At 36.6% G+C, this 60,677-nt stretch overlaps 4 protein-coding genes, 1 non-coding gene and 1 pseudogene across 7 annotated transcripts; 3 read left to right on the forward strand and 3 right to left on the reverse strand.

Annotated features, from left to right (window-relative positions):
* Positions 1–3,907: 3,907 nt before the first annotated feature.
* On the forward strand, positions 3,908–3,980 carry Trnar-acg. Its single transcript has one exon. It is a non-coding gene; the product is annotated as a tRNA-Arg (tRNA).
* Positions 3,981–15,701: 11,721 nt separating this feature from the next.
* LOC113496089 lies at positions 15,702–17,251 on the reverse strand. Its single transcript, XM_026875207.1, has 2 exons — positions 16,807–17,251; positions 15,702–16,540 (listed from the first exon to the last, which is right to left on the reverse strand). The coding sequence occupies exons 1-2, from the start codon at positions 16,847–16,849 to the stop codon at positions 15,894–15,896; spliced, it is 690 nt and encodes a 229-aa protein (XP_026731008.1). The 5' UTR covers positions 16,850–17,251; the 3' UTR covers positions 15,702–15,893.
* A 1,496-nt stretch (positions 17,252–18,747) lies between these two features.
* On the forward strand, positions 18,748–31,378 carry LOC113495860 (homeobox protein prophet of Pit-1). Its single transcript, XM_026874855.1, has 6 exons — positions 18,748–18,864; positions 21,765–21,950; positions 22,588–22,695; positions 26,856–27,023; positions 28,772–28,913; positions 31,059–31,378. Exons 1-6 carry the CDS (start codon positions 18,748–18,750, stop codon positions 31,166–31,168), a joined length of 831 nt encoding a protein of 276 aa, XP_026730656.1. The 3' UTR covers positions 31,169–31,378.
* A 2,938-nt stretch (positions 31,379–34,316) lies between these two features.
* LOC113495717 (cilia- and flagella-associated protein 61-like) lies at positions 34,317–50,995 on the reverse strand. Its single transcript, XM_026874616.1, has 32 exons — positions 50,405–50,995; positions 49,980–50,114; positions 49,566–49,726; positions 49,204–49,348; positions 48,479–48,614; positions 48,130–48,287; positions 47,970–48,033; positions 47,614–47,849; positions 47,395–47,486; positions 46,998–47,109; positions 46,415–46,526; positions 46,263–46,339; positions 46,009–46,185; positions 45,727–45,805; positions 45,199–45,324; positions 44,952–45,064; positions 44,668–44,799; positions 44,107–44,301; positions 43,507–43,635; positions 43,085–43,245; positions 42,445–42,632; positions 42,019–42,214; positions 41,378–41,547; positions 40,843–40,946; positions 40,350–40,415; positions 39,923–40,055; positions 39,299–39,472; positions 37,083–37,196; positions 36,652–36,774; positions 36,346–36,417; positions 36,146–36,175; positions 34,317–35,617 (listed from the first exon to the last, which is right to left on the reverse strand). The coding sequence occupies exons 1-32, from the start codon at positions 50,548–50,550 to the stop codon at positions 35,462–35,464; spliced, it is 4,212 nt and encodes a 1,403-aa protein (XP_026730417.1). The 5' UTR covers positions 50,551–50,995; the 3' UTR covers positions 34,317–35,461.
* LOC113495716 lies at positions 37,326–39,189 on the forward strand (annotated as a pseudogene).
* Positions 50,996–51,067: 72 nt separating the features above from the next.
* LOC113495715 (REST corepressor 3) lies at positions 51,068–58,302 on the reverse strand. Of its 3 annotated transcripts, none has more exons than XM_026874614.1 (11): positions 58,011–58,302; positions 57,551–57,688; positions 57,259–57,473; positions 56,984–57,172; positions 56,392–56,484; positions 55,135–55,250; positions 54,747–54,978; positions 54,117–54,270; positions 53,660–53,812; positions 53,401–53,486; positions 51,068–53,205 (listed from the first exon to the last, which is right to left on the reverse strand). In XM_026874614.1, exons 1-11 carry the CDS (start codon positions 58,114–58,116, stop codon positions 53,113–53,115), a joined length of 1,575 nt encoding a protein of 524 aa, XP_026730415.1. In that variant the 5' UTR covers positions 58,117–58,302; the 3' UTR covers positions 51,068–53,112. The 3 variants fall into 3 exon arrangements, with proteins under 3 accessions (XP_026730415.1, XP_026730414.1, XP_026730416.1); XM_026874613.1 differs by having other exon boundaries at positions 57,551–57,703; positions 58,011–58,301; XM_026874615.1 differs by lacking the exon at positions 56,392–56,484 and having other exon boundaries at positions 57,551–57,703; positions 58,011–58,300.
* Between the last annotated feature and the right edge of the window lie 2,375 nt (positions 58,303–60,677).

Here is a 60,677-nt window from a genome sequence, read left to right on the forward strand (position 1 = left end):
CGTTACTTTTCAATTCCTTTTTTTATGACACTGTTCTTATTAAAGCCGTGGTTTTATTTTGGCTTATTTTTTTAAGGCATTTAGTGTTAGACGGTGTTCCTATGTACGTGCTAGCGATGGGAAAACATGTCTTAAAAACAACTTAACCCATGAAACATTCAAAAACACTGCGCAACGAAGCTTAAAGAGAATAAACCCTAACACAAATAGCTCACGTGATTTTTTTCTATACAAAATGTAAAGTTTTTGAGTTACGAGAGAGCTACGTACAAAATTGATGAGGGAATGAAACCACGCGGGCCGCCAAGCAAGCTCGGCCCGAAGGTGCTTTTAGCCCCTAATTGGTGAGCTTTTAAGACTGCCGCGCGTTCGTTTGACGTCGTCCCTGTACTGCCGACGACTAAAACGAATATGGAGCCGTTTTGCCGCGAAAAAATAACTATAAAGAATAAAAAAAACACCTCATACAGCCAGTTGCCGTTTGAGTTTTATAAACTCTTTACTCAAAATTGAGGCTGTGTTTTTAGAAGTTTGTTTTTCAAAGATTTTTCAAAGCATTTCATGGTTATGTTTAGTTATTTATGCGTCATCAAAAATTTAATTTACCCGTTAGGAATGGAAATATTATACGAAACAGAATAATAATGAAAGGGACTTCAGTGAAATAATTACCTACTTACATAAAGATAATGCTTCGCTACGTTTAAAATAAAAGACAACTTAATGTTAACAACAACCTAAATATTTTTGATGCGATTGTACTAACAGATCCAAAAATCGAACAACAAAGTAACCAGTACACATCTCCGAATGAAGATTAACCCAATTAGATACGCTACCTTCTTGTTTTACCGCCAAATGCAATCTATAAATATATATGAAAATTTCTAAAAACAGCGACATGGGTAAGTATTTAGGCATTGTACAACACACATGATACAATGAATAGTTTTTTTACTCTAACAATGAGACACAATGGCACCGGGCCAAGCCACGTGGCAGCAATAAAAAAGTTAAGAGTTCTAATTTCAAATTAACAGTAGGCGTAAACGAGAGCGCGCGCCAAATTAGGCGGCAATTTTGACAGCGGGGTAACTTAGAATTTTCCTGTCAAAATATTTTTGCAAACAATTGACTTCAATAAACTATTCAATGCAGTTTATACACCCACTTTTAAATAACAAAACAAAACCACAATTAGCATAAGAGTTACGTGTTAATTTTTTATTGTTAATATACAATAGTATAGCGCTCCGCCTTTTTATTAAATGGGGACGGTAAACGTCGAAAATAAGTGCGCTTGATGAAAATAATTTACACCTTAATTGGCTTGCCTAACAAATCTGGATCGTTAAATAAATTATTAATCACTGAAAATGGTCCAAAAAGGATGAATTATAAAATTAGCTCTCAAACGTTTCGTGGAAACCGAAAAGGGTATGCTTTGAAGAGCTTTACACACGATGTTTCTATCTCTTTTTGCGCGCCAGGTTATAGGGCAGGTGAAGCACCCCTTTCAAGGGTCGCCCACACTCAGTCGCTGGTAAATTCAGTACCTTCATAATAAAAGGGTACCCCATAAATATATACTTACCAGTACTTTACTCCAATAATAAATTTCATAATCCATTTCCAGTGAAATAGAACTGCCTTGCTTTAATCATCTTGTCTTAGTAACTAAATTATTAGGATCTGGTATTATCTCGACTTTTAGTAAAATGGTGTACGTGACATCAAGAACAAGCTACAGTAATTCGGTAAAGACAAATCGAAAAGTTAAAGGGTAAGGGGTACATTATAAAGTAAAATTGAAACGTTTCTTGAAACGACAGATAAATCGTGTGTCAACTTTAGATTGGCCTTAAAGGGTCTCGTTGTAACCTCTGACGCTGCCTGGAGAACCGTGAGCGGAGAGGGGGGTGGGATGTCAAGTAAAGCTGGTTCTAAAAATTGATGTATTCGGGCATGGTTAAACGTCGGGGTTCGCACCGTCACAGCCATTAAAAACTTATTAAACATCATCTCGAGCAATTACTCCTGCCTCCCCAAGTTCAGTGGATCCAACGCACCGCCCCCACCTGTCGCCGGCTAGTGTTAGCTCCAAGCTAACAGGGGACGTATTTTACTCGCGTGCTCATTACGAGAAAAACGTATTTTAATCTTAATTTAAGTACCTGGTAATGACAATTTCAAATAGACGAATATTTATGAAACTTCGCTTCCAGTATTTATTCCCTTAGTTGAGTCTGTTCCTTTTCCATTTTTTCACTCTCTTCTGAAGAAAGCATTGTTTTACTTGAAGTGATAAAGTATGCATTCCTTCGAAATAATCCATCTCTATAAGATGTCAGTGATTAGGCCTTAGTGGGACGACAGTCATAAACATTTACCTTCCTACCCTGCTGTACTATACTATTTGCCAACCACGAGATGAATTTACCAGCAAGTCCAGTCATAGTACTCTTATGTATCTGTAATTTTAACTTAAAACCTCAGCGTATAACTATATCCGACATCCAAACCGCTTAACTCCGAATGTCCGCGAGAGAATCCATACAGATACAACATCCAGCTACCTATAGATACGGCTGTAGGTATCTGGTATCTCCAGTTCGGTTCTCCGTCGGTGAGGCGGAAGCAGCGGCTTCGGCCCACAGGAAGCAGTCACGTCCTGGCGACGAACCGGAATTTATTTCACTATATTTTCACTATGCTGATATAAAATGTCTGGCCACAGATTTTCATTAGCGTTAAATTAGCGGAAGAAATGTGGTTGAAGATTTCGCGGATGTTAGAGATGACGTTTTTTTGTCGATTTATTTTTATTTTGGAATCGTTTTTAGTAAACAGAAGCTGCGGTAGCATTGTTGTTATAAAGATCCAAAAAATAAAGACAGTACTTAAGAAAATAACACTAGTTACGAGTATCTTTCCTATATTTTAATTAGGAAGCACCTATCCTTTTTTTTCTTTAAATCCAATTGGCATATTCTTGTTATCGTAGTAAAAAAAAATATTACGACCATTTAATACATACCTATTTAAATTACTTGATAAGCAGCCAAGTATCGTGATATAAGGACTATTTTGACAATAAAATAAAGCTACTATCAAACATACACAAAGTGCGCCACGTGCCGCCAATAACTCGACAACTCGACATGAAAGCTCTGCAATTTGCCTGTCTGCCACCCTACACTACACAGAGTAATATTTATATTTGCAGCCTCTATTACATGTATTATCTGGGAGAGGCGGTGGGCGGGCTCTGCACATGGTCACAACAAATGTCGCAAATTGTTCCAAGTCATTCACGATGGAACATGACTCAATTGTTTCACCGAAATTATTTGACGTATCGGTGAAACAAATGAGAATGTTTGTCATAATTTTGAGCACGCTGCGCTGTAGTGCCAGCAGTTTTTGTTTTACATTCGTTATTTAAATAAACACTTATTTTACTTAACACCAGCTATTCTATAAGCATCAAAGTATGTGATTAAAAAAAAAACTTGTATCGCGTAAACAATCAAATGAAGAAGTTGCAGTAAATTGCAATCTCTTGTGACGTCACTCACCAGTACACTATTTACTGGCAAGTGATGTTATTTCCCTCGTTTCCATAAGTTGCAAAATCACAAAAAGAAAATGCTATACTTTATGGAAATTAATAAAAATAACTCAATCAATTCTTAGTCAATACCCAATTCAGAAAAGACGTCGTCTCCTTAGATAGTCTTTGAACGTAATAAAAGAAATCTATACAAGAAACTTCTCTTTCGTAAAATGTTTGTGGATTACTATAATTAGCTGATCTTTGAGAACCATTATCACAAATAACACAGATAAGCTCGTATAAACGGGTGCCAATCGATAATCTATATATATTTAAACTCGCACCACAACCGGCCCTGTGGCGCAATGGATAACGCGTCTGACTACGGATCAGAAGATTCCAGGTTCGAATCCTGGCAGGGTCGCTAACTCACTTTTTGCATGTTGAAACAACGACTCGTCCTACTTTTGACAGGGTATCAGCTATCTATCGTTTTACATTTGTGTTATTAAAAATATTTAACGGTCTACTACTATTTAAAAACAACAAAAAAGAATAACCTACAAAAAACATAGCATCACATACTAACCTACATATAGAGTAGTTAATTTCAAAGTTATATTTTTAAATTTTACAAAAACCGGTCAAGTCAAGATGGTTTAGTAAATAAAGAAAAATAAATATTTTGGGTGCCAAAGCAATTTAATCATTTAAGGGTACCCAAACTCACCCAGCAAAGTAATGACCGTATCAACCTCGATCTTTACTTCATGATATAGCGGCAACTATGTCGATAGTTTTGTTGGGCATGGCATCAGATTTAATGTTCTTATCATGTACCTATTTAATAAAGAAATATAAAGAAATAAATAAAGAAATAAAATAAATAAAAACAGAAATCAAAATCTGTAAAAAATTCTAAAATTTGGTCCATGACTTACAGACTGATGGTAGATGGATGGTCGAACACACAGCGGTGCGTGTTCGACCAGCCTTCCACTTTTACCCTTTGGTCACGACACAATTAAAACCAGGTAATGAACCTACCATCCGTTATTTAGAAACTACTCAAACTAGCCCATAAACATTAATCGAAACTGGTACAAATCAAAGACACATGGTATGGATAAAATGCATTTTAGTTTGAGGCGAAAGGCAATTTCTATTTTGGCAATCCTACTTGTTATTCGTATTGTTTTACTAAGATTCACCATTTGGTCTACATCCAATCTTGATAACTTTCATTTAAAAACAGAAGTATTAAACTGTAAAAAATATTTTATAGTTTATAGTGTAATCCATTCCATTAGAATTTAATTTCATAAAAAAATCGGGCAAGTGCCTGTCGGACTCGACAATTCCGTGAAATTTATTCCGTTTTAAATAAATTTGAGGGCTTTTTCTCTTTATACTCATGCTACCAAATACATTTTAGACTGTAACAACGTTGCTGAACCTAGATCTTAATTTTTAATACGTGTGACGCGTTCCTCAGATACAGCCTGGTGACGGACAGACGGAAAGACAAAGTCCTCAATAATAGAGTTCAATTTTTACTCTTTTGTATACGGATCACTAAATTATCAGACCAAGTTCACAATAGAATCAGTTCACGAATGAAAAGCTACCATAATGATTTCCATAGTAGGTAATTACCGTGTTAAGCTCCCACCTGTCTCGTACAGGGTGTGCACATAAAATTTCCACACCACCCCCTACAGCGCCAGCAAAGTTGTGGGACTCATATTAAAACTTTGTCCGACTTGGATAGCTCGCGAATCTTTTGGCTATCCTTCATACGTTGCATACACGTAACTTGGTTTCTGGGTTAAGATTTTCAAGTCAGGATTTCGTATATTTTTATGGAAGTGATAGTAATTTGTTTTAGAAAAGTATGGAAAAAAAAAACATTTTTGAAAATTGTACGATTAAATTTAATAATTACGAAAGAAATGGATTTGGTGATAAATGATGTGTCGATAATACTGATTGGTTTATTGTTTTGGTTGGTTTGGGTCGACAAAGTCTCTTTCTGACATTTCTTAAACTCAAGGAGGGAGCTAAGCAAGCTAATTTACTTGAAACGCACCTTTAAGTTGCAAAAGGTAAATGATTACTTACTTTGTTTCTAAGTTTCATCAGTGTCCTGTTAAATGTTTTCCATTTATTTATTTTTATATTTAAAACGAATTGACTTTAAACAAAATAAATATTTATAATTTTAGTTAATTTTTTATATAATTTAATTTAATATTAAGGCTTAATTATATTTTAAGTTTATAAATTAAACGATCAAACAGTAAGAGGTTAAAAAATAAATCTGCCTAAAAATAACAACTACAGCAACAAATTAAAACAACATTATATATACATTACCTATGTATACCTTGAGAGTAGATACATACGCGTTAGGTAAACATACATACCGCCTCGAACTTAGCTAAAGCTTCCAAGTCTCACTTCAAGGAGCGGGGAATCAATTAAAACTACTAATAAAGTTCTAAGACATTTCACTTCTCCCCCTACTTACACCCCGAAAACTTCCCTTTAGTTTATAAGATGAATTCTATTTTGCTTTGCCTTCCGCCGAAATAATTAGTCGGTAGCAATTGTTTTCGTTCGGATGGAAATGGAGTTTTTTAGGTAGGCAGAATTTGTGCACCTGGATGTAATTTGTTTAGTGAAGATTACTTCTTTCTCAATATATAATTCTAGATTGTAATTTGTGTCTTTAATATTAAGTTGCACCCATGGTACGTTTGATAAGTTGTATAATAAGCCATCCAATTAATAATATTGACTGACCGGATAGAAGAATAGTGAGGTCAACTCGGCAAACCCACTAAGGGCGACGACGTGGAGTTCGATCTCCGTGTAGGGTAACATTAATTGTGTGATCCACGAATGCTTTCCAAGTCTAGGTGTCTTTGTGTATGTGACTTGAATGTTTGTGAAATCCCCCGAGACTCCAAGATTACAATTCCTTAACACGGCAGTCGTTTTCTTAAATTCATATTGGTCTTGCCAATATTCCACTCATTGTGATTTCCAGGAACGTTATTTCGTAAAGCCATTGCAACGTCTGCAAACGAACTAAGAACTGATGTAAATCCCGCTTAAAAGCCACTTCATACGGCACCTGAACAGATTCATCGGATTAACATTATTTTTGGATGAAAAGTGGTACCAACTCCAATGCATCATCCTGAACAAAATATCCACTTTTATAGGTTACTGTACTTACCTAATATGAATCCCTTTTTGCCAGATACTCTTCTTTGCCCTTATTTCCAAAATCTATATCTATACTAATATATAAAGCTGAAGAGTTTGTTTGTTTGTTTGAACGCGCTAATCTCAGGAACTACTGATCCAAATTGAAAAATTCTTTTTGTGTTGAATAGACCATTCATCGAGGAAGGCTTTAGGCTATAAACCATCACGCTGCGACTAAAAGGAGCTAAGATATAATGGAAAGTGTGAAAAAAACCGAGCAGGTATACCTAAATCATAACTTATATCTTCTACCCACGGGGACGAAGTCGCGGGCAACAGCTAGTAAGGAATATATGTAAACATGTATGTCCGAAAAATGTTCAAAATAAATGCATTAACTAATCCTACAATGTCAAATTATCAAGGTATTGTATGGCTTAGAGAAAGGTGTTCATAAAGTCTTGTTGAGGACTGGCGTTACCTTCTAAGCTTTGCTGCTAATGTCAAATGTAGGAAATAAACATTATTAATTAGTATTACTTATTAATTATTGCTTTAAAAGTAACGCACAACATATTAAATTAAGGCAGTATACATGAATCACCATCACCAAGTAAGCAAATGTAACATAATGTTGACTCATTATCAACATTCATCAACATTACATGAATTGTTTAAATGTAGAGAAGCGACAGGTCTTAATTGTATTTTACTCGTCCAATGAAGAAAACCTGCCATGAATCGATTTTGTATTTGCATCATAAAAGCAATACCGATAACAATATACATGCAGAATAAGTTCAAAAGTCATCACATGGCTGATAAATGCTTCATTGAATTTTTGATCGGTTTCTTATCTTTTTCGGCTGAAAGAGATAATGCGTCAAACAAAACATAAGCAAATGTTGAGTAAAATTTTGTTCGGCGCGTGCGCAATAAGATTTGTTTTATTACAGAAAATAATAGTCTCAGTTGGAAGTGAAATGAAACCCGGGTTTAAAAAATGTCTAGGTATATTACATTTCTATACCTAACTATAGGAAGTCTCATACAACAACCTTTTAATTTAATACATTCACAATTAGTACATACTTTAAAATAATTTAAATACGAAAATACATCCAAGTGCGAATCGAACTCGTAATACTGAGAGCCCCGTACAAATTTTCTAATAATTTTCTAAATTTTATAATAATATTAATAAGCGAAAAATATATTTGCCACAGAAATTGGTCACCCACCAAATTTCCAGAGGCAACAGATATAGACCGTTGTTCGGTGAAAATTCCTGGTATCTCTTCTTCACGGTTCATGACATACAGCACAGTAATAGACGGACAAACAGGTGGACAGACAGATAGATTGACCAGTTTTCACCCTTTGGACACAGATCCTTAAAACAACTGATTCTTATACCAAGACAAATAAGAACAAAAAACATCCTGAATTAAAATTCCAAATTCCACTCATTCGGCTTTACTCTACTTATTTCTATCAATAGAATAATTTATCGAGTATTAAACATTTAGCGGTGAGGCAACCTCAACGTGATCTAAAATGAAATTGAATATAAATTAAGTAGATATCTTTCATCTGGTAATGAATCTCGCAAACTTGATACCAGTAATGATATTCATAACCGATGTATGGGGCATAGGGTTGTATGCAAAGTGAAGGGTTGATGCTATCTTTATTGAACACTTGTTCCATTTTTTAAAAGATTGCTGATAACGTATTTCGTTGATCTGTTTTAGAGTTATTTGTCTTTCGTGGATAACGATGGTTATAATTATAAGGGTTTTACCTTACCCAGTGATTAAGTCATATAATATTTTAGGATAAAGAAAAGATTTGTCATTAAAAAAACCGTCAAGTGAGAGACGGACTCGGCCCTCTAAGTATTCCTTACAAATTGGACTGATTGGTCACCCATCAAAATTGTCATTGGTTGTTGTTGTAACTGTCGAGTTATTTATCCCTTTTTAGCCTACGAACACTAGAAAATCCCATACCTATATATTTTTTTGTCCGCATGATGTCAGGTGTATAATTTTTGATTATTTTTGTTACAGGACATTAAATTGTTTCTCTGGGTCACGTTGCGCTTGTTATGTGTGTGGGTAGTATATTTTAGGTGTCCTCTCTTTCATTTAACGGTAATGTGTGCTTGACTAATTAAAAATTTTTAAAGTTATGTTCCTTTCTACTTATCATCATCATATTACCATGTATCGCAAACTGTGTATACAATATGGTCCATCTTTAGGAGTGGATATGTTCAATCTATTAATGCAGATCCAAAGTTGCGCCTAAACACTCTAAAAGTGATTCTCTGAAATAATAAAACCTAACCATTAGAAACTGTGATACTTGATTTCTTCGGCATAGTTGGACATAAATACAAATATTCAACTGGGAAAAGGAAAAGTTTTCAAATACATCTGACTTGGTAGAATTTCCTTTATGACGTGTGAAATAATAGCGCTAAAGCTGAACAAAGAGACTGCACAAGTCCACAAGTTATAAACTCGCAGCTTATGTACACAAGTGTACGTATGATACATAATTGTGTTGCAAATTTAACAAAGATTTGTTAACGCATACGTACACCTAGTACAGCAAGTCATAGAGACACAATCACCGTCACAAAGCACTCGACATTAAAAGCATCCACCCTTCTCTGTTTCACGTTTTACCTCAAGAACTTCCATACATGATTTTGCGTTTTGTGAAACAAAACATAGTGCAATGCATAAACTTTAAACGCAAGATCGACGAGGAGCCGTGGGGACAATAAAACAAAGAAAACCGTATCTCGCCCGGAGCGGTCGGCGGCGAGGGGCGGTCGCCCGCGCTCAGCGCCAATCAGCGCGCGCGCTCGCCGCCGCCCCATCGGCCCGCCCCCACCGGCCCGCGATCCAGCCGCGGATGAATGAGACGCAGCATCCCTATAAAGATTTTACATCGATTATGGGGGTATGAGAGCAGGCCGTTTCTGTCTCGCCCGTGGGCGGCGACGTGAGTTCCTCTCGCGCAGTCGCGAACAATTAACGCGCGGGGCGGCGTGGTCGGTGCGGCGCGACGTGCGACGTCACTATAATGTGGTTAGTCAGTGAGCGTCGGGGCCGAGCCGACGGCGACGGCGACGGCACGGAGCACGAGCCTCGGAGCGCGGGAGAGCCGCGCTGGTCGCTCAGCCAGCGAGCCGGCCACAGCACGGTGGAGTTCAAGAGCGCGGCGTGCGCGGGGGCCGCCGAGCCACCCGCGCCGCCACTAGCCGCGCTGCCGGACCCGCAGCAGTTTAACATATTTCCGGCGTTCTTCAGCCGCCAGCTCAACTTCAGCGGCAGCGGCGGATGTGGTCAGGGCTCCAAGATCATGGAGGAGCTAAGACCGAACCTCGTGGGAGGCTTACTGGGCGTGCCGGGGCTGCTAGACGAGCACCAGCCCGACGCCAAGTTCCTGCCCTCAGGCGGAGAGAGCAAGTACACACCAGATAAAGGACGCAAGTGTAGCAACGCGTCTTCATCGTCGGCTGAAGAGTTCGGAGGCCTGTACGGTGGTGAGCATGCAGCAACACCACCCGCACCACCACTCAGTCGCTCCTTACAAGACAACACAGGTATGTACCTAAACATCACTCACTACACTTATAACACGTTATCTGCAATCTGCAATCTTCGTTTCCATTTACATCCTTTTCTGCAAGTTTGATACAAGCAAATAATGGTTCTTTTAGCCATTTAAAATCTGTATTTACCTAATCAACGTACATGTGATAAGGATAATATAGTCATAGTCAACTAGTTTATCCAGTCCTTTAGAAAACTTCTTCTTCGCTATTTTATGGGAAAAATAGATCTTTGGGTTATTATTACTCGTTGATTATGCAGTTGTATTCGTTATAAATATGTATGTTATTGTAGTATCTATGGAAGACAAATTGTTCATAGTCGCCGGTTTGGAATTAGTTTGTTCGATTGTTTGTTCATTATTTTAGCAATTTAGGGTATTAGTTACCTTACCCCTGGTCTAGTAATTTTCTTTTCTCGGTATATATTTATATTCTTTACAGATTAGATAATCCAAGTTAAGATACCTTTACTATTACGTTGCGACATCCATGTCATTGTTACCTCTCATTAATCTAATTAGCCAATCGTATGTAGCCAAATTATGTGAGCTGGTTAAGTAGTTTTTTAGATATTTTACTGATCAACTTTAAATTATCAAAATTAACCTTCTGATTGCATTGTATTGTATTGTATAGAATGATGTGATAACTTACTATGAGATAGATAACGCTGTACGAAAAATGTTTTTAATAATAAAGAATGGACTGTTATTAACATAAGTATAGTTATGCGTCGTTGCAACATACGGTTTAATACTTTTCCCGCAGCTCTCAAATTAATATGAGGATCTAAATGTCATATTATACACATATGTATCTCGTAACACAAGGAATCTACGATTTTGCTCTGATTTAAAAAAAAATCAGAGCAAAATCGTAGATTCCGTACCATGCATGATTTTATAACACTGATTTTGCAATCACGGTTAGGAGAATCAAAACAAAAAAAAATGGATTGTCTATTGAACTAATGCTAGTATGATGGACTTTGGAGGAATTAAATTATCAATCAGACAAATAGTCAATTTATTCTAGTATGGGGCCTATATACCTAACTTTGGTAACTACGATGACATACGGCCGATAATATGAAAGAAGAAGGACAAGCAAAACAAAGGAATGAAAGACCAAAACGATATCGAGTTATACAAAAAGAGATAAAATATTTTTTAAACTTGAGAGCAATTGAGGAAACTACTGGAACGGAATACCGGGTTTATAATATGGAATAGGAGTACCAACACTTAAAATCCTATTAATATTTTTGAACCTAATAACACCATTTGGTGGAAGACCAGGGGAATGATGAATAAGATGTATCATGACATGTGTACATGGATTCCAGCATCCAAAGATGGAATCAAAAAGGAATAGCAAAAAAAATGAAAATAATTTTATGAACAGATTGTCACTCTATATTCAAGAAAGCAAAGATTTGAAAGGAAATTAAAAAAGTCACAAACAGTTTACTCCGTTTATAATAATTTTGATAAAACATCCTGGAAACCGATTAATGCAATACTGCGAATGACCTGGACAGATTAGCACGAGGATAATTATGAACTTGGAAAAGTATATTCTTTTCGTAAAACATTTGACTCACGTATGGCATATTGGAATATCTTTTTAGTCAGAAAGAGTTGATCTATATGTATTTAATAACAGAAATTATAACAAAGAATTATAACGAGCTTAAGAGCTATTGTTAACAAATCTATATTAATATATAAAGCTGAAGAGTTTGTTTGTTTGTTTGAACGCACTAACCTCAGGAACTACTGGTCCAAATTGAAAAAATATTTTTGTGTTGAATAGACCATTCATCGAGGAAGGCTTTAGGCTATAAACCATCACGCTGCGACTAATAGGAGCGAAGATACAATGGAAACTGGAAATACAGGGCAGGTATAAATCATAACTTATATCTTCTACCCACGGGGACGAAGTCGCGGGCAACAGCTAGTATGAGATAGAAAGAAAGTGAATGTTAAAAAGAAACAAGATACATAGAAGTATTTAGTGCAGCACAAACTGCTAAACCCAAAAACTAACCTATACAAGACATTTATGCAGTTGATGGATAAAGGAGTTTGGAAAAACTACAAATGGAAACCATGCTATTCTGAGACAGACTATCACAGGAAATTAACCAACAACGTTATGTTCTTTACCAGGCAGAAAGCGCTTTGGAACGAGTAACATTTGTTATTTTAAACAAATTCTTAAGACAGACTTAAAAAAGCATCATCATCACAAGGTGAGGTGAACCTTTAGAAAATAAAGCACCTCGGTCTGTCCTCAGTCGGTATCCTTGGTTCTAAGTCAGACAGAAAATACTTTCTAAGCTTTTCTACCAAGAAATAGTCAGTTTGGAACCAATAATTTTTCCTGCCAATTATTTGCTGCTCTCCAAGGCATCGGATGCCTCGATGCAAAGCACATAAGTCTAAGAATCCCAACTTTCATACCAACATCTATAAAAACAAATCATTACATTGCTGACAATGAGCATTACTCTGGGATGCGGATGCTATATAATGAATATCGAGTAAAACAGCCGTAACAGGTAAATCACTCCCGGTATATAATAGTCAGCTCTGAGATGACTAGAAGTAAATACCAAAATTAAAATGCTGTGCGAATAAAGATCAGCAATAGTATTGTCTAAAAGCAATAAATAATGATGTTAAAAGATAACAACTGAAAGAAACATAGTTATATCAGGCGAGGTTCGGGACCAAGGCTAACCCTCAGGAAAAAAGACGAGAGTAATGCAGCGCTAACACAAATTACCTAAATGTTACCCAACTAAATTTAAAATTTGCCTGATAAGAAATTATGGACATGCAATGGGTCGAAGAAGGCTTTTTATAAAAGTCCTGCTTATTTAATCCAGCAAAGTAAATTAAAGTACTTGTTAAATCAATAAAATTTTATTGAGCAAGGAAGATTTTAAATAGCCGTAGATGAGATCCGATATTTGCAATTTTTTCAAACAAGGGATTATACAGTAAACTAAACGATAAAAAAAATCGTACAGCATTAGTCATTTATCGATAGTCTGATTGCATTCACAATGCGAAGTGTTGTAAATCTAAATTTTCCATTCTACATTACCGATTTCAGCAAATTGTTTTGGCATGTATAAAAAACTAGTTTGTTCGAAAGTTGATTAAGAAATTAAGTTTTTGTGTTTGATGAAGTGTAACTTTCTACTGTAGTTATGCTGTAATGTGTATACATCATGTAAATTAGTTATTTTCAGTTTGAGTACCATGAGATAGGTTGTATGTGTATATAAAGCAGTAACAAGAGGATGCCAGGAGTATGGAGTAAAATAAGCTGACTTTGTCGGCTCTACTATTGACATGACTGATATCATGTCACTAGACTAAAAAAGACAAATATGTTAGGTTCGAATCGAAACTTATTTCATTATTTCAAAAAGGGTAAAGTAAAACATAGCCAGAAAATAAATTAACCTACAGCGTCAGAGAGTAGTCCAAACTCTAACACCAGGTCATCCATACAAATAGAAGAAGATTATCCAGTTACACATATCACTACCAACGGTATTTCGTCCAATAAAACCTGAACCTGAAGCCATCAAACCAAACCTACATTATTATTGTGCTGTGGATTTAATCCACATGACAAAGGACATTACATCCATAGCCCTTACTTTATTTTTCCTTTAAGATCACACTGCATGGCATAAGCCTCAGTTGCAATTACCTTCGGTCTTGTATGAATTTCATCTAAATAAGACCATTCAATATTCAATATTACGTAGAACAAAATTAGCTTTCACCACATTCTTTGACGCTATTTTATGACAGCTATAAGGTCATGACCAAAAATACCGAACATTTTTGTTTTAAAATAGGCCCATTGTTGTTACCACGCCAACACAAAGGCATGTTGTGTACCGAGTAGGTATAACACGACAATATTCAAATAACGAGAGAATCTAGAACCGAGCACGTAGGTAGCCACTACGCGGGATATGTGCGTATAATTACAATTCCAATTAGAGTAATATTGCAAACAATCGGCCCGCGGCTGACGTCATGAATACGAAATGTCACTAACGACCGTCCCCGGCCCCCCTCCCGCGCCCTGCCACCCCCTCAACACTCCCCCGCCGCGAGCGAAGCCTGAATTTTCAAGCGGTTCGGGTTGCCGAGTTGAATATACGTCCTCGCGTTTAATGTACGCTGAATAATAATTGTAACATTGACGAAAATGTGTGGCAACGCTGTGTAGGGAAGGATGATTTAAACTTTGTTTCATACCTAATCGGTTCTGACTAAATAACATCGTTTTACGAAAGCAGATATTATTTAATTAGATTCTGCTACAGAGTATCGAACTTTAATTTTGATGGTAATAATACATATTTCGAACTTAACTTCCATAGTCCATATTATCAACTACAGTAGGCAGTACGGTTTCTTTTCATGAGGATTTTGTAGTTGCCTGCATTCAGGCTGTCACGTATTCCAACAATGGTTCTACGTGCGGCGAAACTCTTTTGGCTTGTCCGTACATTTTGGAACCAATTGGTTGCACTGGCGATGGAATATTCGAACAGATCGAGTTTTTCCACCACTTTCAAAATGTCATATTTTTGGAAAGCCACCTAAATAATCACACACGATTTCTTGACAAAATTAAGTGAATATATATATGAGGTTTACCTAAAATAAAAACGAACTTCTTTAATAACATAGATATTTATTAGCAGATTGTAATCTAGTACGATACTAAAGGATACTAGTACAACTAGTACATACACAAGCAATAAAATTATAAACGTAATTATATATGAAAATGTTTGCGGTAAAATTCAAAGTCAGTACGTGCAAACTGTAGTAAGGTTCAGATTATTTAGATCTATTAAAATACTATCGATTATATGATCTGATATTGATATTAATAACTCCAACGGTGTTTTGCTATGACTACATGACTTAGATCAGTTAGTCGAAATTTAACTATGAGTAAGATCAGTTCAGATAATGAAGTAAAATAGTAGACATGAAGTCTTTACTTGATTCAGAAACACCAGATTGGCAAAAAAATACTTTCCACAAAAATAAAACAATAACAATATTGGGTAATACTTCAGTAACTAGTGGTTTCTACGTTCACGTAATAAAGACTTCTCATTAATAAAAGTTATTGTAGTTACAATTAATAAGTACGGGAATCAATTATGCTCTACTCAAAACTTGTAATTAAAAATCGCATTGAGTGTTTTATATAATTATAAGCTTACAAAAGTCGCCGAGCCTGTTTGAGGATTCTTGTTGTTTCAAGAATGAATTGTCTGTAGGAAATGAATAAGACAGTAATCCAGAAAAAAAATCTGTGGTCTCCATGTGTAGAAACAACAGGGACTAGTTCATAGGCCCAGCGCTTTCTTAGCATATACAAACGTACTAACAGATGGTTGTGACAGCGCTAATCCTTAAAGACATGCTTTTACGTATCAATAAAGTACACTACTTCTTTCGTCTCTGGTTTCTCACTCTCAGGCCTCACCGGTTGCGCTTGTTGATAGAACTTCTTTTTCGTAAGTTTTGTCATAACATACTTCCCATTAATCATACTCGGTTTTGTAGTAGTCATGTGTCCAATATCCTTCACGTCAGGAGTGAAAATGTTGTCGGACTTCGAATCAGGTTCTCCTGTTGTCCCTTCAGAAACATTTGGCCTCTGTTCTTTCTTTCTCTGTTCCTCCTTTTTCTTGTTTAATCTCCTCAATTCTTCCAACAACTTGTAAGCATCAGGGAATCTCTGGGCTAGGATCGCATCATAATCAGGTGTGTTGTCAGTTTTTGGTCCTCCTGTAGGTATGTTAAATACCGCAGATGGGGTAGATCCCGAGAACCATGGATTCTGAGTCAAAACTCCTTTTTGAATAGTTGGCCTGTTAACGTAAAACCATGAGTTCGCACCATTTATAGGCGTTGGGCTAACGGGATTGATATAAGTTAATCCCGGATTAGGTTGCCGTAATATTGGACTGTTTTGAATATATCCAGTTGTTATTAATGGTCTAAAACTAATCGAGCTCATACCTCCGATGGGTGTTATTAGACCGGCTTCAGTGAATTGAATAGTGAGTCCTGAAAGCAATTGATAAAAACTGAGTAAATACAATTACAGCTAATCACCAGCAAAGATCATAACGGGTTTATTAAAGGCCTTAGACATTTTATACATTTGTAATGAATCACTGCATTATCATGTACCTACACTTTTAATAACAACCTACTTTTTAGGAATAAACTGGTAGACTGACAGAGACAAAAAGTCTACAGTTCTATGGAGGAAACGAGAAGCATAATTGAATAATAGGGGTTAACAAAATGAAAGAAATGTTAAAACTTACCAGTGATCACTAGAACGTGGAATATAATGTGAAACGATTCCATAATAACTGTTATAACACGGACGTTACGATTAGAACTGATGAACTATCCACCTAAGACTCGTTAGGACTAATTGGTTTAACTATTAACAATAATAAATTAAAATCACTTCCACGATACCCGAAAGTCACTAAATAACATATTAATCTAACGAAGGAGGAGATTTGTAACTAAGCAACAAATACGTTCAAATTATATGGCTTTATACAAATTTTTGGCTTTTATCAACTATTTATTCGCGTTAGATAATATGAGCATACATTAGAAAATACAAAGTTCTGTCACTCATAAACCAGATGTGACATTACAAAGATAGAGAATATACGCCGGTTTTAGAATTAATGAGGTTTTAATTTGAGTATTTAATATCTCAGTTGCTAATTTTAGCTCGCAACCCAGGCCCGCTTTACAAAACGCAATATATGACGGGAATATTTTAAAAAGGGTTTGGCGCCTGTTATTTTTGCTACAAATATACGTCACAATTTGACTCTACGAATAGTCGAAATTACAAAAATAGTTCCTGCTACAAATACTAGGCAGGGCCAATTATGATCAACCAGTAGTATGCTATCGTCATCGGAATTACCAATTTTTTTTAAAATAAATTATTTAAATAATTAACTAAGAATTAAAAAGGGACACGAAATAATTTACTCGATGACATGATCAGTTGCGTAGTGATTAACGTCCAAACGTGAACAATATATATACGTGTACTGTGTAGTTGTTCTTGTCATCACATTTGCCCTCTTCTATATAATTAATCCAGACTTAAATGCTAATCAAATCCCTTGCTCAAATTGTACCGATCAAAGGCAAGCAGAATCATATTTTATATAGATATAGGACCAGTTCTCAGCCACGCTGACGTTATCTGTAGGGTTATACAGACTGCAGCTCATCACGTGTACTGAGTAACTCTCTCATGACTCTTATCATTAAAGGGTCAGATGTGCTCAGATCGATCTGGCTCTTTCTTCCAAAGGCCAGTCCGAAAAGACACTGTGGAAAATCTTCTACTCTTACTACTACTATTTACTCATTGTGGAAAAACTACATTTTCGGGTCTTTAAAAGAGGCGATGGCCCTTGAGTTTGTTTCGACGATTCTTGTCAGGGTAATATAGACTCCATCTAGCTTAAAAAAATGACATTTCAAAGTGATAACGCCTATTTTATTGGCAGAGTAAATTATTTCATTCTATTTCATTAAGTAGTCCTTCTTTCTGCTATATCATCACACGACAATAAAATACTGGTGGTATGTAGTACCCTTGTAAACCGCCCACGCTACAAAACACCGGATTAACGGTTAATGCGTGCCGCGTGGCAGCCTCGTGCCGTTCACACCTGTCCATCATCACGCTTTTGTGGCATAGTAATGGACGGATTTAAACCGGAAATGGTCAACTCTTTTGTACAATAATGCAGATGTTGACGACGCTTTGAAGAAATTGAAGAGGAAAGGATTATAAACTACTTTAGAATTTTTTTGTCTTTTTGGGATACTTACGAAGGCCTCCTCTAGTTTGTTGAAATTTGAAATGAATTACTGTCCTGCAGCGAAATATGGCTAGCAAAAGAATTGTAAACGAAGTGATGCTGAACATACAACCCACATGATAAAATGTTTGTGCATAGTTTCCAAAATCAATAAGTGTAACAAACATGTCCAAAAATATAAAAAATAACAAATATATTCCGTTTTCTCCTTTTTTAATGTTTCTATTTAGAGATTTAGTATGAACAAAAACAAAACACGTATTAAAAACATTCTAAAAAAAAAACATTCTCCTAAAAAAAATACCTAAACTGTAAATAAAAGTACCCACTAGTAATCCCCTTAAACAGCTAACCAATATGCGCATAATAATCTTGTTGTAAGAGTCTCTCGACATAATGGAGTGTCGATTGTCACCGGCGCAGGCGCACCCTCCGTCCAAATCCGCTAAACCTATTGTGATGTGCACAGTGACCCTAAGGATCAGCTGGCACTCGAAAAAAGTTATTAGACGGGTTAGAACCGTGTATCGAATTATTTTGACTTACTTTTTTTCTGTCTTTCTTGGCGTTGAATTGATTTTTGTACTTTCCTTGTAACAATGGTGTTCTTTTTTTACATTGCACAAATAGCCATTCATATCTTTTTTGGAATGTCCTGTCTAATTACAAACTGGGACGGAATGTTAAATCTTTCAGTTATCGTTGTTTTAGTTTGTCTTAATGACTCGACACGATTCTCATCCTTAGATGCATACATGTATCATAATATAATAACAGTACAACATGAACAGAAGAAAACACAAGCAGTACTATTTCATACAGGCTAAAGAATACCAAGGGCAAAAAAAATGAACTTTGAACCTTTATTCCATTTATCGGTTCTATTTTACACCGATTAAGCCGCAATCTGTAGGATTTGCGGCATTTGCGCCGATCACAAGTGCATTATTGTACAGAACATATGGACGCTCCGGGTGTACCCCGCGGCTCGCAGGAGGTGGTCTCCAATGGGGTTCGGTGATCGAGAAATATTTCCTGATTTAAAAATTGTGATTTCAATTGCGTCACAAATTCGGTATGACTTTGAAGCTCTTTGCAGATATTGTTAGAGGAAAATCTTTGTTATTATGAATGATAAAGGAAGATTAAAAGCTATCTTTTATGAAATGTGATATTTAAATAATTGTTTTCATGTCAAATATTCGAAAAAAGGGGCATAGCTCATCTATCGGTAATGAAAGTTATTTCACCAAACTATGATGTTCTTAAAATACATCAGACCTTTTTTTATCATACATTGATGTTAAATGTCCATCTGCCTAAAGACAAAGGGCAAAAAGTCCTGCCCAACATAATCCAAAGACATCACGCCTCAATTTCCACTAATCTATTATTTGCGACACTTCGGCGCAGTCACCCGACACCTCTCGACGGCCACAGATGGCGCTTTTATGTCAATCGTCATAATTAGGGAATTACAGCCCCCTAATGACATGTTACATTGAATCTCTGTTACGCCCCCGAACAAATGTTCAACACAAGTAAATACTGTTCGCTGACTTGTTACAAGTCGGGCGCAATTTTTCAACTCTAATTGATACTCTACCCCTACACAGATGCATAGATAAAACTATTTGTTGAAATCGAAAATATAGAAATGTTTTTAAATTTCATCTAGATTTTGAGAAAGATTAATTACCCGTTGATCAGTTCAATTTGCGGATTGTTTGTTCCGATTGATTAATACATAATTGGCTCCAAATGCGGTCACAAACCGAACTGATTTAATTATATCAGACCATTTACGCAAACCGTTATACTGCGTAAAACATCCATTTAACTTCTATCTCTAATGGTTTAATCGCATCTCGGAAAAATGTCAGGTAAAAAGCGAAACCAATATATTCGCCATCAAAGCCCCTAAAAACATAGAAGCGAGTAAAAAAATACAACCTTTTAAACGTTAAAAGGCTCCGTTTACCGCGGACGCAAACACTTAGCTCCATGTTAATTAGTAAGTAGCCGGGAACAGCGTCAAAGGGAATGCATGAATACTTCGAAACCGACCTCCGACGGCGCTTTTAAAATCTCCCCCACTTAATTCAGAAGCTCAGAGAAACCGAAGGTAAAGTGATTATGTCGCCAATATGCGAATTTTTCGAAAACGAACTTACGTTTGAGGCCCTGGTTAGGATTGCCATGTAGGAATATAATTAAGACAAGCAAAGGCTCGCTGTTTGAAACCTGCTAGGATAATTAATTACTTTATGTGAACTACTTTTTCTCCATGATTGCACGGATTTTAACTGATTTTGATAACGTTGTGGCCTCTGCTTCAATCGGTTTCTTTATTCATGAGAATTTTGTTAGCTAGTTCATAGTTTTATTTAAACAAACATGGTAACATATTGAATCGATGATTCTTAGCTATCGTTAGTCTTGTGACTCGGCATACACAATTTCAAGACAAGCAACAAAGATAAGAAGTTTTGTACAACTGTTTTAATGATCTCTTAGCGTTATTTTAACAACATAATCGAATAATCTTTACTTATTTTTGGTTATTCTTGGTATCGCATAATCGCGATTTTGATTGGTTGATATAATATCGACAGAGGACAACCAAATTTCACTATAGATCTTCCTTTTAGATTTTTTTAATAACTGTATTTTTCGTATTAATAAAAAAAACCTTTCTTGTTCACCTACTTTACATTTACCATCTATCTACCTATCGATGAATTTAGTAATTTACCACTGCCCTATTCCATTTTCACCTGCTAAAAAAAACAAGACCACAACAAAATCACGGCCCAGTGGTTCCACTCAAACGTTTGCGGCTCACCTCTTGGAATCATTACCTAACAGCGTTAGTTAAAGCAACGCAATTACAATTACACGGGCCGCGCGAACTTGACCTACGGTAAGGGGTCTATGCGTCGCCCGCTATGCAAATAAGATCGTTTCTTTGGTACTGGACGAAATTAGTAGAGGATGTTAACAGGCTTTTATTAGATATAGAACACATGTATAATATGACACTTACACATTATGGTCTATTGTTTTATTATCGTCTTTTAATGCAAGGAAGAATGTATTTTCACCTTAAATTTGAAAATTATCTGATAAGACTGGTTTAATCTACGATATGTATCAATACAGTGTCTTGACATGATGTAGATCTTTTTGACTAACACCATCATTTGTTTGTGGCTTATTTTGACTTAACTATTCTTAATTTTCAACCGACTTCATAAAGATGGAAGTTTACATTACGTCTGTATTTCTTTATGGTTGTTAGCTCAGAACTCCGAACGTATCAACCGATTTTATTGATTAATGAAGTCGTTTGTACACACCTTTTGTAAAACAATATCATTAGTACTAGCATTTACTCCGTCAACACAAAATGACCAACTGTCTTTTCAACAGCGGAAGGTGCGTTCAAAAAATTAAAGCCGGAGCCAGGTGGGGCCAGCGGCGCGTCAGGTGCGTCAGCTCTGTCGCCGGCTCTAGGTCCTCAGCACGCAGGACACACTCCCACCACGGCGTCATGCCCCACGCCAGCGCGCCGGCGACACAGGACTACCTTCACACAGGTAATTTATCAAAACTGCTCCATTTATTTTTCTTTTAGATAAGTTAAGATCATTTCTTTACCCATGAGGCTGATCAGAACTGATTTTTTTCATTGTAATGCGACCTTATATTTTGAGCTACCTGTGTATCTCAATTTGACACTTTGACTTTAAATTAAAAATAAGCTCAAGGTAAAAGGTAAAGTGATTATGTCGAAAATATGCGAATTTCTTGAAAACGAACTTACGTTTGAGGCCCTGGTTAGGATTGCCATGTAGGAATATAATTGAGACAAGCAAATGTTCGCTGTTTGAAACCTGGTAGGATAATTAATAGCTTTATGTGAACTACTTTTTTATTTAATCAAGGTAATCAGGCTAACAAATAATTGCATGGTATAGAGAGGTTTCAAATTTTCATAAGAAACTAACTCTTGAAGTAGGTGAGACATGTATTATGGAATTCGAATAAGTTAAAACATTGAAGACCTAAAAAAAATAAATGTCGTGAAACAATTTTGATTACTAGCAAGTGCACCCAAATACCAAATATTAAAGAAATCATTACACCATTTATGAAATCTGCCAAAATTATTTTACTAATTACATAATATAATTAAACAACGAAACTAATTAGTTTGTGGTTTTGTTGCAACAGGAACAATTAGCGGAATTAGAAGCGGCATTTGCCAAATCACATTATCCCGACATTTACTGTAGAGAAGAGCTGGCGAGGACGACGAAACTCAACGAGGCGCGGATACAGGTTTGTTACCTTACTATATACATATTTACTTCAATTAAATGTAACAACATACAATAACTATTATATGTATGTACTTATGGTCGATTTTTCAATGATCAGTTAACTTCTATCGGAGGATATATAGCTGTCAAAACGTAAAATAAATTATTTATAATATATAAGTTATCTATGGAAGAGACCCTTAGAAGTGTTAAGTTTGTCGACAATTTAAGGCCGTGTTAGAAATTGGACACAAGGAATGGTTATCTTACGCATGCACACATAAGAACTAAATCCCCCATAATTATTGGTAAGATGTGAACATCTTGGGATGACTTTGAAGAGTCATAAAATATTAGAACATAGTAACTGTTAGTATTTCTGACTTACTTTTAGTTTTGTAGTATTTCCACATTTTCCCGATAACCGCAGCAGTACCTAAAGTTTAGTCAAATACAAAATCTAGACACAACCAGAAAATTAATGCATAACTGAATTCCAAATTTACCACAATCGAAAATAACATAAAATATTTTTGCCAACTATCACCATCAATTCTCCAAAGTTAACATATACGCAGCAGATTCATATGCCGTTGCATATTATGTTAAATATTCACATTCGCGATTCAATTAACGTATACAGGAATGTTGGGAAAAATGGACCACCCGCCGTGCGAATAAAAAAGTACAAAATATTGGAGGCAGCACAATAGTATCACGCCAGTCGTTCTTGGATGGAATTGTCGAAATATCAATGATGCGCGAATACTCGGATAATACAATTTGGAGCGTAGGCCGGAGGCGGATTGAATTAAAGCGCCATCTGTCGGCCTCGACCGTATGAATACGAAATGCTTACAGTAACTCGCGAGAGATCTTTATCTCAGTTTTAAATTGCTCAATCCCCCGGGACCCTCGATATTGATTTGTCCCCGGAGCACCTAATTTGTCGCTTTAGATGTTTTATTCAGAACATGACTTTTAGCATCTTCTATTAAAGTTACGTCTATCGGTCTTCCCATTGACTTTTTGTAACTGGCCTCATACCTACCTACGAATGCTATTACCGCACCCTAAAAAGATTCGTCTTTCGACGTAGGTAATCTAATAATCACATATTAATTTGCATACATATCAAATAGCTTTCAAGTGATATTTTATTCACTGCCGTTCCATCAAGACGACAATTACTCTTTTCTTTTAGGCCCAATGGATGACGAAGCTTTTCTTGGAAAATATAATTTGAACGAAACCACATTATTTGATACTTTTACGTCGCTCGCTACCAAAGCTAAAAGCACGTAAAACGCGCGTAGATGAGTGCGCCGAGTGCGGCACTCGAGTAAGTACGAGCGAGTGCTCTCGTACACATACGAGCAGACGCCGATACATGTACGTGGCTATGTATGTTCGTGCACGCGCGCTCCGTAGGAGGCTATTAACGTTTAGGCGACGCTACATAAGAATGTAAACGTTAAAGACGACGTCGACGTCGAGCTCCCTCCTTCTAGAGGAAATTTCGATATAAAAATACGACGTCGCCGGGAGTGCGCGGGTCGCGGCGCGGCGGGGGGGCGGGGTGGCCCCTGAGGCATTGCAATCCCATCAAATGGATCCGTAACGAAGTTAGCCGCTCATCCTCCCCGCGCGCCTCTCGACATTGTCTCTGCCCTCAAATGAATTCTACAATTGGAAATAAGAAAATGTTTTGTTGGATCCCCGTGCTTTTTCAGTTTAAAGGCGACCGTTTTCTTCGGATAACTTGGTACTCTGTCGCGATATTAGATAGCTATCTATACCTCGTTGTGTCCTGAACAAAGTGTTTTAGAAGTCGGATCTTTACTGAGTTAACTCTATAGCTGAATTGTTTATTGTTAACTGTTTTTGAGTCCTGTATTGAGTTTAGAGAAAATAGAAGTGACTTTGTACAAGTAGGCACTTTTAGGAATAACATTTTTCAGCAACGTGCTTACATCGATATTGTTATGAAATCTAGCTCCGATCATACTTTTCTATGACTTGGCTTTCTGTTGCTTCCAAAAATACCTATGTGACTCTTCCGTTGTTGCCATATCATGAATGATCTATAGGCTGGTCTGGCTTAGTTTGTATTGTCTAACGATACCCGCTTCCCACAACGCAACCTCACCATACAGACCCATTCTGAACTAGGTATATACTCATACCTATCTGTTTTGTGCTCCTGCTGAGAATGTATTGATCTGTTTTCCTTATCTTGCCCAACCGCCACAACCTCGTGTGTTTACCACATACTTAATGTTGGTATGTAGAAAACATTGAATGTTTTTTAATCATTTAATATAAGACCCATGAAGGTATTTATAATTTACCTGATGTTATTTAATGCAAGGTCAATTAAAAAAAACTACTTTTTGTTCTTTGGCTATTTTGAAAATTAGTCCTTTTCGTCAAATTTTTCGTTAAACATCGATTTTTCACAATTTGATTCCTACTTTAATCACCGGAAGAATAGATTTCAAGTTATCTGGAATACAAAGAGATCTCTTATAAATTCATAGCTACTATTTAATATTCAAAAACCATCTGCTGCTATCTTTTAAATTTATTTATTTTACATTTATATACCAAATATTACTAATTGAATACTAACGAAAATTGAGACTGATTGAAAACTGAAGAAAATCATTATTTCTAAATATTTTACATCTAAATTTAACAATACCTTTCAACAATCATGAATTCAAGCAATATATTATCTATGTGTAACTGGCGTGATCCAATACATTCTCATCACAAAAAGATACGTTTTCTGAAATGTTAGGAAATCACTTCGTTTTTCATCACAACGCGCACCGCGGCCGGATGTTGGGTAGCTTTGCGAAAAAACTAATATCCCATTTATGTTTTATCCCTCGCTGTAGGTAGATAGGTCCTTAACAAAACGGTGCGTTTCTCAAACTGAAGGGCTTATCGTTTTATAGTAAGTAGTGTATGAGTAGATAACGGCTACTAACCTTGGTACCTTGGTACTTAATAGCCGCGATATTTTTTGAGAATAGCAGTTTTCGGTTGGTGTATGAAATTGAAATATTTTTATAAAATGTATGAATTTTTTGCAAGTTTATTTTGCGACCTCTTTGATTATTTGTAATCTTAGTTAAAATGACTTTTTATCATTCCTAATCTAATATATTTTGTAATGTTTAATGAAAATGTAAAAATGATGTCATTTTTACATTTTCATTAAATAAATAGATAAATAAAAAATAACCTATAAAATTAAACGTAAATGTATTTTAATGCGGAAGGGAATGTGTCTTTCAATTATAGTCAAATTTTAAAAGCCTTTATCTTTGTAAATAAAGAATAAACACAAATACTTAAGAAAAAACCTAAGTCTAGTCTATGATATAACTTGCAATGCTTGAAAATAAACTTCATTTTACATCGAATAACAAATTAAACAACTTTGAGAAACGCCGATAGGAAATACCTACATAATATATATTTTGGATAGGGTGGGCTCACTAACTGTTAGGTATAGGGTATATCGGTTTATTTATATGGAGAGTGCGTACGGAGGGCGCCCCGCCCCTCCCCCTCTGCCCGGGAGGAGGGTGAGAGGGAGGCACTCCACCCTCTCCCTCTAATCAGCTCTAATCACCATATCAAACGACGCACGCTTTCATTCCCGTTGACAACACACAGATTAGGGGCTCGTGTGTTTTGTCCATTGTTTTATATCTATGTACATTTATATACCGCTTCCCCGGCTTGAGATATAAAGCTTGGATGTTCTTCGTTACACGAGGGGTTCAAAACTATGAACTTGCAAACAGGCAGGCAAGATTTACCGTTTACCAAGAAAGCTTTACAGAACGATCTCTCCGGAAAAGTTCTGAATATAACAAGAAGGTTTTAATCCTGCCCGCTCATGCCTTCACACACTAGACAAAAATGACAGTAAAAAATATACGACTTTTGTTTTATTAAAAACCTAGATCAAGTTTTTGTAAACTTCAATCATTGATATTAGGTATATTAAAAAACCCATATATCAATGGCTTCAAGTATTAAACAGTTTCTGAGAGATGAAACCCAGAGTGTCCCAGAAAATTTAGTTTCAATAAATCACCATGTCACCATGATTGTCAATTCAAAATCAGACTAATTGCAACCTTATTTTCTTCCCACTAGGTGTGGTTTCAAAACCGTCGCGCGAAGTATCGTAAGCAGGAAAAGCAGCTTCAGAAAGCATTGGCACCGGCTGTGCTGCCGGGCTGCAACGGTATGATGCGGAACATACAGGGCTACCGGGGATACCAGCCTTATCCACACCCCAACACCATCAATCGGTACCCACAGGTAAATACAATGAGTATTAATTATTTTTTTCATGATCCACAGCGGCTTCTCGATTCTAATAGACTATACTCCTTTCTTTAAAATCACAATAGTCTTTCTTAATCCAACCATACGTTTCAAACGCCTTAAGTCCTAAGTACCATCGCACAAGGGACAACGCAAATCTCATAAACTCGACATTTATTATTATTTTTCGCCTTCGTTTGTCGCAAGTACCTAAATTAGGTTACCATGGTCAACATCCTCTCTAGCCAAGAAACGCTCAAATGGTTTTAGAGGAGAAAGTCACCTAACTAATACTATCTCCATACATTCGGACGAGGTAAGATAAGTTAATCACATAAAGATAAATCATTTCTACCAACAGTTACTCCATATAGACTGCACCAAATACGAGTGTGTTTAGGCCTACCCCTCTAAGCTATAATGAACTAAAAACATATACTGTTTGTACATGTTTTGCCACAATTTGTAGGCTCATTACCATACGGTGCTAATCAGTGTCTGTGATTACGGCGTAATGGGATTGTGCGCTCGCACCGACTGACCGACGAAAATAATGCAAATACCAGCCGCAGGTTCCAATAATTTTGGAATTGCAGAAATAAATGTATCATGTGTCTAGCTATGTAGGTCGGTTAGGATTATGTGCACGCAGATTTATCATGACACGTTGGCTTGATTACAGTTCTAACTGTAGTTGATATTAACTTATGTCCGAAATTATATCGACGCCTATCGTAAATCGTAAATTATATCTAATTTATCTGATGTTTTTATAAATTACACAAGTATCCGTGCATAGTGTGGCCAGGGAAGATGTTTACGACAATCTACTGAGTAGATATAGTTACATTTGTGCAAAAGAAAGAGAAAATCGCTTTTAAAACTTGCCAGCTTTTACTTCGCACAAATCACAATAAAATAACAATAACTTTTAAAACAGTGCTAACCATTGCCGCCGCGTTCGGCGACCTAACGTAATTTCACACCGCTATCCCATTAACGGAAGTGTTAATCGGTATAAAACATAAAGCCGCGGATTAATTTACGCGATTAACATAAAACAGGGCGGGAAAAATCATTATGTTCACAGCGTACTGCGTGCTGGTAATGAGATGACGAGATTGCGTCACAGTCCGATGATAATATACTTTTGTACAGCCGCTTTGGTTTTGCGTGCACTTTGCTATCATTAAAATGAGGCTGTTTTTAATTGACTTTATTAAGGCGGAAAATATTCGACTGTTTCTACTGTCGAGCTACTTGAAAATTGTTGATCCTCAAATTTGATTTTTCGGTACGAAATCTGGATTGACATAGCAATAATTGGCTATAAGAAATGTATAAGAATCTATGAAAGAGTAATCATTGTTTGTCGAGTTGCGCTTGTTTTTTTCTTTCTGTACATTTTTAACTTTTGAAGTTTCTTGCCAGTTGTCGGTTCTTCTTCAGAGGAATGACATTTTCCAAAATCGGAACCCAGAGTCATTTTAGCTTCAGGCAAAGCATTCGATTGAATCACAAATGCTTGTCCCGAATCTAGGTGTCTGTGTGCGTGTGACTTGAATGTTTGAGATACATCCTAGCGACACAAGGTTCAAATTTCATAATTTTTTAAAAGTGAATTTTCATTTAAATCTAGCATAAAAAATGGATCAATAATTTTATTGCAACTCAAACAACAAAAAAAAATCCGCAAGATTTCAAACTTTAGTCCCTTAAACTAACCTATTTTTTCCCTACAGCACCACGGCAGTTATGAAGAGTTGCAGAAGGATATATTCTCGTTATCTCAGATGGGCGGCGGCTCGTACCCCATGCCGCAAGGGTTCTCCATGGGACACGGCGCCAACATGAGCGCCGTCGGCATGCGACAAGATACTATGGGTGAGTCACTTTATATTTAGGTACTTAGTTCGGGTTTTAATTTTAGTAGTGAAACCTAACATTATGTAAGAGTGTATTGACTTTATTATATAATGTTTGGTACAGTCAAAAATGGTATTGTTTTGAAAAATGGGTTCCAACTTATATTTAAATATCCTGATATTTAAATAACCATTTTTAGATCTTCGTTTTGAAATGACTGACAAGATTACTAAATGTCTAGCTACTTATTAAAAGATAAAGGAGTCTAAAACATATCATAAATATAATTAAGTGATTTCCTTATTCTTATATTTCTGTGTGTGTATAATGCTTGCGTTTTCGGGACTACAGGTAAGTTAACTAAGGGTGTTTATTTCTAATAGAATATAATAAAGTAAATATTACAACGCGGCGTAGAGTTGACGACAAAAAGGCACAGAAAAGTCCCGTAGTTAACAAAATAATGTCCGAAGAATCAAAGCATAAACCCCGTAAACCAACAAAGCTAACGCAAGCATACTAAAACACTGTTTCACATTTTCATATAACAAATTACTATAACAGCTATAAGACCTAAAATGTAAGTTTATAGCGTAAAACAAAAAGCGGTAGACGTCGAGCGCGGCAGCTTTCATCAAGTTTCTATTAGAGCCGTCAAGGCAATTATAAAGTTGGCTGGAGCGAAGATGATGCCTCGTTTTTATACAAATATCCCTTGTAATAATGGGAAAACTTGCTCCTAGCCACGCTCAGTCCCGACAGATGATCTCGAAAGAAAAAAAAAACTTGATTACAATTTATTAATATCACCGCTCTGGTTTTTATTATGCTTTATTTGAATGGGGTTAGAGTTGTGAGAAATGGTGGTAAAGAATGTTATTATGAAAGGTCGCTCCGTTGAAATGTTTTTTTTTAGGTGTTTAAAAAATCCCACGTTACAAAAACAGTAACCGTACTTTAAATGATGCCTAATAAACGTAGTGAAACATCATTTCATAAAGTTTATCACGTTATTCATTTTTCTATTAGGCTGTGTTAAAAAAATACAAGTCACAACTCAACATTATCTAAAAAAAAAACATTACACGTAAGTAGTCAATATGTGGATTGCAATGTTTCAAATTTTGAGCAAAATCGAATAAACGAATATAGGCGAAATCAATTTAAGTTTCCTAACCATGACGCTGGATCAATGCGAGTAAAACCGCGGCCCGCGGTTAGTGTTTACAAACTTGAAGACGTGTGTTCTCTTATTGATTGGACCTTGAGTATGCGGCCGGAGATTATTAATTTGCCAAGATTAACTCCACACCTACCAACATAACCTTATATTCGAAACTAATGTTATTAACCATAGTCACCGGAACGCGTCGATAAAATAGAAAGTTTTATAAATATTTACGTAAAATTAACCTCTTTTCTATCAAGTCACGTATTTTAATAACATACTTGAGTAAAAATAAAGAAAGGAAAAAATACATACTAACAACAAATAAATCTCAGAAATTATGTGATTATATTTTCCGTATCACAATCCAATTACTACACTAGAGTAGAATCGAAAAAAAAAACCTTAACGCGATAAACCGTGAAATACGAGGCGGCCGCGGGCGCAAAGATTCCTGCGTAAAAAACTCGGCAAGTAATGGAAGCGAGGCATCGTACCGTAGATATTCTAATAAGAAAATTTCCACTACATTTACTTTGGCGGGCGTCCTCGCGGCGTCTTGGCAAATATCTTATTTCCTGCGGCGAGATTGCATCTGGAGAAAACGCGAGGGTCGATTCAGTACCTCACTATTTGCTGCCCTGCCCTCCTCTTCGTATATCGCTACTCTATATACAGTTATGTACTTCGGGGCACGGACTACGGGCCAAACGTGCGCGTAGCGCTACGAGCTTGCTACGAGCTCTTGTCGACTGTAAATTATCGTTGTTCAATTCGACTTGAAATGTATCTTTATTTTATGATGTTTCTTTTATTAGAACTTTGGTAAATAGCAACTAACGAGATACTTTAGGATTGTATAATCATTGTAAATATTTTACTTCAGGTAAGTATGGTCCAAGCGAGAAAAAGAGAATGTTTAATTTGATAAGTATGGGTATTTTTGTGTGTACTATATAACAACTTTATTTTGACCTATTTATTTCCATCACCAGGTATGAGCGCTGAGGACGAATGGTACAACAAGTCGTTGTCCGCGCTGCGGATGAACAGCGGTCACCACGCGAATCTGGCGGCAGCGCCGATGCTGCAGTACCAGACCTAATCGTTGCTACACGGCGCCGATTACTCGCCGGCGCCGGCGCACGACTACGCGCCCCCGTAGTCGGCGTAGCACTATGCGAAGTAACGTGACGCGTGGAAACGTCGCATAACTACAGTGGTTTTATTGTTAGGTGCAAGTGATTTTATAGCTACAGCACGTTGTCATGGCAACGGAACTTATTTGGTGTTTTTTCTTCAGTGTCTATTTTAAGAACGGATGCAAGAACAACACTGATTGATTAAAAAAATGTCGTTCTTTTGTGTTATGATGTCTTTAAAATGTGAAATGAAAAGAATAACTCAGTTAAAAGTCGTTTATAAATACGTAGATCGTTGCGTATTGAAACGTTTTGCCGAATAGAACTAAGCACTGATTTTCTGCACAAACACTCATATGAAATAGTCATGTACTATTTGGCAAAACGATAATTCTTCCACATACTTGTATTTTCATTTTACAAACCAGTGATTTATTATTTCAGCTTAAAAAGGAAATAATTCACCTCGGTAAAATGAAATACCGATGAGCCATGCAAAACAGGTTAAGCCGCCGAATAATTAATCATTGTAAAGTTACGGCCCGGAATACATGCAAACGACTTGAAATGTCATCAATATTTTCGACTTCCAGATTTTAAACACTTTATACCAAATGTTTTTTTTATCTTTTATGATCACTACTATCCACATAACAAATGTAGGTGTTTCTATGGCTATGACTACAGCCTTCTGTAAAGTATAAACAACATAAAATTAAAATCTTCAGCCTGAATTTTATAGGTCAACATCGCAATTATAGTTCTAACTAACCTTAACCTTAAGCATCATGCATCAGGGCAATGTATCATGCATTATTATGTATGATACATTGCCATCATGCTTAAGGCTTATTCTGATTCATTCATTTTCCATGCTCGTGATTTAAATACTTACAGAGTCGTGTTTTTTTATAGCAGCTTTCATGAGATAATTTATACTTAAATGTTGCAACGGTTTCATCGATTTCTTGATCAGGATTGCAAGACTAATTTCGGACCCAACCGGAGTTGGAGAACGACGTAAAATTAATCTTATTTTTGAACAATGGTAAAACTATGACCACTTTTAAATCGGAAGCCATTTATATTTTATGCATTAACTCTTATAAAATACATGTCCATACATATTAAACACACATTATCCCTACTAATAATGTAAATGTGAATGTAAGTTTGTTTGTTACGCTTTGTCATGACACTACACATGTTCTTGGAGGTATTGGAATATAACATAGGGTTTGTTTCAATCGACTAAAAAAAACAGGATTATGCCTATAGCGATATCTCACACGGGCGAAGCCGCGGGCTACCGCTAGTATCATAAGATACAACCATTATAAGGGAGTAGCGAGTCATTCATGAATGAATATTAATGTTCGGAACGTGCGTGACGAACGGCTGTGATGCGTCTGTTTCCACCATACTAAAAATATTTTCTAAACTATTAAAAAGAAAGTCACATGTTGATACGGAATTCTATCGAATTGCGTGCACTCCGATGTGTTTAGTCTATACATAGGTACAAATAGTGTTTTAATTTATTAAGTGATGTTTGTTTGAGAATATGCGTAAATTGTGTATGCTAGTCATATTGTACAGACATTTTAAATCCTAAGATAATTAATTAATGTATTTTCTTGATCGTTGTATTTATTGAGGTAAATACCAGACCTTTATGTCTTTGACAGCTTTATTGTTTATTTTTTTGAAATAATCTAACTCTTTTCTTCTTCCTAAAAAAACATTATTTGTGAGAGCAAAGAGTAAAACAGGTATTTTCTTAACGACCATATTAGCTACTTAAACTTTGACATTTAAATCGTGATGTGTTTCCATTTCACAATTATCTTTCAACTTTCTGCTCGAATAAAGCTACATCACTTAATATTATAAAGGTTAAGAAGATACTGTAAACGAAATAACACCCACGTTGGATTCTTGTTGACATTTTCGTCCAAGTCTTTCTAAGAACTCTGGGACGTTAAATCTCTACGGGCATGTCATTGTACTGAACACATTTATAGTACATTGTATGTGTCTTATTAAGTTTAATGTACTTTGTTTTTATCATAGTCATTATTCTAGCAATTGCAAGTATTTTTATTTAACATCTAACGCTAGGCGAAAATATGGGAAATTTCGTCGCAATACATAGACATGAAATGAGTAGGTAATGCTTCCATTCATTCAGATTGATTATCCCGAAACATATCGATACCTGCAGATGTTCATTCGTTTAAAAGTAGAAAAAAGGTTTGTTTTTAATAGAGCTGTCAAAGTCTAAAGAGTTATCAACATTGCAATATAGCCTGTTGTAAATATAAATTGGTTCCGCATGATAATTTTCTAAGGTGTTAACAGCTCAACGATATCGTAATGTTACCTAGATACTATTGTTTAGTCAAATTTTAATATAAGCGGCCATTTTCATTACATTTAAACAGAGTAAAGCCAAAGATTGCTAGTCAAACTCATACACATTTATCAACACAATTTGATCTCATAGTAACTTATTATAGACGTAAAATAAAATGAATATAATAATTGTCATTGTTTCGGCTTTTGTACAAAAACAAATTTATATCAATTAAGACTGTTTTGAAGGATTTCTATTTCCAATCAATGGCCATACTGTGCATTTTAATGTAAATATATTATGTAAGGAAACTTGTCTAATACAACATGTGTAAAATGAAATAAATTGTCTAAAATGTAACACTGTTTTAATTTAATACAATAGAACACAGATATACCCTGGCACTTTTCCCTAGGCATCGAAAGATGAAAACGGAAATATGTAATCTGTAACTAGCTCCTCTCAGTAATAAAAATCATTATAAGACCTTATTTTAAAGAATGTCTCGAAACTCAAGTCGAGAAAAAAAAATCAACATGTCTTTAGAGGAAATAAAATGTATAACAATACAAAGATACATCATAATTATACAATGAAAGATGATTAATCAACAAGAAACGTTCCAAAATATCCAAATATCCTTAATCGCTCACATTACTTCAGAGTCTACGGGAGAGTTTTCAGTAGGCTTTGGGATTCCCAATAATTTTAAATCCCGGAATACGTATCAGCCTACGTCCTAATTTTTATTTTAGTAGAAAATTTAAAACGCTACTTGTTCAGTACGATCACACGCCAAAAGAACTTAGCTCTCTAGGTGCACTATCTAGATCACTCTCCGAAAAACTAATATAATGTAAACTGGCTTTAGCAAATAGAGTTTCTATCCAAATTCATCAATCCAACCCAAGTCCATTTAATTGAAAACCATTTGAGATAACACGAATATCATAATACCAAGCTATCAAGTTTGAGATTCATTGATGAAGGTTACACAGTAAAAGGAAGAGCAATCTTTATAAAATCTTATTCGATTCTATTCTGATCGACATAAAGTTTGTGGTTACAACCGTATCGTATTCTCATGTACTTAGTACAATCAGGATTAAAGGCAACAAAGTGAGACTTCATCATACATCTGATCAAGGAGAAAAACTCGTTCAGATTTCATGATGCGGATGAGAAATCAAAATATAACGCGCAAACCAATGCATTAAGGTGGAATCTCTGTGCGTCAAGGAGATCCTAAATACATTCAGGCTTGTTTATTTCGAAATGCAAATGGTCAGCAGCAATCCAATCGAGATATAATAAATGTTCGTTTCCACACTACTTGTACAAGTAAAAGAGTCACATTAGGAAAGGACTGAAAAAGTAACATAGAAAGGAAGAAGCAAAATAAATTTCCCCTAAAAGAAGAATCTACACATCTGCATCGTACAGAAACGCTTTTTCAATTACATTATTTACCTAAGCCCTAAATGTATTTAGGTTAGGTTATTGTGAAATAATGATTGATGACAACATTCCCATCTCGATATTTGTTTCTTCGAAATCTACTTAAACCCAATTCAAAAGAGACACATAAGACGAAAAGACAGCAGCCAAAACACCAAAAAGACAAATCGTAAAGATCACTGCACTAATCCTCGTCACGTCAATAACAATCGAAGTTCTAAGTACAGTTCGATTTGAAGCGATCATAAAATGCAGATCGGTGACGTCGCACCCTTATGGAGATAACGCGTTAAATGATACACACCATAAGTCTCACAATAGACAAGTATAGAAGATAGAAGACAAATAAAGTCAGAAAGGAAAATAAATAATTACCACCAAAACAAGACACATCATAGAAAAATTGTACCTCTGTACCATATCAACAGTACCCACCTAAGTCCTAAGTACACTCTGGTTTGGGTATAGCGAAGTGCGGATTGGTGACGGCGTGCGTTTCCAAGTAGCGAGCTAAGTGTGCCATCACAATCCTCTCGCCATCGACATGCTTCCAGAATTCAGACGCTTCTTTGCGTATGGCCTGGCCTTGGCCACACTCCTGTAAAAAAAACACATGAAGTTTTTTGGCAATTTTGTAGTTATAATTCACATGACATAACATGCCTGGTGTTTAAGGCTAGAACTAGATAAAGGAGGCCGGTAATAGAAAGACTACAAAAACAGGAAATAAATTAATTCTTAATCTAAGTTCAAACTATTGGGACACGGTATGCAGTGCTGGATTAACCACGAAGCAGGAGAAACAAATATTAAGGACCCCGCTAATAAGAGGAGACTCCGTGCTCCAACGCCTATCTGATTACAAAAAAAGTTTTTAATTGAGCGATGCTCGTATACTCGTTATTGCTTAATACTGCTTACACTGCACTACACACAACTTGGTAGCACAGCAAATCAAAATAACGAATTTGAGAAACTAAAGCAAAGTAAAGGACCCCGTTGGCCGAATTTGCTACAGCCCCCCGTGGTGGCTTAATCCGGCACTGACGGTATAGTACACTTTTAAGTTTCTAACTTATTGAATTGAATCTATTTCGTGCTAACCATGTAAGAGGATAAAACTTACCGTTGGCATATCGGTCGGATGTTGTGCATCCTGCAATTAAAAATAATATTCAATTATTAAAAACTGCACACACGTAGATGCACACATCCTTAAATTGCTTAAACCAGTCGACAAAACAAAAAACAGTTACAAACTGGAGGCATCTGATTATTTATATTCTCTTTCATTTATCTGCTATCAATAATAAGTATTGTACTTACAAATTTGATCCCGCTCTGCGTGGCAAGGAATCTTTCAATCACTTCACGGAATGTCCCCACTTGTCTCGGCTCCTTGAAGATAAAAAAAGAAAAACGTAAATCTGTGTAAACCTTCATTTACAAACCTCCATTGAGAAAGAATTCAAGTCTGCATTTGCTTAAGGTATAAACTTAAAGAACCTTGACTAAAATACAATTGATGCATTCTCCTTTTAGCAGTACCTTATAAGAAGTGATAAGAAAAGTATGGTAATCCCTCTCCTAAGAAATACTCCTTTGAATGTTCATATAATATTAAGTGGGTACCTTCATATAACTGGCACTGGAGTCGATCAAGGCATCTGAAGGTACTTTCATGAGGGGGTTCGACTTTGTTGCCCCCGCGTCTTGATCGAACAAAGCAAACTTGGATTTTACGAGATCATAAATCTGAAAACATAAAGATAGTACACTAAATATGGTACATATCTCACATTTGAGAATTGGGAGGTTTCTGTAATATGCTTAGAGCGCCATCTCTTGGTGTGACTCTAACATACGTGAACACTGAACGTTAACATACGCTCCTTTATTTTAAGCCAAATGGTAACTGTGTGTTCGCAGTCATGCTGCAGAGATGCAAAAATAATCATACAGATGGCGTTCGCAAAATCGAGTAAGGATTCTGTCATTGTAAAATTAGCTCTTTTTCAAATAGGAAGGATTTAAAGTGATATTAAAAGGTTTAAGTGCAGTACCGTGCCAATATCTTGATGGTTAATATCATCAACGAGATCTGTGAAGGTCTCCTGGTACAACGCTGACATCCAAGGACGAGTGAAGAAGTCATAGAAATCATCGATTTGTTTCTTCTGTAAAGTAAACATTTTTAAACAGTAATTTCTTAGAAGCGTCTCTTTATACTCCAGAAAGGCAAGACTAGATACATAGAAATTACTCCTGACATAATTGTATGAATACCAAAATTGAGTCAGATGAACGTCAATAATTTTTTAAGCAATTTTACAAAAGATGAATGGTCATTTCAGCAGAGAATAATCTTCTAATCCAAAGTTAGAAGTTTAACCACAGAGGTAATGTGAAGCTTTAAAGCTTGTTTGCTCGTCGAAATTGTGACGTCAAAGGACGTGCGGAGGGTGAGGGGAGTGCGCGGCCGGCGGCACGGAACATCCAGTACTGCACCGTCCGACGCCGAACTAGGCACGTGTTGCACCCATTTTTGTCCACATTTCTGGACCGGTTCATTACCTTAATTATACTCAGATTCAATTTGTTACCATTTCTTCATCTGCTCAATACAAAAGTGCAACATGGCTCCACCTCCAAAAGGAAAACCTCAAACCAAAGGTGCTAAACAAATTTTAGTGGAGAATTCAGCAACTGTGAACTTCTATCGTAACATGGCTCTCGGATCTAGTGCAATCTATGGAGTTATCACTATAGGATTTTTTTACGACAACTTCACCATTGGAATAATTTGTTTAAATATCCTGGTTTTATTCATATATTCAACAAGCTACCACGTTATGAAATACCTTAGCCGGCCCACTTACTCTGAAAATAATCAACTTGTTAATCCTGGTTTAGACCTAAATATGGAAGGTGGTATAGGAGAACATTTAAAAGACATCGTGATACTATCAGCTATCACACATATCCTGGCCGTTATTTCTAACTATTTCTGGTTATTACTGCTGCTTTTACCGGCGCGGGCATTATGGCTGCTTTGGGCAAATATACTTGAGCCTTGGTTCTTCCAACAAGCTCCTGAAGACAGTAAGCAAGCCGAAAAGAAAAGGAAAAAAATGGAAAGGAAAATGAAAAGATATCATTAACACTTCTACATTTCTAGTAACAAACTTTTTAATTATAGCTTACTAGATTTATTTATCGCGATCTAAAGCAACGGACGCAACTCAACTGACACTGAAAACCGAGAAGTGCCGAAGAACCGATGAATGGTCCATCTATCGGAAATTACGAAGTCATCAAGTGAAACGTAGAACTCTGTATGAATGCCAACTTCGTCTAGCAGCAAAATCATCACCCATATGGATTGGTAAAACCTCTGTGAGTTCATTCCAATTGACAATCAGTACATTGCTAAAGTAAATTAATTCATAATTAATTCGGAAAATTAAAAAAAGAACAACCCCGGGAGTGATTACTTGGTGGTACCTAATGTACGCGCATATGCAAGCGTCGACAGCCTTACACGAGTGGCTAACTTGATGACAAAGAGAGGGTAAACAGAAGGATTTAATATCTATCTTCTTTTGGAGGACTGCTGGAGTCCTCAAAAGGAAGATGTTCAAGATGCAAGAGCGGGACGACGCCAGACGCGTGACGGCTATGGGAGGAGCGACCCTGGCAGGTATTTGACCGCTAGTGCGACATTTGCTTCGTAAATGTTAACCGATTACTTTACTGTGGCATTTATATCAACATGTCTTGTAATAACTAGTCAAAAAAATTAAAAAAATTATAAATTTTAGTCTTCTTTTTTCATAATATCCTCACGAATCAAATAAAAGTCTTCAAAGACTTGCACGACCTTAATACCTCGGCAATCTTGTTTAGTAACTGGTGCAATAAAAGCCTAAAGATCCTGCTTTCATTTATTTGTTCCACAGAATTTATAAAGTAAAAAATTGTTTCCTCCACTGAACCCATCGATTTTTACCTTTAGAGCTGAAGAAGTTTTATACTACAGTTTTATACTACAGAAGTTTTATACATATTTACCTTGTAATTTACCGCACACACTAATAAGCTTTAACGTTCCCGTTTTTAAATTGTTTCCTGTACACTAGAATTTTGGGTCTTGAAGTCGCTCATACAACTCCATATGCCAATCAACAACAAAAACGGATTCGACAAAACGGAGATAATGTGTAAACCGGTGGTTAGAGAACCTAAACTACCAAATCTATAGTATCACTTCTACTCTGACCTGGAATCTAGTGTAGAGCTTGCCAAAGAAAGCCTCGTGTTTCCCATATAGTTGTGACAATATCTCCGTGGAGAATGGCTTGTGCGAAAGGCAGGTGACGGCGTCCACCTGATGCCGGACGTTCAGCTGCAGCTTGAAGAGGTTGTCACGCTTGTCCGTTATGAGAGTGTGTCCCTAGATGATAAGGAAACACTGGAGAGAATCTTGGGAAATTCTGCAGATTATACCTGTCTTAGATATAAATCGACTTTAAATGTTAAATGTGTCAAGTCGTTGAGTTACATTTTGCCATCGAAATGTCCATGCTAATGGCTACCTGCTGAAACCAAGCAGTTTTTACCCTTCTAAATGGCAGTAAAAAATTATTTTCCTACTAAACAAAAGCGCCATCAGTTAGAATGGGGACAAGATAATTCATTAAGAATTGACAATTGGGAAATGATCCTTATAATCGAATTTAACTGATATCCGAATATCATCCTTGAGTATTATCAGAATTTTTGTATATTTGTGATACCAACACTGTTAATAAGAAGTTGTCAAAATCAATAAATCTCATTTGTAAAAGCGTGATATGTATCTTTCGGACAAGGTTTTACCATATTTATATACTCAGTACATTACCTGTCGTGGCAATAGCTGCTGCACAGCCATGGGGGTCTCCTTACCAGGTTTCCTAAGCTTCATATAATACAAAGGTCCAGGTAAAGTGGCCGACTGAACTATTGGCGACTCAAACTTCATCACTGGTTGCCAACTGCAAAATGCATCATCCTAATTTACATACCGATTATGGCCAAACTTGATTTTTAATCCATAACAAGAAAACAGGAACAATTTTTTTATTGTCCAACTGAAGTGAAAAAAACCCTTCCCTCATATCATTTAACTCGGTCTTTGGCTACAGAGGCTAGTTTCGTTCGCAGGAGTAAAACCAATTTTAAATTAATAATCAAAACAAAATCATAACTTAATTTCAACCTATTTTCTACCTATGGACCTGATTGATTTTTTTTTATTAGTGTATAAATCTTACAGCAAAAGAAATTACCGTCTATAAATCGAAGTCGTGGAAGGCCGTGAACTGACAGAGATGTTGTTTAAGCTGCTTCTGAACCTATGGAGTTTGAGATTAATACTATTCGTCTGTCATATATCCTTACCTTATGATAGACTAAGTGCACCGGTACTTAGTCGATCATAAGGAGAGTGTTTACAAACAGATTCGTGAAATGTTATCTGACATTAAAATCAAGAATTTAACTTAAATGCAGGTTAAAGTCAGCAAAGAAAGTGGTCTTCTAGTTTTGAAAACAAATATGTGTAAATAAATGATGACGTTCATATTGGTATTTGTGAGAAAGATTTTCTAGTTCTATCTGACGTCATCTCTCAAGAAACACTGTTTGCAGCCATTTGCTTTCCTCATCATCAACAATCCATCGATTGTTTCTTTGGTTGTCCTCTTCCCATACCCATGCACATCCCTGTTCAATTACTTCCTCGCCATATTATTATGTTCCTTAAGATGTCAACTTATGTACCCTAAACTGGTTGAGCTGAATCTCGGTAGAAGATCTGATGCTGCACGCCTCTCTGGGTCACCCATCACGAATGGATCCATCTTTTGCAAGAATAGTGTTGCTAGCTAGAATATGAATAGGACCATGATTAGTTGACCAAAAGGACAGCAAAAAGTTGAAACGACATGAGGTTTTTAGGTTGTTGAAGGAGTCTAAAGGTAAACCCTCTCTCTCGCTTTTCCATTTCTCCCTTTTAAGGGCAAGTGTTTCCTAGACCTTCATGTAGGAATTGACGTCACGCTGTCTACCACGTGATGCTACTTTGCACGTTACTTTGGCCCACATTTTGGTACGCATTCGGCAGACATCGCTGACCCAGTCGCACTGCACCTGCAAGGTGGAACACCTTGCAGGTTTATTTCCTACATCTGTGGCTTGGACTCTGGGAGCGTAGTATAGAAAAGCAAATGCGGTCCGTAATTTCGATTCCCAGTAAACTGCGCTCCATTCCTCGCTTTACTCTCAATAAATGCACCAATTAATAAAAAATAAATACCGCTTCTCCAATGTCCTCAGAGCAATAATCCCGATGTAGACGCCGTGTTGCATACAACCTGCGTGAGTATCTCACGCAAGTGCCCGCACCGTATATGCATGGATCGTTCGTCTCAAACGTAGGACTAACCACTAAACCACCATCGTAAACTAATCCGCTCTCGTTTATTGCTGAAATAAGGATTTATACAAACCATGGTTACATAATTAAATATTCCGCTGGTAGTATTTTATCCCAAGATAAAGTAATAAATATGTTACAAAAGAAATTTGATTTAAGGTCGATCTTATTTTCAATTCAGAATAGTCTTTTCATGGGCTGAATTCCATTTTACTAGTGATACTCCACCTCTGCACTGCACTGGCATCGTTTTGATTCGCCTCAGAGTCCACAGTATGTACACCAATTTCTGATCGTCAGCATAAAAGTGACACGTAGTAAATATAGGTACTAATGGTCAAACTAATAATCCTTGATTATTATAAATTGTAGTGATGCTCAACAACGTGGTAGATAAAGGAGCTTTGACTGACGCCGGAACTGTCATAGATCTCCAGTTAGACAAATTGCTGGCAATCGCAGAGAAAGATTGCTAGCAGCTCCAAAAGCTCCAAACAAATAATAATCTTGATGGGACCTACCTTTGAACGCATGCAAATTGATAGCTTGAATTCCATAATAGAACAGTGCAAAGGACTTCAGTGATATAGCAGTGAGTGGTGTCATGAAGTCCAGGGATTCCACTCGGTTCCCAACTTGATGCCACGCCGCTAGATGGCATTTGCGTATCGTGTGAATACCTAGCCTCTCAACAGACGCCTGTACTCTTTCATCGATCTGCAATTTATTAGTTTTTATGGTTCTATAACAAAAGGTAAAATGAAACCCATACACTGTGGTAGTGTTCGTATCTTCAAAAACAAGGATTGAATAGAACGACGAACGACGGTACGATATGTAATTGCACATACCTACCCGAAAATTAGGTAGAACTATCTTTGTAAGTTTCGATGCTATACATCGATATTAAAAAAAAGCTTCTCATTAAATATCAAAAATCGATCTACCATCTCATCATTAAAGCAGTTGACTCTTAATGGAGCAGGCTCCTCGATTGAGGGGAATGGCTCCACGAAAACTATCATCTCAGCCGAAATCCCAAGTTCTAGCAGAGCTGCAATGCTGCTGTATGCTTCGACACAATCACCGTATACAACCACCCGGTTCTCTTTGCTCATTGGTCCACCGTATTCTTCTGTAACTCACAAACTATCGTTCGAATCGAGTATCGCGGCAATCGCGTAGTTATCTTTCTAAATATTTATTAAATCCTTAGCAAATAAATCTTTTGTTTTTCGTCTTAGTCTGACAAGGAAAATTAGTGTATAATCAATCACTCTGATGTTATGCATGAGAAAGTATGTTGAAATCTATTCAAGCCCTAACGGCTGAACTGATTTCGATTTTTTCGACTTCAATTTTTTTGGAAGTTGCTACTTTTTTCCAACTTTATTAGAGGAGTGTCATGTTTTGCAGCTGTAACCAAAATCCAGGAGGGAGACGAAGCGAGCAACATATAGTTTACAATACATAATAATATATTATATCTTGTACAAACAAAAGGCTACATAATTGTATATCTATTGATTCACATTTTAAAGAATTTCTTTAGTAATAAAGTCTTAATAAATAAATGGTCATACTAACTAGGATTACTGATCATGCGCAACAGTTTTTTCAGACATATATTAGCTTCGAAAAGAGAATTAATTAGGAAGACGTTCTCTGGCGTCTCGGGAGGTATAGGTACACTGTCCATTGAATTCTTAGGGTTGTCCATTAGCAATCGATCGCAGGGTTTACCTTTTCTAAAGAAAATAGATATTAGTAAGTTATATAAGCCAGAAAATTTGCGTGCCTTAATATTGAGCAAGACTGCACATAACACGACCATATTCATTTTATGATAGTCATGAGTAGGTTCTTTGTCCACCAATGGGACATTTAATACAGAACACATTTCTGTCCGTGCCACATCTGTTCGGCCAACCAACTAAACTCTTTGCATCTCGAATTCAATAGGCTAATTAAAGTTTTGCTCCAGTCTAATATGAAGTGGTTATGCTTACGCTACTTCTTTAGCAAGTCCCAAAGCTTCCTTCAAGTAGTCAGGATGTTGGAACTGCTGTCCACAAGTCAATACTAGTTCGTCGTAATACTTTGTGCCACCACCTCCGAATTGGATGCATTTGCGCTTCCTATAGACATAAGGAATCATTCGTTTTTGCACTACTCGGATATGACGAACAATATTTTCAGTGACAATTTTTTTTTTGTAGCACACCTCTCAGTGTACGACGTCTTTTTTTTCGAGGGTTGCGTTAGTATTTAATATTAGTTTTAGATCCCCAGATCATGCGAAGAAGAGCCTTTTCGTCCCAATCGTGAGACGCTCCTGGGCACCACAGAAGCGGAGCTGATCCTGGTGGCAAACCGCCCAACCGGGACCAAGCCGTACCCTATGGCGTGTTCATGCTTCACGCGCCTCACAGAATGGCTCAAAATGGCTGATGCCTGTTACTGCGGTAAGGACAAAAGAAGGGAGATGGTTGGGTTTTAGTCAGTAAAATTCTAACAGTCCCTTCTGCTCAGCCCAAAATGGGTGGAGTTATTTCATGTCTTCGCGTCCGGAAAAAAGTTCAAAGAGCCTCACCAAAATATTTACTCACCGATCAATCTTTATCATGACAGCGGATATGATATCAACGTAGTAGAAGAAAGGCACGCTTTTGATGTACCGGTCGGTGTAGCGTCCGTCTCTCGGCACACAGATGTCTGCGGCCTTCAGGCAGTCCACCACGGTTGGCAGTCCGTGCTCCGATACCAGCGTCACGTTACAAAACGTTAGATACTGCGATGTTGGACTGTGTAGAAACGTATGATAAGAATTTTAAAGTGTCTACTGGACAATGAGTCGTCACCCTTTACCACGCAAGCAAGAACTCATTTGCACGAGTTCGCTTGCATGGAACAGGATTTCGGGAGGCTTGTGGGATTTAATTGTCCTAGCTCACTACTAACCAAAAATAATTTAATAAGATTGGACAAAAAATGTTTCAAATTTGTAACAAATCTTTTGTTGTGTTTGTAACAAATAAGGAAAGTTTTACAAGAATAGGGACAAGTTCCTTCTAATTTTGATAATTATTTTCAAACGAAAGAAAAACAAAACCTATTTTTTCATAACTTTTTTTTACTAAGCTGAGGTTTTTTTCAAATGGCTTGCTTACCCCATAAGTAGCGTTTCAAGAAACGCAAGTCCTGTCCGACTGGCTCCGACCACCACTATGTTGACGTTCACAAAAACTTTGGGCATACTAGTCAAAGGGCGCTCTAAAACCCATAATGCAAATGGGCTTGCTCTGTTCAAGAAAAAAAGAGTTCAAATACATTTTAAATATCAAAGTTAATTCTTAGAAACATTTATCTTGATACACTTTTCGGGCAAATATACGCATTATAATAAATGATCTAATAAGTAAGAAAAAAATAAAACATTGAAAAAATTACTTACAAATCTGCAAATATCTTGTTCAAATCTTTATTTCCACTAATATTAGGTACAGTGTGTCGTGGATGCACCGGAGACATGTAACCAGCTAACGACATTAAATTACGGGTCGGACACTAGTTAAAAATAAAATACCTTTTAAAATAAACCATCATGGATACAGTAACTTCATTTTGTAAGTTAAGTCAATATTGAACCTTACATCAAGTAAGATTAAGGTCTATAAAGATACTTAAAAATAACGACTCACCGCGTCACCTTTAGCAAAGAGCCTACAAATCCAGAAGAGAGTGGAATATCTGGAATGTCGTAGCATCTCCCTCATGTACCAGCGCGAATGGGGCAGGAACGCAGGCGACATCACACCGGCTAATATCTAAACCAAATATTCTGTTGTCACTGCATAGCATACTGAACGCAACCGAGGCATCAGTGAGGGTATCGTGTTTCACCTACGTATACAATCTACTCTACTTTTTATTTCACCTTAAAAAAGGTTTCCTCGTACTGGCTTTACTGCTACAAGCTTAGCTTAATAATGCAGTAAAATTGTTTTGGGAGTATTAAATAGGCTGTCGTAGGCCACGAAGCATAAGCATTTATTTAAGGTTCGCAATTAACGCTCTTTTCTAATAACTTTAGGTGGAGTTTGGAGGACGCCCCAAGGGCGATGGACCCTTGACCTAAAAAGGTAGCCGGAACGCGGAGGACCGGATGTTATGTCACAACTTCGAGCAAGACTATGTCCAGCATTAGACCTCGACAAGAAGTCACTTACCGTACCGTCCGTGCCCGTGCGACGAGCTTCAGGTTCCAAGTCATACTGCATTCGTATTGCTGTACCATCTTCTAATGGACTGCAAAATAGTTTTTATATATAGCTTAAAGTGCACCTGGACGATGACGAATAATGTAGTCTCCTTCTAGTAAAAGATTTTAACTTTTAAGTATGAGTACAAGATATATTATTCAGTATGTCCAGTGCAGATAGTAAAGGTAGGCACGGGGACCTAACAAAAAACGGCTTATTGAAAATGCGAATTTGACTAATTAAACTTACCCGATAATAATAAGTCCTATAGGTTGATTTTCGCTGAGTAATATAAAGGACTGAAGAGTATAGGACTTCAGGGTAGATTTGAATAAGGCAAGTAAAGTCTCAATGCGGGGCGCATGCTCCAGGACATCGTTCAAAGCAATCGTGTCAACCGCCTCGCCCGGGCGGACGGACAGCTTTCTACAATACACAATTAAATAGACTTATAAGTATCCAGAACTCTCTCAAAATAATTCAAGTATTCAAACAGATTTTACCCTTTCACAGAATTCACATGTGCAACGTACAACGTTTCATTTATGTATCTCATGCTACTTCCAAACGGTGTCACCAGCTGTAAAAAAATATTAAAAAAAATTCAAGACAAAGGCTAAACATTAATTCAATACATCCGATTAAATGAACTTACCGTGAAATGCTCTAGAAGTGGAAAAGGGGGATGATTCGAGGGGAGACACATGATGCAATAATCCCTGTCAGGAAACATCTCGAAGGCCGTTTCAAGCATGTCATAGCCATACCTAATAACATTGACCAAACTTAGTTCCATAAATAAAAGAAAATCGCAGAATTCGTTCATACATTCTAATTATTTTAAAATGATCTTTCACAAAAATCTTCTGAAGCGCGCTCTACACTCGCTCGCGATTCTTGCTGTGAATTCACGCCGCGATTCACGGCGTGCAACCGAAACAACGAACGAAGAACGACGCAAACCGTGAACGTGAACGCGCAAAACCACACACGCGTTTCGCGGCTTTCGCGGCCTTTCGCGCCGCGAGTGTAGAGCGCGCTTTATAAGTAGAAGCCATTCGTGGAAAAGTAATAGGGACAAAACAGTAAGGCAAACAAAAATATGTCGACTTATCGCTCAATCTGGTGATCCCCTGTAAAAAATTTACCATCCACATTTGTTCTTTCTTCCTTGTCTGCATGCTTTATACCAATGATTAATTAATTAATATCAATGATTAATTACTAACTAGAACTACCTTTCGTCATAATTTGGGTGAATAGCAAAAAGCTCTAGAAGAAAGGCATTGGGTGTTCCTGAATATCTTATAGGTTCAGGCATCTTGAAAGCTGCCCCTGCACCTCCAGACACTGTAAATTATGGGTTATAAGATTTGGTATAAGTTTTTCTTGTATCTTTAAATAACGACTTCTGCTTAATCACTGAATATTTGTTAAAGTTGATTATCCACTTAATCAAGCAATTAATCCTTGTGTTGCTAGGGGTTCCACAAACATTCAAGTCGTTTGGACAAAGATGACAGACTTAGGTCAAACATTCGTACTTAACTTGTTTTTAACAGTTAATTTAAAAAGAGATGACTCTGACATGCTATGTGGTCCAAAGTATTTTGATTTATCAGAAAGGCTACTTACTCCTACTACTCTTAGATCTCTCTCTTCTTCCTCCCTCGGGAATAGAAGAGTCTTTCCTCCCGCTTATTATATTCATTATGTTGTGTGCCGGTCTACAACAAGTGTTAACAACTATTACATTATAATTTTGTCTAGAGATGATGAGTCTTCGAAATAAGTATGGAAAATGGAAAAGAACCCATACTTTGCAAATAATACGAATTATCATTTATATCTTACCCTCTTTCAGTATCCAAAGTCAGCATCTCAGGCACTCTCAAAAGAAAATTATCGATATTAACGATGTCAAATTCAAATGCCTCTTCTTCCTCGTCATCAAAAAGTTCAAGTATTTCGAGTTGAGCTTTATGGAGTTCTTTCTCAAACGGTTCAGCAACCTTCTTTTGGTTGGCAGAAGTTGATGCTCCTACACTTCGGAACTCGTTAAATTCATCAGCTTCAAACACCCATGTTACCTAATAAAAATATGTAACCATCTAAGTCATAAAAAATGCACTAGTAGCTACACACCAAAACACACAAATGTGTAACCTTTTTAATTGATACATGTTAATATTAATTATAAATTTTCTTACCCTGGATTTCATATCCTGCTGCTGTTTAAAAAATGAATCCGTATAATGCGGTTCTGCCAAAAGGCTAATAAATAAAAAAAAGTGTAAAAAAGTCAATAATTAATTTATATTTATTATATTTTAATAATTATCTTACAATTACGAATCTACCAAAGCTTACCTGTAAGCGGACTCAACCTCTTTTGCCGGAAACTTCGGCAGCTGCGAGCCCTGTAAATGCCTTAATCCACCAAAAGGTGATAAGACAAAACTTTCTTCTAAGGATTGATAATTGATCTGTGTGTTTAGGCACATCATTCCAACTGCTAACTCGCTATGCTGCAAAAAATATTGACGTCTTCAATTACTTTACCTTAATACAAAGGGTACAAGTTACAAACTACAACGGTTGTTTTACAGTTGCCTTTGTCAATACTCCTTTATTATAAGTTAAATAGATACAACATACGTAGGTACCACTACTAAAAGATATATGATAAATATTGTTTTTTTTTTATATTTGCTATTACCTCACAAACCAGTAACACCCGCTCAGACTCAGGATGCCTAGATATCAATTCGCTTATGTAAAACTCTCCGTACATCTGTCGCAAGCGATCTGAATGTTGTTCAATAATTGGCACTAGGTCGTCATTGTCTTCTTCTCTACAATTTTAATATACCTAGTTCACGAAAATCGCAGATTCAGCAATACCAATATAGTGACGAAGAAAAAAGGAAGCAGAGACTGCCAGTTGCATATAAACGAAGTTTGGGATAAAGAAGAAGTAGATTGTTAAACTGAGAATTTTGCATTCCACTGCCCTTATCCCCATTATTTTACTGGGGTCGGCGCAACATGGCCCGACCTAGGGGCCCAGGGGCCCCGAGGCCTCGAGGCAACAAAGGAGTGGGGGCCCTCTTAGTTCAAGTTATTTTCATTCAGTAAAAAAATTATCGAGCTGGGCCCCTGGTCTTAGTGGGCCCCTAGGCACTGGCCTAAAGTGCCTTATGGATAATACGGCACTGGCAACACGTCCTCTTCTTCGGTACCTTTCTATCTGACTCACAAGAATTACTCTCTATAGTCATATTGTCTTTGACACAGTCCATTCATCGACTCTTGGGTCGCCCTCATTACCAATACAGAAAAACCTATCCCGCTTGTGGCTACGTAATGGGGTAGTTTTAGTCCAGACTATACCACAGCGAAATGTTTCAACTATTTAAGAAACATATAAAAATATGAACTAACACAGCTCTTCTAATCCTGAGACGCGGGCAGACCTCACTTCGGTCAGCGATGCAGAGTACGGGCAATTGGTCACTGTTCATACCGCGTTCTGCCGCCGTCACGCGTCTAAATGATGCCTCCGAACGAGCATGACCAGGTATTAATTCTGTTCAAAAAATATATGATACTTCTAAATCAAATTACTTCTATATGTATACTCCAGAAATTGGAATGATCGATTTCAATCGAATTTTCTGTTTTCTGACTGTGTTTATTGTATGACCTTTATATAAAGGCATAATTTAATTAATATCCCAAAAAATAGAAAAATCGAATGAAAAATCACAGTATTAATAAACTGTTTAATAGACGTGGTTACATACGCGAGTGACTCATTAATGATTTGATCATAGCGATGTGTAGAAGGTATTGATCGTTCATAAACACAGACTTGAGCATGCTATCGACCGTCTCTCTTCCGTACGCCGGGTTCCAACATAACAGATGTAAGAACAATGTATTTCTAGCATTCATTTCCGGAACTCTGAAAAATAACTTTCGACAATATATTACCTAAATATAATACTTGCAAGTAAGTACGAATTATACCAACTAAGCTGCCGCATCATGACACGATTTACACATTTTTTAAATAACTGCTGGGAAGAAATAAGGAATTTGAACCGTGACTACAAATAGGTAAATATAATTACCTAACGCACGCAGTATATGAATAAAATCTTTCTCTACATTATAAAATGTTAAAGCAGCAGTAACTACACCGCTTTAGAGGTTACTTGTATTTCGCCCACACGTATTCCTCCCATGCTGATGGATGCACAGCTGGCACCAGTGGATAATCTCTTGCCGCTAAGAACCCGATAATCGCACCTTGGGGGTCCAATTGACATAGCGCAAGTACACAATTTTCACTAAAAAAGAAACAGCGTTAATCGTGACATTTCATAAATTAACTAACATCGTTTGTGTTGCGTTGTTTTGATGACAAACCCTGGCTGGCGTCCTAGTGAAGTCAGTACAGTTTGTAAAATCTTACGTTTTTGCGTACGATCTGAGAAAGCAGTAACATACTTAAGCAAATCATAATACTCCTTAAACTAAGTACCTTCGGCTTGCTTTTTATACAAATAATTTGTTAACTAGCTTTCCTATCACAAACGTCTTGGTATTACGTATATTTTCTCCTTTCCTTAGCACTTACATGAGATATGTGATGTCAAATGTACATTTGACCCTGAAGTTCAGAGATATCGAATCACTTAGCAAGACTAGTATATCCGGAGCATCTTTGGGAGACGCCAAACGTATTTTACCGAGAGGAGGAGGCTTAACCACACGCGTAGCCATTGGCAAATATTACAAGACTTTATTGAAATATAAAGACAATTCCTAAGAATCAATAATTATTACAATGACAACCTCTGACAGAAAATAAAGTCAAAAGGCAAATCTTTCAGAAAAAAGTCTTGTAAGAAACCGGACAAGTGCGAGTCGCACTTGCGACACTAAGGGCCCGTACAAATAGTTTATACAATTTTTTTAGAAAAATAAGATACCAACAAAGTTATGACCCCAACGATCGTTGCTTTACCTCGACGTTTATTAATATTTTAGTGTTTTTTTCCTTTTCATTATCTACTTATAGTTGTAGTAACGTCTGCCGTATAATTAATGACTACACAAGGGTACAATTTAGATATTGTACTGACTTACTGTGAAAACTTCAACTGTCTAGCTATCATGGGTCCTGAGAAAAAGCGTGATGACAGACGGGTTGACGGACACCGCACCGTCGTTATAGCTGTTTTTACTTTTAGGTACCTCTAAATGAGTGTACAAAAAGGATACCAAATAAAATCAAATGTTCATACATACTTACAATTATTTATTATTCTTAAAATGAAAACTCCCTTAACTTCGGTAATAGCTACTAAATAATTTGTGGAGACCACTGTCAAGTGATAGGACAAAACAATAAAGTTTGAGCATTACTTAATGAATAAAAAACACTTTGTCAATTGATTTAAGTTCTTAATATACAGAAAACAATAATTCTAATAAAAATAATTTAATTCAGTAACAATCTTCTTACTAGCCCTAATTAGCATCAATAAATAAGATGACTTCATTTTGTGGATCTCTTTGGAGTGATTAAGGTCTTACGCCGTTCCTAAATATGCTAACGTTTTGAAACTAATTCTATAGTTAAACCAGTTTTGTCTGACCACAAATCAGTTGCAAAATAATATTTTTATATCAAGGAACTTATTTGTGTAGGCGTAACTAAAGAACCCATTTCCCATACAACCAGAAATAAAGTTAGTACAGACTAATCTGTATCCTGATACTAAAATAAGCTATTACAGCAAATAGAATAAATTGAATTAAAAATATTGCTTACGTCAATGTTAGGCGGATGTTAATTTTAACAAAAAAATGTGGAATCAAACCTCGTCGTAGTTTTGTATGAAACATAATTTATCTACCGAATGCACCGTTTCTAAATTATTTAGTAAATAATACTACATAATTGTTATGTACGACAATTCACACTGAATAAGTAAAAATGATATTTCGGTAACGATTATCTTCGGCTTCGTATAAACCGGTGCAAAAACTCATCTCATTTGTGATGTACAAAATATTAAAACCTAGTAGATTATGCTATAAACGACGCGGTAGTCCATTACACTAAATAAAACCTAAATACTACAATAAAAGTACAAAATTAAAGTTAATACCATTAAAAAACATCAATCATACCACATTTTCTAATCATTGGGAGGTCTTTTTCTAGTACAAAAATATCGCCACTTTATATCTTATATCGCTCTATTAATTGTATGGAAAAAGATCATTATTAATATTAATCTCACAGCTATTCTAGTGTGCATAAAAATCTGTATTATTCGATATATTGCTTTTATTAAACGAAGCGGTAATCTATGGCCTTATAATGGAACATTACACATTTGCAACTATAAATGCCACTTTACCTATATGAGTATCAATAGTATACCTGTCTAGCATTAATTCACCATTAGTATTTTATAATTATCTATAAAACTACAGCTGGACATTAAAATTCAAGATTGATAGTATCCTTATCGATAAAATAATAAGTCTTACATGAAAATATCTAGCTACTATTATCTCTTAAAATCATTTTAAATAGAAAACTATCTTAATAAACACCACAGAAGCATGTAGTAGATCTGAATCTATCTCCTGTGGTTAGTCATATTGATAAGCATGCGAGTACAAGAGACAAACTTATTACATAAGGCAAGTGATTAATATGGTATTTCTATATTAAATCTAAAAACTCTATCACACTTGATAAATCTGAAGAAATATTGGACAAACACGACAACTCATTTTAAGAGCACAGCTCTCGGGCGTCAGTCATAGATACCAGCAACAGGAACACACTTATCGATAAACATATTATACACAAGCTTCCTAAAAAGGAAACTAACCTATCAGCATACATTATAGTTATATACACAAGTCTGATGCTCCCCTAAAGCGTATACAAACATTTCTGTCCTCATTCCATCAGAAATTCAAGGATTTAAAATCAACCAGACACATTGATCAGCGTGTCTAATTGATAATAATATAGCGCACCAATAAATACATTATACATTGAGTTTCGAGAGATGTGCCATAAAGCCTTGGGGCTTAGAGACTGAATACTGAATAGCATACGAATATACAGCATGTTATAAAATACAATTTTATATTCATTACTCTAGAAAAAGCTGGAACATAGATTTCTAGTACAGTGTTATTTTGGATAAGATTGGGGTAAAATGTCCTCGCGGAACCACTAGCTGGTTAGCTGGTATGGAATGCGTGCTACCGAGCTGTCCGTGGCGGTGGGAACCACTAGCGCGGGCGCGCGGATCACTTGTTGGGCTTGTGCTTGGGCGGCGTGGTGGGCGGCCCGCCCGCCTCCGCAGACGCGCCGATAGCTACGCCCTCGCTGTCCACCTCCGTCTACACAACGCAAGCATGAGTTTACTAAAGGGTTTTGATTATTGAGAAACTTATATTGAGGCAGATATCAACTATTTAAAGTTACCTGTAAAAAGTTGATATCCTAGGCCTCGTCAAAAACACACAAGAAAATACATTTTACTGCCTTGTGGCATTTAAGAACAACCGTTTCTAGCCTGAGTACATCATACTTACTTTTTCGTCTTTGTTTGTAGTCTGTGGGGAGCCTGTTCCATTATTAGCATTGTCACCAGTTTCAGCCGATTCTGTGCTCGTGGTGCCTATAAAAAGCCATATTGTTTTTTAAATATAATAATAATACGATATATTCAAACCTATAAGTTTGGACAAATAAGTAGGAAAGGTAAAATTAATTTTCGTCACGAAGTTAGTTTTAACGAGATACAAGAGTTAAACCTATCGCTGATAGATTGGGATGTATAATATGACATACCGGCTTGTATGTGATGTGCGTTCCCGCGCTCGGCTTCATGTTCGCGCACCATAGCATCCAAGTTGTATCGTCGCCGATAGGAAATAAAGAAGGAACGAACGTGCGCTTCCGTCTTCGTGCCCAGCGTCTCAGCAATCGCTTGGAAGTCTCTGCCTATAGGTATAAAAAGTAATTACTGAGTTAGGATAAATCATTGGTAGTTACATTTTGCGATAATCTGCCATAGCATCAATTAAATCTAAGTTTAATTAACCTTTACACATGTTAGAGTGTCAATTCATAGAAGCATCGATGAACCCTTAAACTTACTAAACGAAGAAATGCTTGTACAAAAGGTGCTAGATCATCTTCCGATTATTATAATAAATTAGTCATAATATTTACTAATGAATATGAATTGACGTAATTATTTTAGGAAAATCACCTATCAAACATCTAGTCAATGGAAATTCCTTACCATATTTCCTAACAGCCGTCACTGCCATGAGTAATTCATCGTTAGTCCAGCGCGAGTTAATCTTTGCGGGTGGCTCACCAGGCCTCAACTCTTCCACGCCAGTGTCTCCAACCTTGCGCTTCATTGCACTTAGTTGCTGTTTATTCTGTTGCACCTATTAGAAATATATTTACTGTAGACAATTCGACACAGATCGCTTAACATAAAAAAATAACTGTACATAGGATATAAAGTGCATATCTGGATTATCCAAGAAACTACATAGTAGGACTTGGGATTCGGTCGCACAGCTACTTAACAAGCTCTGGGAGGTATGGTTGTAAATCAAAGAACTTAATAAAATGATGGTTTTACTAATCTATGTGTGCAGAATACATTTTCCCACAATACTACCTAATACAGTATTGCAGTATAATTAGCATGAAGTATGTACTACAAAATTATGTCTATTTAATAAAATTAGTTATGTTATCACATTCTCACGTTACATCCCACTGGAACTTAGACACTCCATCCTCTATTTGGAAAAATAAGGCACCCATAGAGTTTAGAAGTGTAGTGTCAACGTAACGGTGAGAATGTGTCTTGCAACGGCACTACATAGCGTCATCGTAGCGGGTTGCATCTTACTTGTCTCTTTAGAGATATAATTTCTCTGTCCATAGCTTTGAGCATAGCTTCGCCCTGATTGATAAGTCCGGGCTGCGGGGCATCGCCAGGCTGGGGGCCGGTGGCCATGGCGACGAGATCATCGTGATTGATGTAAATGCCACGCGGCAGCCGGTGCTTGTACCGCTGCTGTTTGGAACCCGGACCGCGTCTTCCGGACGGTCCGCACAATGGCCTCATCGTCCCCGTGCGTCTGTTAGATTACCGCCAATATTCAAATAGCCATCCCTATATTAACTTAATCAAATCACACTCGAAATGTATTGAACTGCATTGTTTATGACATGCAAGTGATTGTAACGAGCGGATAAACTAATAAAACTGAAGTAGGTATAGTATCGTTACCGACCTGGCGTGCACGAGGCATGCCTGACACAACTTCTGCGAATTGTGCGCCGTGATCTGGTTGCACAGAATGCCGCACACAGTGCACCACTTGCCCGCGTTCTCGCCGCCGCCCTCGCCCTAAACCCCAATCAACATTTTACATTCCTGGCACATTACGACTTACCAGCTAGACGAAATTAGTAAGATCGTATACGAACGGACAAAGACGAAACAATGACTTCTCACACACTTCTTTTAAAACCCATTAGAATATTAAATGATATTCTGCACACATTAGATTAATTAAACAAGTAGACCTTCATTGTTCGGGGCTATTAAAGGAAGCATGCGGGAACATTGTAGGAAACTGGGTGAAGGGAAGGAAGAAGGCTATGTTAAGTTTATTATGCGGAAACAGGTGGATACAGTACACAGAACTAAACTTGATGGATTTACTGTCTAAGAAGGTCCATCAAGATACACAACACAATATAAATTACATATGATGCATCATTCAAACACAGTTAATTATTATATCAACACTCATTCTCCTTTTTCAGTAATGCAAATTATCGTATTCTGTACCAAAAATTGTAATTGCAATAAAATAAGGAATCAAACTTAATACATTTTGCATACTATACATAATAATATTTAGATCCTACAACTCAATTTACGATGAACAATTGAGAAGAAAGTATTTTGATACAGAATTATGTAGGTTGTAATGAAGTTGAATGAAATTCATGTATCATGATACTTTTAGTATTATTAAAAATGAATGTTGCACAAGAGAGTGGTAGCAATCATAGGTTTGTAGATAAAAATGCAGAGCGGTCAAAAATTAAAATTATAAAGCATAATCAAATACATAAGCATTTATACAATATTTTACAACAGTATGGTACAATAAATACTTTAACGAAATAAAGTGATAACATCAAAAGCTGTGATTTACTGTTTACATTTTAAATATCTGCTGTATAGTACAAAAGAGTACACAAGCATATGTTGCCACAATCAAAACTTGCATGATAACCAAATAATGATGTAAAGTGCAAATGATATAAGTGCTATGACATGGCATGAGTAGTACAGACAGGATTCTTAAAACAGGGAGCCAACATGTATTTTCTTAAAAAGATCTTAATATCAAATAAAGTATGACATAACACCAATTGAAACGACATATAAGTGAGAAGATGGAGGTAGACACTGAACATCAAGTTTCCATGGTGACAGCAAGGTTATACTCATTGTGGGGAAGCAAAGCACCCACCTGGGCGCCCTGCTGGCCGGTGGCGCGTTGCGAAGCCCCGCCTGCCGCGAGGGCCTTCCCCCCACGGACAATACCACGGTGGAAAGTCCACTTCTGTCATATTCAACACATGTCCATAACTAACAATAATGTAAATGAACCAGTCAAGCACCCAACATAAGTTACTATTCTATGTGTACAATATAGTATGAGTTATTTTTATTAATGGTGAATAAGTGTTCATAACATGTAGAGCAAATAATTTACATAAAATCTACTCTGTAAATATTATTAAGAGCCAGTAACAGAGAATTCCTCCACAACTACAGAGTTATACCAATTTTATTTACACTTTTTAGAGAAGTTCTACCACTCTGCAATTTTATTTACTAAATTTTTCACAAATTTTATACACAATTGAATTTTGGACAATCCAGATAATATCACATTGTAATTTAAATTGCTAGGGAATACTTTAGAATTGATATAATCATTGAATTAGGTAACTTTGACTTTGTAATACAATGACATTGCACACAATAAAAAAGGAGCAAATTATATCCAACACAACTTTACAACAAGCTACAAGACAAAACAAACAGCTGACACATACCTTTTCATCATTGTCAGAGTCTTTATCTGACCCTCCAGGCTCTGAGCCAGCCCCTGACTCCCTCTTGCCTGTTCCTGAACCAGTTGCATTGCGACCTTCACTCACAACATCCATAAGTGATGTACGAGCTCTTGTTTTCTTCCATGAGTAATAGTATTTTACTAATGATGCGATTGATTTGTCTGGCAACTACATAAAACACAATTTCAATTCAGAATTCCTTTCACATCATTCATTTAAACATATTAAATATAAAAATTCATAAAAAAACCTACCATCTGCCGTATTCTGTGAAAACTTTTGCCATGGAACTGAAAAGCTTGTTCAAAAAGCACCTTATCTTCAACTGTCCACTCATCTGGGAATGGAGTAAAGTTGGCAAGGTCCATTGAAGCCCTGTTGAGGTCATGTTTATGCCAAAACAACATCCCAAGTGCTTGTTCACCATTGTACCCATATTTTTCCTTTGCTGTGGTAATATACTCATCCACTAAAACAAGTAATAGATAAATTTATTAAAAACTGTAAATAATACACTATTCCAACTTGTAACACATGTAAACTTACATTTGACGTCGGATATATCACATGTGGGCGACCAAACCAACAAAGCTCTGTCAGAAATTAGTTCAGGTCTGCGTTGATCAACTGGTTCCAGTTCAGGACAAACTGCCTGATAGTCTCTGCCCACTCTGATTTTTTCGGCTGCAAATGGTACTACTGCTTGGTTTCGTTTTACAATTTGTGGATGAGATGAACGCAGCGGATGAAGGCGATGATGGTAAGCATAAAAAATAAAGCACGATTGTCAAATGATAATGATTAATGATATCACCGCATGAGAGATTTTAAAGCGATTGCTCGTAGTGTATTAATATTCACCTCGAGATTACAATTGATTTGGTACTTACTTATACGTATAGTACAAACGTAAGTACCAATCAACATGCAAAAAGCTCTCCAATTGCCCGTAACAATAATATTCCAAAGCAATAACAAGCGATACGAAATGTTGAATATCTCGTACCATTCTCATCTTCAGAACTGGAATCTGGACTTCCATGGCCATTGGGGCTTGGCCCCCTCGACCGCTTCCCGTTTCGAACATCATTACTTCTTTCAGCCAAAACCATGATCACGCACTTGATAACACAGATTTCACTTAATTACCACACAATTCAAGGGTTCATTTAAACAGTACTACAATTAAATAAACGAAAATATAGGAATTACGGAGCTTCGCACTTAAATTCAAACGTGATTCAAACCACCGCATCAATAATTTGACAAACCAGACACGGAAGGTAATGTTTCATTCATTGCCGTCTGTAGTTTGTCGAGCATTCACTTAATTTTAACAAAATATATTTTTTATAAGACGATCATATTTTTATTCGTGTAATGTTAATGGTGAGTATTGTCGTTTCACTCTCAGAATAATAATTACTTTGCTAAATTCACCAAAATCGCAGAATATTTTTTTGTAGAACGATTTTAGCACTGGCAATTTATCTAGTACAGACTTTCAAAAATGTATTAAGACACTTTCGTTAAACTAATTACTTTTATAAGTAATTATCCTCGTTCTGGTAGTTGTTTTAGTTTTATTATTAAACTTTAAACTATGGCTAAATTATGATTGACTACTTTTATAATTGTAATTTATGCTCTATTTTACAAAAGGCTTTATCTGAAGTAAACTGTCTGTCTTTTAAAATAAGAGATGGCGTTATTCAGCATGTTTAGCATCTTTTCTGGTTTCCTTATGCACAAGTCTCATGATAATGCAAGATACGTTGATTGCTTCAAATGAGCATTTAACAAATCTATCTCACAGTGAAAGTCTTACTTTCAAAACAGCATGCCTAGATTGAATTAAATTCATTCACGTAATATTATTGTCGTGGAAATTTCGACGTATAAAAATCAAGCAATCCGTAGGTACAATATGTGTTAGCTACGTTTACAACTAAGATAATAAAAAAATCACCAATAGGAACGAATTAGGCATATTCGAATTAAATATGACAAAAGCTTTTCAGTTATGTAGGTATTTATAAAAGGTGTAAGCCTGTAAGCCATACCTAAGTAGGTATATACTTAGCTCTTTTTAGCCACCTACTGTGAAGTGTCGTAACTGGTTTCCGCATAAAACCAGCTTTTATGATACAACAGTCGCTAGTTATTAACTCGCTTCATTTAGGTAATATAACTGAAATGTAAACATATGCAAAATTCTAATGGATTTCAAGTACAAATATTCGCGTAAATAATTACAGGAATCAGGTAAGTATTTAATATAAATGGGAATCCCCCAGTACTGCAGATTACCTTATGATCATGCGCAAAGCAGCCATTTTTATTGAGCTCCTCATGTACTACATGAACAACAAGAACATACATACGTATAAGGTCTTCTTCCCGTAAACATAATCCCTTCATATCATTATGTTTTAGGACAGTTCAAGAAATATTGTAAAAGTATCGTGTTCGGGGTAATTATGACTACATTCTGCCTCTCGCATGGAAAATATTTACATCCATAGGTAACTGAATACAGTAACCAACATTAATTTCACGCTAGTAGGACAAAAAGAAGCTATGCTATGGGAATGCTATGCTATGCTATTCCACGTAATTTTCTGTTAAAGGGAATGACTGGATCCGAGTTTGGGGACCAGGAGAACACGGATCTAGTCATTCCCATTAACGGAAAATAAAAGATAGTAGAAGGGCCACAGTTGATTTCTAGGAAACAGTAAACAGACTTTCTTTTATCTTAGGTAGACACAAGAGAATTACTCTAGATCGAAGGCAATAAGGCCAAGTTATCTACACTACTCAGTTAATTATCTGCAGAGACATCAAGGGATATCCGATATTAAGAACAGGTATGCAGGCCTGTATGTGATGCCTGATTTGTCCGTGGTCGAGTGGCGTACGCACCGGTTTCAAGGTGTCGCTAGCTCTGAGGTCCCGACTCGATCCCGGGTAGAGTCAATGTAAAAATCACATTTCTACATTGTCTCGGGTCTGGGTGTTTGTGGTAACTTCGTTGTATCTGAATTCCATAACACAAGTGCTTTTGCAACTTACTTTGGTTACAGAACAATGTATATTGTCCGCATATACGTAAAGTGTAAGAAGTATTCTTGGATTGCTCACGGCAGGTAGACCTCACGATCACAATACTATTTTTTTATAATTAATAAACACATATTGCCTATATTTGAAACCTCAAATTGACGAAAAGCGAAAACGATGTGATCTCATCTTTACGTAACTTAGGGTTTGCATGGAAGAGTAAGAATAAATAAAAATCAGTTTATTCATAAACACTTAATTAAGTTAAACAATTTTGACATGACCATATTATGTTTTCTCTTAATCTAATGAATTATGCCTTTGAATTATATGTTTCTTAAATATTTGAAACATTTCGCTGTGGTATAGTCTGAACTAAAACTACCCCATTACGTAGCCACAAGCGGGATAGGTTTTTCTGTATTGGTAATGAGGGCGCCAAGAGTCGATGAATGGACTGTCTCAAAGACAATATGACTATAGAGAGTATTTCTTGTGAGTCAGATAGTAAGGTACCGAAGAAGAAGACATGTTGCCAGTGCCGTATTATCCATAAGGCACTTCAGGCCAGTGCCTAGGGGCCCACTATGACCAGGGGCCCACCACCAAA

The sequence above is a fragment of the Trichoplusia ni genome, chromosome 7 (assembly GCF_003590095.1).
Source record: "Trichoplusia ni isolate ovarian cell line Hi5 chromosome 7, tn1, whole genome shotgun sequence".
NCBI classification, from domain to species: Eukaryota; Metazoa; Arthropoda; class Insecta; order Lepidoptera; family Noctuidae; genus Trichoplusia; species Trichoplusia ni.

What these genes read in the sequence shown, in the direction of transcription:
- LOC113496089 (XM_026875207.1), bottom strand. Translation starts at nt 16,849, where the DNA reads ATGGAATCGTTTCACATTATATTCCACGTTCTAGTGATCACTG. An exon ending in CCACGTTCTAGTGATCACTG is followed by an intron (nt 16,541 to 16,806) that starts GTAAGTTTTAAC and finishes AATTGCTTTCAG; the next exon opens with GACTCACTATTCAATTCACT.
- LOC113495715 (XM_026874613.1), bottom strand. Translation starts at nt 58,116, where the DNA reads ATGGTTTTGGCTGAAAGAAGTAATGATGTTCGAAACGGGAAGCGGTCG. An exon ending in CAGTTCTGAAGATGAGAATG is followed by an intron (nt 57,704 to 58,010) that starts GTACGAGATATT and finishes GAAACCAAGCAG; the next exon opens with TAGTACCATTTGCAGCCGAA. An exon ending in TTATATCTCTAAAGAGACAA is followed by an intron (nt 54,271 to 54,746) that starts GTAAGATGCAAC and finishes TATTTCTAATAG; the next exon opens with GTGCAACAGAATAAACAGCA.
- LOC113495860 (XM_026874855.1), top strand. Translation starts at nt 18,748, where the DNA reads ATGGAGTGTCGATTGTCACCGGCGCAGGCGCACCCTCCGTCCAAATCC. An exon ending in ACAGGACTACCTTCACACAG is followed by an intron (nt 21,951 to 22,587) that starts GTAATTTATCAA and finishes TTGTTGCAACAG; the next exon opens with GAACAATTAGCGGAATTAGA. An exon ending in CATGCGACAAGATACTATGG is followed by an intron (nt 28,914 to 31,058) that starts GTGAGTCACTTT and finishes TTCCATCACCAG; the next exon opens with GTATGAGCGCTGAGGACGAA.
- LOC113495717 (XM_026874616.1), bottom strand. Translation starts at nt 50,550, where the DNA reads ATGGCTACGCGTGTGGTTAAGCCTCCTCCTCTCGGTAAAATACGTTTG. An exon ending in TTTGACATCACATATCTCAT is followed by an intron (nt 50,115 to 50,404) that starts GTAAGTGCTAAG and finishes TTTCTTTTTTAG; the next exon opens with TGAAAATTGTGTACTTGCGC. An exon ending in ATCATTAATGAGTCACTCGC is followed by an intron (nt 49,349 to 49,565) that starts GTATGTAACCAC and finishes TTTTTTGAACAG; the next exon opens with AATTAATACCTGGTCATGCT.